The sequence below is a fragment of the Neomonachus schauinslandi genome, chromosome 4, assembly GCF_002201575.2.
Source record: "Neomonachus schauinslandi chromosome 4, ASM220157v2, whole genome shotgun sequence".
NCBI classification, from domain to species: Eukaryota; Metazoa; Chordata; class Mammalia; order Carnivora; family Phocidae; genus Neomonachus; species Neomonachus schauinslandi.
Genome location: NC_058406.1, coordinates 14,014,453 through 14,086,541, shown reverse-complemented (window position 1 = coordinate 14,086,541; position 72,089 = coordinate 14,014,453). Strand labels below are relative to the sequence as shown.

The following is a 72,089-nucleotide window of genomic DNA, read 5'->3' as shown; positions in this document are numbered from 1 at the left end:
ATCTTCTTTATCCATTCATCTGTCGATGGACATCTGGGCTCTTTCCATAGTTTGGCTATTGTGGAAATTACTGCTACAAACATTGGGGTGCAGTTTGAATCCTATGTTTGTATCCTTTGGGTAAATACCTAGTAATGCAATTGGTGGGTCATAGGGTAGTTCTCTTTTTAACTTTTCGAGGAACCTCCATACTGTTTTCCAGAATAGTTACATCATTTCTATAGTCAATGTAGGTGGATGGTGTGTTATGTTTATAATAAGAGTGCCTGTTCCTTTTTCATTTTTTTCTGTCACAGAACCTTCCATCTGTCCATGGGTGAATCCAGTGTTTGGCCATGATCTGACTTCTGTAATTAATAAATTATAATAATAAAAGCTAACTTGAGACTTCCAGTGGGATTGACCACATTGGACAAGCCATCTAAATTCAAGGCTGATCCCTCCAGAGGAGGGTTTTTCAACCACAGCACTATTAACATTTGGGGTGGGATCATTCTCTGCTGTGGGACCGTCCTGGGCATCATGGGATGTTTAACAGCATGCCTGGCCTGCCCCCACTAGATCCCAGTAGCTTCCTCCCAATCAAATGTGACAAATACATCTCCAGACATTGCCAAATCCCCCCTGGGAGCCCAGATCCCCTTCGGTTGAGAACAGTCCTCTACCATTTTGTCCCTTGGCTCTGAGGCTAGTCAAAACAATGCAAATGGAAAGGAATTTGGGCAATCCATCTGCACCAGCCACATAGGCCTTTAATGCTAAAATCTAAAAGCCCCATGCTCTAGAGCAGCATTTCTCCAAATTTAACATGCCCCCAAATCACAGGGAATCTTGTTACAATGCAGATCCTGTTTCCAAGGTCTGGGTGGGACCTACATGGATGCCCAAAGCATGGTCCAACCCAGACCAAGTAAATCAGAATCCACATTTTAACATGATCCCCAGGTGATTCATATGCACATTACAGTATGAGAAGCACTGCTGGATAAAAACACACTCGAATTTAGCTAGCTGAAGTCCTGGCCTGCAGATCTGGAAGAAGAAACAGGAAATGCAGCCAGTCGTCCTTCTGCCCCCAGCTTCTGCAGGACTTGCCTAGGAAGGTCTCTCTCCCCCACCCCACCCCCCTCTTGACTCAGCTTCGCAGGTTCCCTGAAGCTCCCAAAGCCCTGGGGCATCTGCTAAAGACCAGCGCTATCCCTTGCACTGTGCTAGGGCCAACCTCTTCCGGTTCAAAGTCAAGTTGAAGTAGCCTACATCCCAAGGCCTGCATGGCCTATGCTCCTGCTAAGTCCCTCCCAGGAACTTGCCCGTGTCTGCTAAGACTGTCACCCAAAGCTCCAGTGGCAGGCGAACAGCAGCTTGTCACAAATGCCACTTGCATTCTGCTCCCCTAGTTCTACTCCCTACGCCATTCTTAAATTCCTAGCCAACATCCAATTTGGGTTTTGGAGGCATTAAGTAATATATTTTCCCCTTCCCATGTTAGGTGGCTTTTGTAGGGGAACTTAAACTCTCTCTTGTTAACCCATTCCAGAAGACCATCTTATCTTTTTTAACATTTTAACACAAATACTACAGAATTGTATCTCAAGGGGCACCTGGGTGGCTCAGTCAGTTAAGCGTCTACCTTCAGCTCAGGTCACGTTCCCAGGGTCCTGGGATCGAGCCCCACATCGCAGCAGGGAGTCTGCTTCTCCCTCTCCCTCTGCCCCTCCCCCTGCTTGTGCTCTCTCTCTCTCTGTATCAAATAAATAAATACAAATTTATTAAAAAAATGACATCTCCAACTCTCCTATGCTGCTTATCACTTTCTACTGAGAGTTAAAGTTATTTCTGCACCTGCTTATCTCCTCTTTGGGACAACAAACTTGGAAGACAGGCTACATATTTGATTCATTTTTGCATCCAGGCAAAAGCTTGCACATAAGAGATGCTCAATAAACATTTGTCTCGTGAATGATCATGACTGTTTTCACTATGCCCCTTGGTCCATTTTACTTATGAATTAAGTAATTCTTCAACTCCTTCCAAATGTGACATAGAGCCTAGTTCCCTGGGTTAGCCCACCCAGAACGGATCCTCTCCCACACACTGGAAGTCCGACATTATTTCCATCTCGCAGATCATATGCTATGTTGTCTAATTTGCTGATTGATTTCTCCTTGTATTTTTCACTGCTAGCCTTCAGTTAATGTTTGAAGTCCTTTGTCTGCTTTCATCTGTTCTCAGATCACCTCTGCTCCATTACCTAGGCAGCTAAGGATGTGATTAACAAATTATTTCAGATCTAGATCTGAAAATGTTCCCTGCCTAACATCAAAGTATAACAAGGTGACTCTGGGTAGGAAAAGACTTGAAGCTGTTTTAGTCCTTGGTGAGGGAAAATGACACAGGGATGGGCCTGAGCGTGGCTGTAGATATCTCTCACATGGGCGTGTGGGAATGTGATGAGAATGGTGGTGAAGAGGATGATGATGATGATGATAGGATGGAAGGGGGAGTCATCAGGATGACTTTTTCCCTGACACTCAAGTATAAAGAATGTCCAAACCAAATCAATTTGGCTCACCTAGCCCAGGTTGGTACACTCTGGGTCCACATCCTGGTGGTCAGTCGGCCTATTTGAAAGGCAGGGGCTACACGCTCTACAAGCCAAGGTTGGGCCCACAGATCTTTGTTAAGGTTTCCAACCACAGCATCCGGTGTTCAGCCTTACCTCAATATGCCACCCAGGGGTCTCCCGACTACAAGTGGACTAGATTCCTACCACGCGTGGAAAACTCCCAGATCAATCTGGATCCTTATCAGTTTCAAATGACAGACCCAAGTCAAGCTAGCCTAAGTCACAAAGAGAATTTATTGGATCACATGATTTGAAGGTTCAGAGTGGAAGTCAAACAATGTTGGATCCAAGGGTCTCTGTCTCTGTCAATCTCTCTGCCTCCATAAGCACATTAGCTTCCTTCTACAGGCACCTTCTTCCAGGTAGGTAAGAAAGATGGTCATTGGCAGCTCCAGACTTGCATGATCCGTATAGCACAAGGCCCCAGAGAAAAAGAAGACTTGTAATCAAAATATAATGAAATGTTCTGAGTGGTACAGTTTGGGTGCCTACACCTGGAAATACCGCCGTGGCCAGGAGAAACTAAACGTGTGTTTGGACATCGTGGGTCACAAGCCCACCCTTGTGGCGAGTGCAAGGCTCATGACAGATGTAACCCTGCAGGATCCCATGTAATGGAGCAGAGTGATGGTTTTTCAAAGTAAAAAATGGTTATTACCAACAAGATGGACAGAAGGTATTGACACAAATTGCTCACTACACCACATACACACACACACACATACACACACACAGAGAATGCCTAGTGCCTGGGAAGCCGATCTCCCCACGTCCTGCTGTACCACCACCATGACACTCCTAGCAAAAAATCAGAGGACTTTTCTCTATCTCAACAAGCCATCTGGGAATAATTAGGGCACCTAGTGTGGACTTTAGTGGCCAAGATAAAAGAGTTTTTTATGGTGGCATAAAGGCTGGCTCCCTTCTATCTGGAAGCAGAAAACACTGGGTGATAAACCCCACTCCCATGCACAGAGATGTTTATTGTCTTGTTTGTAAATATGAACAGACAATCAAGGATCAACAGAAATGTAAACAAAAAACAAAAAACAAAAAAACACCGCAAATGAAGGAGGCCAGCATAATCAAACAAGGTAGGGAAATGACCTGGAAGAAATAGAGATAATTCAGGGAACAGAAAACAATTTTTTTTTAAATCTCTTACTGTTAACTCTCAGAGAGAGTCAAGAGAACAAAGCATTCATAGAGCACCAGGAAGTTATGTTAAAATGGTAACTAAATAATAAAAAAGAGCTCTTAGAAATTTTAAGAAAATATATGATTGTTGGAATTCTTTAAATCAAGAAAGTGTTGGAAGATAAAGTCAAGATATTTCTCAGAAAGTAGAACAAAAAGACTGTAAAAAAGAAAACAGTACAGAAAAGATACGAGACTCAGAGAATCAATCCAGGAAGTCCAACAGTCAACTTTAAGGAAATACAAAAAGAGAAAACAGAGCAATAGGAATGCTCAAAGAAACATGAGTATTCCCCAGAGCTGAAGAATAACAGTCCTCAGACTGAATGACCTCACCGAGTGCTAACCACTCAGGTGGGAAAAAACACTTATGCACAGCACCATCATTGTAAGCTTTTAGAACACTAAAGACAAAGAAGGGATCCTAAAAGCTTCCATTAAAGAAGAAGAGGAAATAAACAGGTTATCTACAAAAGAACAAGAATCCAGCACAAGGCTGGGTTTGGTCCATGGGCCCTAGTCTGCCAACCCCTGGGCTGGACTTCTACATCCAGAGAAAGTATGAGGGAGCCAAGATATTTTGGGACATGGACAGATTTAGATGTTTGCTTCTTTTTCCCAGAAAATTATCTGAGGATGCATTCCAACAAAATAAGAAAGTAAGCTAAGGTGAAAACATAAAGTCCAACAAACAGTGCATCAAACTCACAAAGATACTAAAAGAAGTCGTAGAATGAATGACAGCTGTGTCTGATGGAAATCCAATGCCCGTCTGGCTTTCCTTGACAGGCTCCTGGGCCTGGGGGTGATAAGTGAGAAAGTGAATAGAGCCAGGGTGCACAGGATAGTGAATAACCAGAAATTCACGTCTTCTCCCCTCACTTTAATACAATGAATCTGGCTTTCCATGCTGTGTGGTGTACACCAGCATTTGAACTTTGCCAACACAGGCAACATTAGTCTCAGAGGGCTGCCCAAATTAGCACCCTGAATTGCAGAACCATGGCCCGGGCACCCACAGTAATATGTCCGACCTGACCCAACATTTCATTCTTGATGGAGGAGGCCCAACATTTATGCTCACAATTTCTCCCCAGATTTTGGATAACGTGAATTAGCAAATCCCTTTGATTCTTCCTGGGATAACCCTTCTGCTTCTTACTCTGGAAATCCTAAGCTTGAGCTAGCTGTTTACTCACACAGGCATTTGCCCATCGAATGCTTATGTGCCTACTGTGTGCCAGGCATTGTTCTAGGACTGGAGATAGAGCTGTGCTCACGACAAAGTGCTTGCTCTCAAGGAACTCACATTCTCTTCGGGAAGAACAGGAAAAATGAACAGAGAAACCTGACATGTATTGTGTGTGTAAGGTGGTGCCAGGTATAAGTATCTCCCTCTTTAATTACCCTTATTTTGTCAAAACTACCATCCCATCATGAGGCCTCCCCATTCCTCATCCACTTTAAATTGCTGTATGTCAGCAACCACCTAGTCCTCCAAGGACTTGGTGAGCAGGTGGCTGTTTGGTGACTGTGGGTATCACGGGCAGCTAGTGTGCCAAATCATGCCCCCAGCTCTGCCCAGTTCTACCCCTCCCCTCTGGGCCTGTGGCCTACAACCGTCTTCCTGGTATCAATTAAATATCTTTGTTTGCAAGCTGCAGAAACTTCTGCGCAACCAAAACCTAAAAAGAATTTGGTTAAAGGAAGTTGGGTGTCTCATGAAATAGAAGGAGAAGCTGATCCAGCAGGCCTTGGGAGAGACAGAAGGCAAGAAGTCTCTAGCAAGACCTCGTCAGTCTCTTGAGTGGCTCAGTCAGTTGAGCATCCGACTCGGGCTCAGGTCATGATCTCAGCGTTGTGGGATCGAGCCCCAGGTCAGCTCAGCAAGAGTCTGTTTGAGATCCTTTCCCTCTCCCTCTCTTTCCCCCTCTGCTCCCCAACTAAATAAATAAATAAATAGAATTAAAATTAAAAAAAAAAAACATTAAGGACACAATGGCTTTGTCCATCTGCCTCAACCTAGTGCATGGTTCCACTGAAGAAGCGGAGTCCCTGTCTGATTGGTTGGCTCGGGTCATGTGCCTGCCCTTGGGGGCGTGGCCTCATTGTGATTGGCAGGACCACCTAGAATTTGAGGCGGAAAGCGGGATGATGGTATCCAAGGGGAAAAGGGGTTCTGAGCAGAGAGAAGCAAAGACGTCCACAGTCACTTAGGACTTCTGAAGCCCCTGGGCATCTGTACCCACGGCTCCCACCGCATTTCCCTCCTCGGGGCTATCATCAGCTGGACCCGGTTCGCCCTTCAAGGCCCAGCTCAGGTGACAGCTAGCTCCTCGCCATGCAGGCTGAGTGAATTGTCCCCTTGGTCCTCCAAGCCTCCCTGGCGCTCTCCACCACCCTGCTGCAGGGGCCGCTCACACATTTGCTCATCTGTGCGATGGGGTCCGCAGCAGGGCCTTTTCATCTCAGCAGTGGACACGTCTTAGGGCCCTACACGGCTGCCAAGTCGAAGGTGTTGGATTCTTTTCCCTCTTTGCGGGGCCTTGGTAACCATTAATTTGCACCTATCTGGGGATCTCCGGGCAACACTGCTGCCCTGGCAGTTTCTCTGACTTCTGGCAGCTCCTTGATTTCTGTTGTAAGCCTCCCTGGGAGCATCCAAGCTGCTTTGCTTTGTTTCTGAGATGTGCTCTTTGTTCTTGCATTTTATCTTGCTGGGCTGTCTTCCTAGGACCAGCATTTCTCTTTAAGGGAATCCAGTTGTTTGTTTTGTGCTCTGGCTGACAGGGAGGCACCCCAGCCTCTCAGATTCTGAGTGTGTGGATTCCTGGATATCACACACACATCTTCCGATGACTTAGGACAGCAAGATTCATATCGTTTGGAATAAGACTAGGGCTTAGAGAAAATACCTCCAGAATTGCCCAGACCCAGCAGGGGTTCTTCTGGATTTTCTCTGGGAGGAGTTCAGCTCCACCATTTTACTGACGTGGTTTGGATGTGGTGCAGTGGGTTAGCGGCAGGGCCCAAATACTGAGCTCTTACCTCCTTGTTTGGAATTCTTTCCTCTAGCCTCTGTCTCGGGCTTCTTAAGTTCTGAGGAGCAGCATCCCTGAGCACTGTGGCAGATGATGGATCTGAGTCAAAGGAGGAAGTTCTCAGTTTCAAGAAATCCAGGTCAGGAGCCAGAGAAACCCTAAAGATTGGGTTATGGGCACCTGGTACCTCGAGGGAGGGCAGAGCAGCAGACTGTGGACAAACCACAGCACCACTGGTCAGAAGAGGCCACAGTGCATCCATGGAACGAGACCCCAGCTTCCAGGACCCGCATCTGAGTGAGCAAGAACCGCAGGCCTGTTCCTAAACTCACCACTGGGAGGCAGCATGGAGCGACAGTAGGAGACTGGCTTGGGAGCCGGCCTGTGAACTGGGCAGTCTGTGGCCTTGGCTGGTTACTTTCTTGGCAGGGCTCTGAGCCCAAGCTTCCTCATCTGTAAAACACAAACAACAATGCCCACTTCAACGGCCTTGGGGTGAAGGTTAAATATAAGACCCCTAGAACACACAGGAGGTGCTAAACGGATGGTGTGGCATCCCTACCACCAGCACCGCCCTGGCTCCCATGCTCTAGGGGACCCGCATGTCACACAGATGCATGAGCACGCACACACACAGGCACACACATGTACATGCAGACACACAGACACACGTGCATACATACAGAAACACATATGCACACAGCCATGTACATGCACACGTGCATGCACACACAGACCCACCGATGCACACACAGACACACGTGCACGCACACACACACAGACACACCGAGGCACACACAGACACACGTGCATGCACACACACACACTGATGCACACACAGACACATGTGCATGCACACACATAGACACACCGATGCACAGACACACGTGCATGCACACACACACACACGGATGTACACACATACGTGCATGCACACACACACACACGGATGTACACACATACGTGCATGCACACACAGATACACCGATGCACACACAGACACACGTGCATGCACACACAGACACACCGATGCACACACAGACACACGTGCATGCACGCACACACAGACACACCGATGCACACACACACAGACACACCGATGCACAGACACACGTGCATGCACACACACCAATACACACACACGTGCATGCACACACAGAGACACACCGATGCACACACAGACACACGTGCTGCACACACACAGACACACTGATGCACAGACACACCGATGCGCACACACACAGACACACTGATGCACACACAGACACACGTGCATGCACACACACACAGGCAAACCGATGCACACACAGACACACATGCATGCACACACACAGACACACCGATGCACACAGACACACGTGCATGCACACACACAGAGAGACACACCGATGCACACACAGACACACGTGCATGCACACAGAGACACACGTGCATGCACACAGACACACCGATGTACACACAGACACACGTGCATGCACACACACACACCGATGCACACACAGACACACGTGCATGCACACACAGACACACGTGCATGCACAGACACACAGGTGCACACACGCATACATACACACACGCATGTATACAGAGTCGTGCACACACGCACACGCACACACACACCAAATTTGTTGGAAGGCCCTTGAGCGCCTCTGGCCCTGGCCGGCACCCAGCTCTGGGTCAGCGCCATTCCTGGCCTCTTGGCTCCTCGTTTGCAGTTCTCTGCTCTGTTCTCATAATTAACACCGTTCAGCCCGGTGAACCACTTCCCGGCATCTCCTGCCCCGTGTCCTGGCAACAAAAGGCACCTGCATCGAAATCTCAGAAGGCCGTGGGCCGCCTGCTGCCACGTGGTCGTTGGGGGCCATGGGTGGGCTGCGGGGGCTCCGGGATGGAAGACCCCGTCAGACCCTTCCTCTGGAAGACGCACCAGGTCTTGCTTAGCAAATATCACTTCTGCCTCTTTCCAAACACCCATTTTTCTTGTGCCTGGTCATCTCCAAGTCACAGTGTCGAGGCACTTATGGACCCCAGTTTCACAGGGTGACTAAGGAACACTGGGCCACATCAAACAATGCACATCACTGGGAAATGTATATAATGCAGGTCGACTCATAACACATGTGGTAATAATAATGCTTTACTTTGGCAGCGGCGTGACACTGACCACCTGAATGGCAAAAAGTCTCATTTTTAAAAAATATTTGGCAAGGGGCACCTGGGTGGTTCAGTTGGTTAAGCGACTGCCTTCGGCTCAGGTCGTGATCCCAGGGTCCTGGGATCGAGTCCCGCATCGGGCTCCTTGCTCAGCAGAGAGCCTGCTTCTCCCTCTGACCCTCCCCCTCTCATATACTCTCTCTCTCATTCTCGCTCTCCCAAATACATAAATAAATAAATCTTAAATAAAAAATAAAAAATATTTGGCAAGATGTGATTACCTTTCAACTAAAATGCTTCCAAAGAGTCAACTTTATTCAAATCATTTTAAATTTTAGGTATTCATTGGCTATAATTTATATTTTGCCTATTAATTGTAATAGAGAGTTTAGAGTATTTTAGAAGAAAAACCTTTTTGCAAACATATCAAAATAATTTTAATTTTTCTCTTACGATTTACTTTGTTTTTTATGAAACATAGGTTTGATACACTTTGAATACAATTACATTTTAAAATCATTTAGATCATTACGGTCAAAGGAGCAAAAATTATGTAAAAATTTGATTATAACATAATTGGAGATTTTGCTGAAATGAAAGCAAGAAAAACTTTATGGAACTAAGGCACAATCATTTGTGAAGTACATATGTCTATATTCTATAAGTCATTCAAACCTGGCCAGCCCATCAACAGAACACCAGGGCACACACAATAATAATTAAACTCGAGCGACTTGGACATAATGTCTGACTTTCAGTCATATAAAAACTGTGGCTTTCCATATAATCTTTAACCTGTTGTCAGGAAAGTATATTTAGATAGAAGGATAGAACATACTTTATTTCCCACCTTGGCGGCTTGGCGGCTTGATTGATCATTTTTAAATATTTAGACACACGGCATGGGGATCCTCACATGTACTCTTGACCCAGACCCCATAAACATTAAAGTCTTAGGGGCGAGCCCCACCACCACCATGCAGAACAGGTTCTGGAGGCTTCCAGGAAAGAAGGGATGGGAGGGGGGGGTTCCAAGCAGGAAGGGGCTTTGCAGGGGAGGCCCGCTAGTTCATCTGTGTTAACTAGTACGACCGCTCCTGTAGGGCAGGTTCCTCTTCTAAGCACTTTGCAGGTACTGTTGGATTAACTCCCAACCATATCAGGAATGGGTGCCATTATTATCCCCGCTGTACAGGTGGGGAAACTGAGACCATGGGAAGTGAGGTCATTTGCCCAAGAGTATCCAGTTACCCAATGGTAAAGCCAGGCAGCCTGACCCCAGAAACCAGAGCGTCCTCTCAATCGGGACACTACCACACTCAGGAGCAAAGGGGTCCCCCACAGTGGGCAGGGGCCTATGTGCCCCCCCCACACACACACACAGGCGCTCAGAGACACAGGCATTCCAGCAAAACGCACGGACACTTGTACCTCACCAGGCACCTGCCTGCACCTGTCGGGCGTCCCTCCTCCCCTGAGTACCCCCTCCCTCTACCTCCTTGGGTGAGCCTGAGGCAGTGGGACTTTCATGGGATGAGCGTCCGCTGTTCCCTGTCCCTCCCCAAGACCCCCGCATCCGTGAAGCCTCAGTGAACACAGTGGTGGTCCTGGTACACTCACACCATCTCTCAGACACCACCACCCAGCTAGTCTGTCCCAGCACAGCCCCTCCGTGACCCGATGCATGCGGCCCATGCCATCCTGGAGCCGACAGTACCCGTGAACTGGGCTTCTCTTCCTGGCTGGTGTCCCCCCTGTTGTTTCCCTTGGCAGCCAGCACCATCTTATCTCAACACGGCTAGGAGCAGGACGCCTCCTGGTGTAAAACCCTTCACTGGCGTCCACTGTTCCCTGGACAGAGACCAAGAAGGCGCAGCTGTGCCATCTTACAAGGACCTGGGTGACCTTATAAAAGATGACAGCAGGCCCACGCCGAGGCTTCTTGTTCTTTCCCCTCGGTCACAAATGGGAGAAGCCAGCTGCGTGATGAGAGCTACACAAAGCCTGTTCCCAGCGGAGGGACAAGTCTCCCTGGTCTTCGGGTGCTCGCAGCTTCTCTTCATCGGGATGAAAATACCACAGATCTCCTTCTGAGAGGGGCCTCATCCTCGTGGGAAACTCCGGGGCCCTCTCCAGCATTCTGCAAGCTCTAGACCACCTGCCCATCAGGCTCAAGCAAAAGGCATACCGTGGGGTGAACAGGAGGTCAAGTTCCCGGGCTCAGCTTCCCAGTGAATCATGCCCTTTGAGGCCCGCCCCCCAGTAAGTAGCACAGCTACCTCAGCCGCCTCTCAGCCCCTCCTGGATGCATGTCCTCGGACCACAGGGCCTTTGCACAGGCTGTCTCTCTAACTAAACTCTCTCTGCCTTCCTCTTCACCCGATTAACTTCTTGAGACCCCTGCTAAACTATTTCTTCCACACAGAAGCCCTCACTGGCCCCCTGCCTGGATCAGACACCCCCATAAATGCTCTCAGAGGCCCATGGAACATCCTGTCAAACCACTTATGCCTATTTGTAAGTTTCCCTTCAGTATGTAATTACTAATGTCTGTCTCCCTACTGGACTGGGAGCTCCCTGAGGGCCGGAATCACAGTGTGTGGCTCTTTGGTCTCTGCCCAGCACATAGGAAGTCCCCGGTATGGTGACTGACTGAAGAGGCAACGAATCCCTTCAGGAATAAGGTTACCCCACTTTGCTGGAAGACGCCTGCAGGAGTCATCGGGCTCCGAAGGAAGCCACAGAGGTGACGAGATCAAGCTCTCAGCCTGGCGCCTGTGGCATGTCTGGGGCTTAGGAAATGGTAAGACGATGGTGGTGGTGGTAGTGGAACAGCTTCTACGCTACAAGGAACGCGTTTACACCAGGAGAAAGAAGACGCTGCTTTGAGACTCGGCTCTGTTCCTTCTACTCACCTCCCCCCGACCAGCCTCCATCGAAGGAGTTAAAATCCGCCAAGTGGGGGCCATCATCCTGTCCGAGCGCTGGGGGCCCAGCCACCTATGCTCCACCCCAGCGGGGGTGGGTGCTCGGAGCTCCTGGGACAACAGCTGTCTCCCCTGTGGCTAGGTAAGGAGGAAGGGAAGGAGGGGCCCGACATCTGTGGGGAGAGAACTCTACACCCTTCATTTCCTTTCTGTCCGGTCCGCAACTCTGGAAGGTAGTTCCAATTATCCCCCTATTATGGTTGACAAAGCTAAGCGCAAAGAGGTGACAGGCCTGGCCAAGGCCACCCAGCCCCTAAGTGGCAGAGCAAACACTCGAGTCCTAATCTTGCCGATGCAGAGACCTGGGCACTTTCCACCACATTGTGTCACTGTCTGAAAACTATAAAACCAACCACGTGTCCCAAATGCCTGAAACTCTCCTCCGAGTCTGAGTCCTCCCCAAACCCCCGACCCCCAAAAACCTCAGCTGGGGACACCTCTGCCTGCAAGCCCGCCTGGATTTCCCTGCCTGGCTCTGGCCCCACAGTCCTTGGTTTTCTGCCCCAGGTGCACATGGAGGAAGCTGGCAGGGGCCCCATCCTGGCCAGGCCAGGAGTCAACATGGCTCACCAAAGGAATTGCCTCAGAAACCCGGCCCTTCCTGGGAAACACCCTTACGCTGCTGCAGGAAGGGCTAGGGGCCAAACCTCCCAGGAATCAAAGCTCCTTTTCAGTTGTTTAGACTTAGTTCCTCAGTGACTCACTGCTTGGGCTCTCATGACCCAGGCCAGGAGCCAGGGGCTGCCAGGAGGGGCCCTCGTTAAAATCAAAAGGCAGTGGTGAGCAAAGGGGAGCCCCCTCTCTGGAGACCGTGACTCACGGCTGCTGGGTGATCCTGGCCAGGTGCACTCACCTCCCTGGCCTTCCCCCAGAGTCTCATCTGGGGGGGTGAGTTCCAGGAGCAGGAAATGGGAGGGGCGCGAGCTAGGTCAGTGTTCACCCGGCTTTACCTTGCATTAAAAACTTTTAATCCCAAATCACTGGCAGAGATCCCGCCACCCAACCGTCTCTTCCCCTCCTCGGGTGGCACCTGCCCAGGGCCTGTACCCTTAACCATGGCGTCACAAATCTTGTGGGGGGGGAGTCCTTCCCGCCTGCAGTGTGAGACACAGCCTCCACGCCAGACCAGCTCCTGAGCGGCAGGCCTTCTGCCTGGTGTCAGTCTCTGGTGGCGACATGACTTTTGCTTTCATGGTCACTTTCTTCCATTAAAATAGAAAAAAAAAAAAAGAGTGAAAAGCAAATGTTATGACCGCATTTGTAAGAAGACCTATATAATCCAGGCTGGATTATAGTCATTCTGATTTTAAAGAAATTAAAACATTTTAGGAGCCCCTAAAAATATCACGCATGCTAGGCACCAGTCCTCCTGGAGGCACGAGGTAAGCCCTTTGAACTGCCTGGGCCCAAATTCTGGCTCATTGTGGACTTAGGCATGTGCCTCTGTTTGCTGCTCAGTAAAGTGGGGATGATCAGAGCGGTGGCATCATGGGGCTGTTGGAAGGCTTCTTGAGATCTTGCCTGAAAAGGGCTTTTGGCCCCATCGTGGTGCATAGTAAATACTCAGAGGGGGCCAACCACCTGGTTGCTTTTGAGCTCCTCATCCTCCCAGGAAGGAGGCAAGGTGGGCATGCCTTCCATCCCCATAATACAGACAGGAAAACTAAGGAGACGAGCAAAGCAAAGGACCTGCCTAAGTGGTGGAAGCAGGACCACGAGGCTGCAGATCAGGCAGCTCCCAGGTCCTGTGCTGATGGAAGTGGCTGGTCAAGTGATCCCCGCTCCAGACCAGGAACAGGGGGTGCAGGGCAGGAGGAAGCGGCAGGCCAGGACAGGGGGGCATCTTGCTTCCCCTTCTGCCGGCATGGACTCAGGGGCATGGACAGCAGCCAGCCCCCGAGGCCACTGCGCGCCCATGACCAGTGGGACTTTGCAATCTCCTGCCCCAGCAGAGCTGGGCCCTCCCTTCTATCCCCCCGACCTCTAGCCAAGCCCTGAAGTCTGGCCTCTGCGTTCTGACCTTACCATGGGGACAGCAGCTCACGCTGGGAGACAAGCTGGGCCAGGGGCTACCGTCTCCCCAACCCATCCCCTAAGATAACATCAAAAGGATGGAAGTTTCCAGGCCATGCCGGAATGTGGGTTTTCCAGCTGACTCAGACAGAGCCTATTTCTACGGCTGCACACTGCACCACTGTCTGGGGATCTAGGGAGACAGAAGTCACATCTGGGAGCATTTTCACTGCTTGTCAAACAAGCAGGAGCCTGCCCAGGAAAGAACAATGAAGAAAAATCCCTAAGCTCAGCTGGCTGAGCTCCCAGCCTCTGGCCTATTCGATCTTGGACAAATGGCCCTCCGGGTCCCCAGGGTCCTGCCTCGCGGCCAGGCTGCTCTCAGCGCTCTCCCTCTGGGTGACACGGAGGCTGGGGTGGGGGACAGGGAGCAGAGAGCATGCTGCAGTAGCTAGTGCCATGGAAACAGGACAGACTTGGCCACGTGGACGCAAGTTTCGCAGCTTCTCTGGGCCTCACCTGCGGCATCAGTAAAATGGGGATGAGGAAAAGATGGCAAGAATGAAAAGCCCTTGGTACAGCCCCTGGCTCATAGCCCAGCCAGCAGGAGCGAGCCCACCATGATTTTTGGAAAGGGTAGGTGAAGGGAGAAGCAGGGAAAAGAGAGAGCCACGGATTGCTCCCCGAAAACTGCCTGGAAACCAAGTCCACGGGCCCCAGGCTGGCCCCTCCCCTGGGAACTTGACCAAAGACTAGGAAGTATAGTTGCATCACTGGGCATTTGGGGGTTAATGATGGGGAGTGGACAAGGACCCAGTATTTAACTAATTGGGGAGGTGCCCTGAGATCAGAGGCACCCCACTCACTTCCTTCTCCTACAGCTCAGCTCCTCTGCCCCCTGCTCACCTCCCCTCCCCTCAGGATGAAGCCTCCCCCTCTTCTGACCTTCCTTTGCCTCCTGGGTAAGTGACCTGTGTGACCTTTCCTCTTCCTCCTCCCCGGCTGGGAACCGAGAGCTCCCCGGAGGTCCTGGAACCTGGCTCTAGGGAAGGTGTGGGGGGTCATCTCGAGGCCAGTTGTGCCCGAGGTAGCACTGGCCAGGGAAGAAGGGAGGGGTGGGGGTGGTGGGAATGCAGCCCGGGTGGCCTGGGAGGGCACAGGAAAGGGGCTGGTGGGGACCCAAGATAGCACACACGAGGCTCCTGCCACCTGCGCTCCACCCCCTCCCCATTACCTTCCATTTTTGGCTCCAACCTGCCCCCCGTTGCTGTATCACCAGGATCTGGAGGCATTCGGGGAAGCCCTGGTGGTCATGAAGCCGATCCAGTGGCATCTGATGGGACTTGGTGGGGACAGAGTGCTCTGGGGGCATGGAGCTGACGCCTGGGGAAATGATCAGGACCCCCTGGGAGACGTTTGGGGCGCAGTGGGGGGCAAGCAGGAGGATGAGTGGGCGGTATTCTGGAGAGGAGGGAGGTGGGTGGGAGGGGCACTGGGTGCGGTGTCCCGATGGGCTGAGCACGATGGACAGCGTGGGGATATTATTACTGACTACATCACTGTTATTGGGAGCAGGGTGCTTGGTGAGGTGGGCCGGACAGTCGGGGAGGTGTCTGGACGCAGACTTGGAGGGGACACGGGGGAAGCCGGCCGCACAGGGCAGGGCCCTGACCGGTCTGCTGGCCTCTGCCCCCGCTGCCCGCAGTGGCCCTGGCCGGCGGGAACCTGGTCCAGTTCGGGGTGATGATCGAGAGGGTGACGGGGAAGCCGGCGCTGCAGTACAATGACTACGGCTGTCACTGTGGCATTGGCGGCGCCCACTGGCCGGTGGACCAGACCGACTGGTGAGCGGGCGGCCCGCGGCGGGAGCTCCCGGGGCGGGGAGGAGCGGGACACCTGGCAAGTGGAGGCTGACCGCTCCTCTGAGTCCCTTTGAGCCCTGCCCCTCCACCGCCCCCCGGCAGCCCCTGGTCCAGCCCAGCCTGGCTCACAGGCCCCTCCAGGTTGCCCGTGACCCTTCCAGGTGCTGCCATGCCCACGACTGCTGCTATGGGCGCCTGGAGAAGCTGGGCTGTGAACCCAAACTGGAGAGGTATCTCTTCTCTGCCAGCAGGCACAACGTCTTCTGTGGTAAGTGAACAGCTCTGGAGCGCCCCAGACACCGGGGTGGGTCCGGGGGGCGGGGGGCAGCTTCAGACAGGACCCCCCTCCTGATGGCGGCCCCTGGTTCCTCATCAGGGCCGGACCCTGGGCTAGAGAGATGGGCGAGGTGGGTCTTCCATCATCACGGCACTGTAGAGGATTGGCCATCCACCCAGATGCTCGCCTGGCACCCAGTCTAAAGATCCCGGGACCCATGGGCTCCTGCCCTGGCTGCAGGTGCTTCGCCCCACCAGAGGCCCAGCCAGCTCCAGCCTCTGGGAAGGAGGCACAAAGGGGGCAGAGCTGAGCCAGGCCCAGAGGGGCTGTACCCACACGCCCTCTCCAGGGCCTGGGCAGCAAGGTCCCCAGGACAGAGCCTCGAGGGCACAGTCCCAGACAGAGCTGGAGCTATGATTTGGGACAGCAGACCCCATTGCCAAAGGCTGACTCCCCCCCAGGGAGGCTGTCAGGCTGGACCTATTTGCTCAGCTTTGCCAGATCCAATGCCCACTTGGACCAATTAGTTTTCCTCGTCCCCAGCCCCAGGGAAGCGGCCTGGACCAAGTGACAGTGTGGAGGGCTCCATGCAGACGGGCCCTGTGGAGGGAGCCCAAATCAGAGCACCAGGCCTCCCCGCTCCAAAGCCAGGAGCAGCCTGGAGGGAGGGCGGTGCCGAGTGAGGGGGCAGCAGAAGAACCCAGGAGGGTCAAGGAAGACCGCTCAGATCGCTAAGATCTGTCCTGGGGGAGGGGGCGGAGCCACCAAAGGCAAATTTAGCTGGTCTCTTGCTCCTGCAGCTATCTATCTACTCAGCAAGGCAGCTTTGACAGGTAGTGAGCTCCCCATAGGTAGAGGTTTATGCAAGGGATGGCCCTGAGGGGAAGGCACCTGTCCCAGATGGCACTGAGGGGATGATTGAGGAGAGGTGTCAGGAGAATAGGGTCAGAGCCTCAGGGCTTCACCTTCTCCCCACCGGGTGACTTTGGGCAAGAGATGTAACCTCTCAAAAGCCTCTGTTTCTTCCTCTATAAAAGGGAGCCAATCACACTCACTCCCTGGCTTAATCCAGCTCCTAGCAAGAACCACCCAAAAGAACCGATGTGGCTGATAAAGCCCTGGGTTTTGCTGGAATAGCAGATGTGGGCAGAACCCTAGTGGGACGTGGAGGCTGACCTTTGAGGGGAAAATGAGGATCCCTGGACATTTCTGTGAGATGTGTTCTTGGGGACAGAGAGTAGCCAGGGCCACTGAGGGCAGACAGAGGGCGTGGGGAGAAGGGGAGGCTCTGAGGCCCCGGTGCCTGCAGAGCTGAAGCCCGCTCTGACCCCAGGCCGGGTGTGAGCACACACATAGAGAGGGGCCCCAAGATAAATGCCACGAAAACGGGCTCTGTCCCCTCGGACGGAGACAGGCCCAGGGCCCGAGCAGGCCCCCAGCTTCGGTCCCAGCAGGCTCCAGTCTGGGCCCAGGCTGCTCCAGGGCCCACAGGCCACCTGGGACTGAGTTGGTGTCATTCTTGCTCCCCTGTCAGCTTGCTGGCCACACTCCACCACCAGCCATGCCTCCCATGGGGAAGGGGTTGTCTAGAAATCCATCCAGGGCTGGAGCAGGTGCGTTAGAGAACCACATGGTCTCCGGGCCAGCCAGAGGGCCTGGGGGCGGGGGATGGGGGGGGTTTGCGTGAGCTTGGGAGAGGAAGGAAGAACAGCTAGGACAAATTTCCCCCAGCTTCCCAGCGTCCTGCCCCCCGTCTCTCACCCACACCTGAAACGTCCCCGCGGCTGTGGGCTTCCAGCAGAATGGGACAGAGAACATGGACCCCCCAGAGAGCGGGAAGCCCAAGCCACTGGGTCCCTGACTCACCTTTTCCCATCAGCCGGCAGAACCGCCTGCCAACATCAGACCTGCGAGTGTGACCGGACGGCCGCCCTCTGCTTCCGCCGCAACTTGGGCACCTACAACCGCAACTTTGTCCATTACCCCAACAAGCTGTGCAGCGGTCCCACGCCGCCCTGCTAGGGCCGGGCCCCACCTCCGCCCTGCGCCCCGCCTCCTGCGGCCCTAGGCCTGGGCAGCACTGACACCAAAGGCCCTCCCCGCAGAAAATTCCTTTCCCGCACACCCATCCCTCCCTGAGAGCTTCCAGACTGTGTCCTGGACCATCACTGGTCCCCCTAGGAAGAGCCAAGGGACACTTTAGCACCCAGAAGATTCTATAACCCAGCCCTGAGATCTCCGTTCCCTCTTCTGAATAAGTGAATAATGTTGTCCCATAATTCTAATATTCTCTGATCCTCAGATTCTATCATTATAGGATTTCATTAGTCTGCAGTTTTATTCATTCACTTTTTTTTGAGTCTCTACCATGTGCCAGCAACATGCTAAGCACTGGGGACCCGGCAGGAACCAATGTGACACGGTGACCCCTGTGGGTGATTCTAACATTCTGTCCTTTCTATCTCCCCTTATAGTAAGTTTTTGTGATTCTCTTTTTCTAACATTCTACAATCTTATGCAAGACAATAATGGCGATCTCCAGAAGGAATATATCTGGCCATATGGTGTCATGTGAGAAGTATGAAAAATACCAATCTAAAAATATTGTCCCCACCATGTCATCAGGCCTCAAATCCCTCCCCATTAGCAGACTGGCCAAGTGTGAAACGAAGCTCTAGAATCATTGTATCCAAATCCCTCCTTTGACAGAGAGGCGGCCAGGGGTCAGAGAGGGGAAGTTCTACCTGCAAGGGTGTCCTCACTCCCAACCAGTGTGCCTGTGTTTCTTCACGAGTTGGTATCAACCAGTGACACTCCGCATGGCCATGTATGGCTGTCATCTTGGACAGCCCAGAGTGCCCAGAGAAGGTCCACTACGAGCGTGCCCAAGCCGGGTCAGGCTCCTGATACGGGGAGGGGAAGAGGACAGACGTCAGCCTCCAGCATCTAACTCTGGAGCCACGAAGAATTCAAAGCACTGAAGGATTCCTCCCAAGTGGGATACAGACTATCCTGGAAGCAATGTACTTTAGCAGATTCTACTTCTAACTATGGACAGAATTATCTCCACTCTCTATCTACAGTATGCGGATAAAATCTGCCCCGATGGGAATGAGCCGATTCAATGAGACAAGCATGGGGAAAGGTACTACGTGGAGGGGACAAAGCTCACAGCAGACCCGCAATAAATGTTCACGCCCTTTGTCCTTTTCATGGCGTGTGTGCAGCTTTCAGGACTTTGAGGGCAGGAAAGAGCCGAGAAGAAATCAAAGGGATGATCATCATAAACTTTGAAAGGTAAAGAAGTTCTATGTTAGCAAAAACAAAGTAGGGAGCGGGTGAGCCCTGCCTGCCGCTGTGAATGATGCTGATGCTTGGTAGAGTCCTAGGGCAACACTGGGATTGGGGAAGCAAGCAAGCGCATTTGTTGGGAAGCGTGGTCCTGAGGCGCCCTCTGGTGTCCACTTGGTTTAGGCTGCGAGGAGGAAACCTAAATTCAGCTTGTACCTGGATTTCCCTTCATCAGGGGGGCAAAGAAGCTTCCGGGCTTGTGAAATCAGTCCCTTGGCATTGCCAATAATAAATATGCTGAGAAATAACCACGGAGCCCTTACAAACATCTCAGAGTGACAGATGCCGTCGCATAAGTGAGCCGCACAGGAAGAGGGAACGGGCTTGGGGAGCTGGAGAGAGGTTATGCTCTGGGAGCGATGGACGTTTAAGGCAGCCAACGGGACGGGCACCCGCTCACCCGATAGGTGTGTGGCATCCGGCAGAGTGGAAACTGGAACTTACGAACTAAACCTGGTGCAGCCTGTTTTCCCAGTGATCAATAAATGTTCGGTGAATGAATCAACGGGTCTGAATCTCGTGTATGTGTCTGGGATACACACACTTGATTGCCAGCAGCAGACGTGCGGAAAGGGCTGAAAAATCCCTGAACTTGAGGTCACAGTTTCCAGGTCAAGACCTCCCTGCTCAGCCAGTCAGCAACAGTGGCCTCTGTTCCAGACCTGCTGCTCTCTGTGTAGCCCATGGACACGAGCAGCTGCATCCTCAGGGAGCTTGTTAGAGATGCACATCTCGGAGCTGACCCCAGGCCCACAGGGGCAGAACCTGTAGGTTAACAAGACCCCACCACCACCCTTCCCACCGCCTGGGTGATTTGCGTGCCCATTAAAATCCCAAAAGCCCTGACATGGGGCCAAATGGAACAAGGACGCTTCCCGGGCAGGCTGGTTGTGGCAAGGTGTCAATCAGTTAGCGTTTGTGAAAGTACAGAACAATGCCTAGCACCTAGTAAGCGTTCGTGTTCTGTGAATGAACGACAGCCATAATGATAGGTGACACTTGATATCAAGTCTTGGCATTTAGCAGACACTGTTCTAAGTGCTTTCTGTTTATTAATTCACTGAATGAACGAAGGGATGCATGAGGCCTGGGGGCTACCTCAAGGCTGGGGATGGGACTCTGTTACCCGAATGCTCATAGATTGCCTCTCCAATTTTGATGGCACGATTTGGATTGATTTGCTTTGTTCCCCCTTAACCCCCAACAAAAGCTATTAACGAAATGTTTGATCAAGTAACTTGCTGAGTAAGTGATTAGAAATCAAAGTACATTGGAGTTTCCGATTAGGATTTCACAGACCTCTGTCTGGGGTCCCTAGCTGAATGATGCCGGAGATAGAGACACATCAGATGTGGCCAAACGGCAGACGGACACATTATTCTATACTAGTGCTTTCCCAGAGCAAGACTACACCATCAGGACTTCCCTCTTCCAGCCGGTCACCATCCTGACCACTGAGGCCAGCTTCATCTTTCCCCAGTTTGATTTCCATCACGTCACTCCCTCCTCTGCCCCTGAACTATCAGTAGCTCCCATTGGCCACCAACCCCTGGCGTTCAAGCTTGGTGTCATCTGCTTTTCCAGCCTCGGTGATCCAGCCATATATATTTCTTTATACCCCACCACCACCACCACCGGTCCCAGAACCTGCCCCCGCCCACTGCCTTCCAGCATTCACACTTCTGTCCAGAGCTGCCTTCAGCCTGGAAGCTTCCCTGTTCACATGTGAAAATCTGCACACTGGAGGCGCATCTCAAATGCCACCCTTTTCCATGATGCTTTTCCAGCTGGAGATTTCACCCTCCTCTGAACTGCCAGACAATGTGTTTATACCTTTCCTGGTCCACTTACGCCCCGTCATTGGGGTCCTTGTTTGGGGCTCCTATGCGGTGGAGGCAGAACTGCCATAGATTCAAATCCTGCTGTCAATCTGTGATCTTGGGCCAGTTATGTATTCCCTTGTATGTAAAATGAGGATAGAATCCCCAGACTCACAGGGTGGTTGAAAGGTTTCAAGTGAGACAACGCGTTGAGAGTGCCTGGAGCATTTTGGAAACTCCATCTCGGCCAGGCCGCTCTATGTATTTTTGCCTCCCCTACGGCACCCATCACAGTACACGCCAGATAAATATCTGGTCAGTTGAATCCACGGACACAGGATAATCGGAATTATTTTAGGGAAGTGGCATCACGCATTGGATAAATCCTACGCTCATTTATTCGAAGAGCCCCTGAGCTCACTACTCTGAGTGCTCATTGATCTTAAGCGGACAGGTTTGAAAATCATTCACCGTCAGTGCCCCGAGAGAAGGTCCCACGGAGGAAATGCAGCACACCTGGCCGGAGAGAGCGTGCGCAGCTCCGTTCCTGGAGGGCTGCGACCCGTGCGGAGCTCCAAAGTCAAGATGCACCCAGTGGTCAACTCCTGACACTGCCCAGCAGTCAGGATGGGCAAAGTCCGCCTCATCTCGGGGATTTGTTCAGCAAGCACGACATTGGTCTTCCGGTAGCAAAAGCCGCAGGACATGTGTTTGAAGAAGTGCCCGGTCTGGGCACCTGGGTGGCGCAGTTAAGTGTCTGCCTTCGGCTCAGGTCATGATCCCGGAATCTCGGGATCGAGTCCCACACTGAGCTCCCTGATCAGAGGGGAGTCTGTTTCTCCCTCTTACTCTGCTCCTTCCCTTCCCCTGCGCATTCTATCGCTCTCGCTCTCTCTCAAATAAATAAAATCTTTAAAAAAAAAAGAAGTACCCAGTCTTTCCCCAAACTGTATATCCTTAATAAACTCTGTCCTCGACACATGGGACACCCCCCTCTAGGGCCTCCCTCTCTCCCCTCCCTTTCAGCCCAGGCCAAATGTCGCTTCCTCCAACAAGCCTTCCTTGATTTCCCTCTGAGTTCACGGCCCCCCTAGCATAGTACCTCTTTTTACATCGTGTGTGTGTCCTCTTTCATTCCTGGAAACTTGGAGGACAGGGTCCATGTCTGATTCTACGCCCAGAAATAAGAACTGCTGGACCACACAGGTTCAGTAAATGTGGGATGGACTCTTAAGATACTTGGATGGGTGGATAAATTTAATAAAAACGGAGTACCCTGAGGTACCTAAGTCCCTCTGCCATAGGGAGGTTCAGACAAGTTTCTCCAAGGTGGGAAAGTTTTCCTTCTGCCAAGCCAGAACCTATGAAGTGACAGGATTGGTCTCGGCCCCTTTCCAACAAACAAGTTCTAAATCGTGATCCTTTACAACCAAACAAGTTCTCAATCGCTGAATCCCTAGGATCTGAGTGCCCACGTTGTCCAACAGCCCAGCCAAACCCCACACTGGCGCACAGCATCCTATGACAAGTTTTTATTGTATCTCAAGGCACACATACACCTTCCGTGCACTGGGCGGGGCAGGTAAGGGCTCGTGGGGTGTCTGCCAAAGGGCAAACTTTAAACCTGGGTTTCCAACCCAGCTTTCTCCTAGGCAACCATGAAGCTATCAAAAAGGGACACAGATCAGCCAATTTCCCTCTGTGCTATTTCAATCTTTGGCACCCTATTGTCATTCACCCCGAGTCAGCTGTGCTGTACAGCCTGGAGGAAAATGTAAATAGCGAACTTAGTGTATTCTGATCATTCCCTACTTGGCCTGAGAACACTTCTCCATCCTCACAGGCTCAGCCCGCCTCACAGACAGGACCTCACCGGTCACCTGGGCCCTGGCAGGAAGCCCCTTGACTCCCGCCCGAGCTAGCAGGTGGCGCCCTGGTCCCAGTGAATCACAGGAGGATGGAATGGAGGCCAGGGAAGGTTTCCAGCTGAGGGAGCACCTGAATTGGGACATCATTTTGATTCTAGTAGGATCTTTCAGAAAGATTCTCGGTTGGTTTGGCAGGGTCCAGACGCCAGGCCTCGCGGGCTCAGGAACGTGCACGCAGTCTCTCAGTCATGGACTGAGGTGAAAACCACATGAGGAGGATAGTGACCGAGGGGAAACGTCCTTGCCAGTAGACACATTTTCTTTCATGCAGGGTGGTCCTGGATACCTTCTGGTAGCAAGGTACTGTGGAGCCAATTCAAAGGCTGCTTGGTGAGTACAAGATTAGAACGAGAGAGTGGGAGTCTCGAGGCCAAAATCCCAAGGACGTGGCAAGGCCCAGTGAGACCGCACCAGCCTTGACCTCAAGACTGGCCAGAGCCCTCATGTGGGCTGGGCCCTGTGAGCACTGAGGACTTCCCTACCTACTGGTTTCCTGCGGCTGCCCTTCTCCCTGCCATGTCCCCTTCTGAGGACCTCTCCAGGTGTTTGCACTCCAGTCACAGCTGTCCACGCATGTCTGGAGGGCTGTACCTCCTCCTAGAATGGGGTCAAACCGACCCTCAGGGTTCTGGAGAAACCCCCAGGTGGCAGCCAACAGACAGCTGCTCCATATTTAGACAACTCCAAATTCTCAGAGATGTTCCTAGGTATCAGCAGAATCTTCAGCATCCTGTCCTTAAGGGCGCGGTGGTGGCACCCAGCTGTACCAAAGCTCATCAGCAACCTCAAGCCCAGTGAGACCGCAGATGACCGCAGCCTCCTGCCTTCCACGGAAAGACCTCTAAAAAGGCCACTTGCTGGCATGCTCTCTCAGTCTCATGCACTCGAATGGTGGTCGCACTGGCAAAAACAACGTGAAGCATTCTTTGTCTTTAAACGAGAATTTATTGGTATACAAAACTCCATTTCATAGATAAAGTGGCACATCTTTGCAGCTTCAATTGCACCAAGTATGGAAGATTAAAAACAAAAAAAAAAGAAACATTTGGTTTTGAAAACACTGCAAGTAAGCAAGTACAGTACTTTGGTAAATAAAAAATAAAATGGTTCAGATGAACACAATCTGTGAAAAGAAACCACTGAGAAGAAATGAACTATGGACATCAGACAATGGCCACATTTCTCCCTGTCAAGCTCCAGAGATAAGGCAAGACTTGCTAAGTCTATGGATCGTGACCCCATGGAGGTCTTAAATATCTCCAGACTGAAGCGAGAACAAGTATAGTGCAATTAGAAAAAAGAGAAGGTTCCTGAGCCTGCGAAGGCCCGTGCTCCCCACAGACACACCTGCCCTCCTCCCCAAGGGGTTCACGTCCACCGCACATCTGTGTCAGCAAGAACATGCAAGGCTCAAGTCTAACTCCCGGCTCCTTCCTTCCTTCTCACTGAGCTCAGTGTCTCTGGAGCTTGCTGGAAGGGTGGCTGGGGAGGCCAAGGGCCCTTCCCGCCGTGGAAAATGAACAACAAGGGTGGGAAGACGTTGGCACCCCCACACCAGTTCTTCAAGTTTTGGTCCAGGGACCGGCCAGGAGCCCAAACCACAGTGAGTTTTCTGACTGAGCTCCAGTGATTGTCCCCAACGGCTGGCCACAGTGACCTGTTGGCTGCTGACATGCGCAGGGGTGGGGGCAGCCCTCAGACGCTTGGTCCAGGGATCATCACCCGCCTGACGACCGGCCCAGGGAGTGGCAGCCATTCTGGAGCTCAGGGCTGCCCTGCTGAAAATAGAGCCACCGCGCAGAAAGTCGTGCTCTCCAGAAACATTCTTCATGACCGCAGCCCCTTCTCCAGTAACTTCGCAAGGATGTTAACCATTTTAACCAAGCTACAAAGCACCCCTAACTAGGAGAGAGAGACTAGTAAGCTTAGAAGACATGGCTAAGAGCCCGAGGTCACCGGGAGCATCACCTGGGGCCCGCGCAGGGCCAGTCCGCCCGCAGGCCCAGCTCCTCCCCGGGGGGCCGGGCCCCAGGGCGCAGGCGGGCCCCATGCCATGCAAGCACTTTGGGGCTGGGGGGGGTCACCATCTCCACTTCACACCAGTTACCCACTCCCCCTCTAATATGTGACGGCAGAAGATTTCCCTAAACATGCCATCCAGAAGGTCTTCGCTTCAACGTCAGCGGAAAAACACAATCTGCTTTAGAGTCAGGAAAACACACCTTGTAAAAAAGGTGCCATTATTAAATCACCTCAGAACAACTGTCGGAAGGCCCCAGAGTTTTAGCAACGCCTGTTCTGAAAGCGGAGGTGAACGAATGGTGAAGAGTGAAAATGACCAAACGGGAAAACAGCAGCAGACTCTGAATCTAGACATTTGCTACAGACAGACGGAGCCTTGAGGTAAAAAGGTAAAAAGGTAAAAAGGTGAAGAGCCACGTGTCTGCCTGAAATGGGAGTCAGAGAGGGCCCCAGATGTGACCCACGGAGACCAAGCGCTCCATTTTCATCCCTTTACTCAGGGAGACTGTCAGTCAGCGTGGACTAGAAATCCCAGTTTCCAGTAACCGACTGCACATTCGAGCTGACCATTTCACAGAGGTAAACTGACAGCATTCTATGTTGACCCAGTAAAACCCAGGCAGAGTCTAAAGTTTCTCAGAATGAGAGAAATTGCACATTGACGACAGGGACTCACCACGAGGACAGTTCAGTGCCGAAGTCCATTGGATGCCTACCTACCTAACAAGTGAGCAGCTCTCCCCATCACACGGCCCTCCTCCCCCAGGGCCGCGTCATTTCACATTGTAAACCCCAGGGAGCCGAGGCAGGGCGCTACCGATGACCTCCTCGAAGGTTCCTGTGACGCCCACTCGAGCCACCCCACTTCACAAGCCCTCGGGATCAAAATGGGTTTGGAAGTGTTTTCAGAGCTTATAAAAGAAACTACAGACAACAACCTCAGCTGATATTCAAGATCTTTCTTTCTGCCACCATCCCTCAACCAGGCTCTGCTCCAGAAAGCATATGTACACACTACTGAAAAATTAAATATACATATACATTCTATCTCCCTAATATTTCCTGATGGCAACCATGTTATTTAGAAGGTGTGGTTCTAGGTTGTTTCAATACAGCTACCTCTCTAGTACAAAGCTGTTGCCACTAAAATTTTATTTATTTTGACCTTTAAAAAATCTTGTTTTAAAATCCATAAAACCTTTATATACAGTTCATAAGACTAATAAGCAGCTACAGACCACTGCCCCATCCCCTTTCTCCTGACCTCACTAAAAGCTACCGAGACAATCCCATGTAACATGAACCTCTAACGGCCAAGACACAGCACAGAGGCTAAGCAAGACACACCTCCCAACATGGAGGGCACGTGAGTCACTGTACTGGGGACAAGAGTTACTGACAACAGTCCTCCCAGAGCCAAACTCACTGGACCTCCATGCTGGCTGCCAATAAAGCAATTTTCAAATGCCCACAAGGCAACTAAGTATATGGATCCCATCTACTTCATACTTCAGTGAGACTGAGGCAGTGAAGTCTAAATTCACACGCTTAGCGAGAAGAGATCACTAAAGTTGGGTACGTGTACCCCATTCCTAATAATTAATGTATTAAACGCAGACCAATTTTAACTGGAAAACTATGAAATGGTAGTAAGAGAAAATTACCGAAGCCGGATTAGTTTTTAAAACCACTGTTATTTTACCCCAGAAATGCTGAAATTTATTATCAGAATTTGGTAATTTGTTAACAAGTTTGCCCAATATTCTTTAATAACTTTTTAGCAGCTTCTAGTTAAACTTCTAAAACCCAACAGGGCCCAAGGCCACCTTCATTAACCAGGTAAATAAAGCAATTCTATTGCTCCTGACAAGGGGTATCCCTTACGCTATTTCAGACTCCTAATTCTGCTGAGTTTCTGATACACAATCTTGACCTTCTTGAGAGGATCTGGTCTCTGGCTCTCTCGCCCTACCACACAGACAAGAAAGAGTGTTCACTCAGAAAAGATCAGCCACAGTCAGGAAAGTGTCCAGAGTCAAAAGCCAAGAGAATGATTGATCCTTAAGCACTGGATCTCACTCCCTTGGAAACAGTAAGGCAACAGAGACCCTGCACCTGTAGGGACCAAGTACTAGAGCCTCCGACTCAGGACTCCACAATGTGCAAAGAAAACATGCTCCACACTTTCCAAATCTGCTACTATTACAAAGCACCGTACCAGGAAGAAGCCCAAACTACAACAGCCTGAGAGCAGTTCCAAGAAACTACAGATGCTTCAACTATAAAAAGTCACTGAAGTCAACAAACAAAAAATTAAAACACATCATTAAAACTGAAGAAAGCGGGCGCCTGGGTGGCTCAGTTGGTTAAGCGACTGCCTTCGGCTCAGGTCATGATCCTGGAGTCCCGGGATCGAGTCCCGCGTCGGGCTCCCTGCTCAGCGGGGGGTCTGCTTCTCCCTCTGACCCTCCCCCTTCTCATGCTCTCTCTCTCTCATTCTCTCTCTCAAATAAATAAATAAAATCTTTAAAAAAAAAAAAAACTGAAGAAAGCAAATCGTCTGCTGATAAAAGCAATTCAATGAATCCAGGGCCAGCCCAGACAATGGTACATCCGTTCAGTCAAAACGTTTTTATGGTTTTCCCTTCTCCTTGGAACGGTTATAATTTTGAAATCTGACGTGGAGAAGTAACTAATTTACCTTTTCAATCAGCAGAATTTATTTGTCCAAATACTGGGTCCCCAGAAGGCCAAGGCTGTCCACAACTGTCCACTTCATACATGGTTCCAGGTTGAAAGTTCATACCCACCTACCAGTCTTAGGAATGATCTCTCTCCACTTCCCAAATCCATGTCAGAACTGTGGAGTCATCCCATGGCCTCTGCCCTATTGGTCTAACCTAAGTCACTGACAAGTGCTAGAGTGTGGAAGAATTTTTCCAACATCAAGATCCCAGACAGGGCTGGAACAGAAAGAAAGAAATGCAGCATTTTATGGGATTCCATTTCACGACACTAAGAAAACTGAGCAACAGGTCAAACTACTTCTCTGAAGGCATCTTAGTCTAGAACAGCAAGGAAGAAAATACAGTTAATTCCTTAAAATGTGAACCTGAAAAGCCTTATTCTTCCAGACCCTTCCAGGCCCCTACAAAATCAAGTAACTCTTTAGACTCTCCCTAGACAAAGACTCCGGAATCTCTTCATTTCTCCCTTTGTAACTATGGGTTCTGCTCTCCATACGATCAGAAGCCCAGAATTACATCATAAGCAGTAACATGCCACCTTCTCCGTGTTAAGAAACAAGTACGAAAACCTCAACAACACTACCACTTTTCCAGCAAAGTCCAGGCCTAATTAACAGTCAGGCGTATTTATCATATGGCTTGAGCGCAAGCAAACTCTCAGCACCTGCATCCCGTCTGAAATAGCATCAGAATCAGGAAGGAGAAAAACGTAGCTGTTGAATTTCCACCCTGACAACAGGCTGCAACCCTCATATGCTATTACTTTGGGAAAAATACTTCCTGAATTAATTTCTGATTAACTTGGATTAGTAGAAAATTAAATCTAAACATGTTCCTGAGTTGAAGACAGTTTATAAACTATCCTGTATGTGAATATCTGCTTGAAAATGAAAGAGAAACAAAGGAAACTTGTCATTCTGAATTTCTAGCAACTAATCTAAACTACTTCATGAACAATTATGGTAAAACTCACCCCAAATGTTCAGGAAAAATCCCAGGGTCACTGAACTCTGATTTTTCAAGGCAAATAAAACCACACTTAAAAGGTTTTGCCTCAACTAACTATCCAACCCTAGAACTCGATATTTTAATTACAGAACATGAATGGCTTCACTGAACTTCCATAAAATAAAACACATCGCTAACAAAAGTTTGAGCAAAACAGAGGCAGCTTGAAGGAGACGAACTCAGTGTGTGAGCTTATGTGTGAGTTTTGTGGGTTGTGTGTCATTTTGTGAGAGGACAGCCTCACTGGAGAGCCTGCTACACAGCGCTCCATTTTCCATTCGCTTCTCGCAGCTCCCAGAAGGCCAGAGAGTCAGATGTTGAGAGCGGCAAAGGTCTTCACCAAGGTGACCTGCACGTTCGCATCTGCCTCACCTCGGTTGCTGTCCCTGTGGCCACTCCTGCTCTCCAGGGCTTTGTGACGGTGCCTCTCCTCCTGTCGCTTCTTCTTCTCCAGTCGCTGCTGCTCCCGCCTCTGTTTGTTGGTGACCTGAAAGAGAAGGCCGCTGGGTGAGCTGCCTGCGCGGCAGACTCAGGGGCCTCCTGCCGAGGGGGGACTCGAAGCCGACGGATCTGGGGGCACGGACTGCTTCTCAGCAAGAACAGAGAAAACCCACCTAACAGACCAGACGTGATGTCTTTCCCATCATGGCTCAAATTTACATTTAAATTTCTATCCCCTCTGCTGAGCTAGCAAACGAAATCAATTCCATTCTCCTCATAATCCAATACACAATGACCTAAGAAACATTAACCCCAATCCTGCGAGAGATAACACTCAAACATGCCATAGGACACCTGTCTCTACATAATTTAATGCCCCAGGTAATCCTAACAAAATCCTCAGAAGCTTACTGCATCTTTACCTTGGCCTGTGGCTTTTTACATTATGCTGTATTTGGGGCTCAGAACTGCTTGGTGAAAGTCTTTAAAATGAATTCCAAATTCAGTAAAAAGAATGGTGTCATATACTACTTGCAGGAGTCAGGGGCAGGGAGGGAGACGGACAACCCCACCGGGAAGCATTTGACAATTTACCAAAAAGCCTTAAAAAGATTCAAATATCCATACCCTTTACTGTGACTCTAGCCACCAAAAAAATAATAATAATAATAATAATGCAAAATACAAAGATTTATACACAGTTTTTCAATGAAGATGATGGCATTTATGGGGATTTTATAACACGGATTAACATGGAAACACCCAGGGGTGCCTGGGTGGCTCAGTCGTTAAGCGTCTGCCTTCGGCTCAGGTCATGATCCCGGGGTCCTGGGATCGAGCCCCGCATCGGGCTCCCTGCTCCACGGGAAGCCTGCTTCTCCCTCTCCCACTCCCCCTGCTTGTGTTTCCTCTCTTGCTGTGTCTCTCTGTGTCAAATAAATAAATAAAAATCTTAAAATAGGGGTGCCTGGGTGGCTCAGTCATTAAGCGTCTGCCTTTGGCTCAGGTCATGATCCTAGGGCCCCGGGATCGGGCCCCGCATCGGGCTCCCTGCTCGGCGGGAAGCCTGCTTCTCCTTCTCCCACTCCCCCTGCTTGTGTCCCCTCTCTCGCTGTGTCTCTGTCAAATAAATAAATAAATACTAAAAAAAAAAAAAAATAACATGGAAACACCTGGACACACAGTAACACTGGGCAGGAAAGGGAGGCTGTCTGTGTGTACACTGACACACAGAAAATTGGACAAGCAAGGTTCTCATTCTACTTCTTGCTATCCCCTTATGCACTCCCTGTATTTTCTACCATAACTACTTTAAAAACATCAGAAAACAATGACACACTAAAATGAGCTCCAAGTTCCCACCCCTGCCACTGAAGCACCACCGCCCACCACTTGCCCTTGCGAGCCCATCCGTCGTACCTTTGGGAGCTGGTTTTTATTTGCTTTGTTTTCTTCACTAGGTCTTGCCCGCTCTTTATTGTTTTCAGGTCTGCCTTCATCTGAGCCCGGATTTCCAAAGAGTCTGGTGCCACTGCCGCCCTCCTCCCATAAAGGGCCACACTGCTTCAGACTTCGGCCACTGGACTCAAGGTTCTCCTCTGCATCTTCCAAAGAAAGGATTTTATTAAAATTGAGAACCTAAGAGAGTTTCACAACCTAACAATGCACAACTCCAAAATCACCTGTCATTATGAAGAGCAAGTTTCCTTGAAGCAAAATTCTAATATCAAGTCAATACAGTGGGGCACACAAGGAGGGAAATAACTGGTAATACCTGGAAAATAAATTTAAAAATAACCTGCTGATCAGCTTAATCATCGGCTTCCCACCTGCAGAGTGTTTTATTAAACCACTTCTAACACGTATTTTTAGGAGGAAATCTTTCATTTGCACCCAAGACCCAGAAAGGAAACAGGCCCCAAACCTGAACTGTCCAATACAGCAGCCACCGGCCACATGCAGCCATTTAAATTAAAAATAACTAAAGTTAGGGGCGCCTGGGTGGCTCAGTTGGTTAAGCAACTGCCTTCGGCTCAGGTCATGATCCTGGAGTCCCGGGATCGAGTCCCGCATCAGGCTCCCTGCTCGGCAGGGAGTCTGCTTCTCCCTCTGACCCTCCCCCCTCTCATGCTCTGTCTCGAATTCTCTCTGTCTCTCATTCTCTCTCTCTCAAATAAATAAATAAAATCTTTAAAAAAAAAAAAAAAACTAAAGTTAAACAGAAGTTAAACTTCAGTTCCTTACTCCCACTTAGCCACGCATGTCAAGTACACACTATACTGGATGGCACAGACACTGGATGGCGCTGTTTCAACGTCACAAAGACCAAGTTACTCACAGCTTTCTGAGAAAGCAGAGCAAATGTATAAAGAAGAGAAGAAAACACCCAAACACATGGAAAACTGTAATGCTGGAAACAGTATCTGGCACATATCTGTCAATACGTATTGAAATCATTTTAAATAAAAGTAACTTGTGAAAACAGTAAGACTCTATATCTTGTTTTCCATCTTCTGAGTCACAGAATTAAACCCAGTTCAAGTAAAAAAAAATTCTAATTTATCACCAGTTGATGGATGCTAGCCATCTACGTATATCCATTAGAAAACTCAGTTATTTCTCTCTCTATTCTATTTCAGCTATCATTTTGGTTTTATAAGGGATTCTTCTTTCGAAAAGAATAAAGTCTTCCCTGACACTCTCCATCCCTCCAAGACCAGCGTAGGTTGGCCTTTCCATGTGTCCCTCTGGTGCCTTGTACTCCCCAACACTAGCACATATAATTATACCAGTTTCCTCATCTGTCTCCCCTCTGCTCCCCTTGACTCCAGATTATCTTTCTCCCCAAGGCAGGGCTAGCGCCTTGCAAAACATGCCCGCATGCAGAAAGTGATAAATGACAGTATAATCACTACCTGTGCCATGATGAAAAATAAACATTTGGAAAATCACCAATACAACCATTTTGAAAGCGTATAAATATCAATCATGGACTTACTATTTCTTTTCCCCTGGTTCATCTGAAGCATGGCAATTATTGCAGATTCAATATTATAATTTTCAGCTTCCAGGTTCTGGACTATCAAATTAAAATCCTATCCAAGAAACAAAGGAACACTTCAAGACTGGGTATACTCTTCTACCTACCTCTACGTCAACAACCTGATACACAAGAAGAGGTAATGGTGAGAATTAGGGCATGGTTTCAAGACCTTTTCCATTTAGAAAATGTCTTAATTTTCAATAAGGCTGGTTACCTGAAATAACCATTTAATATAAATGAATTCCTTTATACAACTGCACTTTTACTAGTGTAAATGTTAGTCAGAAAAACAAAAACAAAAAACCCACACACTTCCTTAGGATTTTGAGCAGTACTGGGTAAAGTCTAGCAAACAAGAGAAAAATGAATAAATAACTCTCATTAGGTCTTCTCACTCGATCTAATGAACCACAAACATCACAAACCTTGTTTGGCCCATCAGGTGTGGGCATCCTAGACTGGGCCTACGAAACCGGCAGGTGAACTCGGCCCAGCAATGCTTGCTCATGCACCGTTATTACCACAGCACAGAAATACTCACTGAACATCCAGTTGCATTGCAAACTTTCTGGACAGCATCTTCTACTTCATCTCTCAGGTCATCCTCAAAGTCAATGCTCTTCGTCTTGATCTTTTCCCTTTTATTTGATTCATCTTGATGAAGCATCTGAAACTAAAGGAAATATAAAGAGTAATAATCATGGAACACACAAATTAGGTTCAGAATCTTCAACATAGGAAGACATCCTAATCTCAAAATCATTCATATATATATGGGGGAAAGATTCCAGGAGCAATCTTAAGGGAATAGCACTGACCAGGCTAAATTTCATCCAAGACACGGAGATTCCAGAACCACAACAGAAGTCCTAAACGAAAGGCCCAAGATATAGGATAAACTGTTCAGTAAGAATGGCATTAGAGCTCCTACGTAGTTTCTAGATACCAACATTCTGGCAATGAATGCTTCTGTCTTGACTAGCACATATTTGTCTCAGTTGATTTCTGGAGCTGGGAGCTTAGTCACAGAAGCTCCCCTGATGAGCTTCTGCAGCAGGACAAGTTGTCTTGAAGAAACATTCATATATATATCCCTCATCTGGGTCCCTAGGCCCTATCTGATCATCAGCAAGCTTTGGTGTGCTGAAGTTCCTGTCCCAGCTGGACAGTCACAGATGAGCGTGACTCATCTAACCTCATCTGACCTCACCTAACCATGTGCATACCACCACATGCGAGGAAATCTGGCAATCCAAATCCTAAAAACACAAAGAGCAGTTCACTTGGTATCCATGAGGACTTTCAGACCTAAACTTATATCAGAATAGCTAAAATCATCCCGTTATGGCTGCTCAATCACCTTCTCTCTTCACTTCCTACTAACACAGGGAGATGGGAAATAGGCAAGGACAAATTCCTACTTGTTTGCATGTAAAAGCGTAAGTGGAATCCAGCAGTGTGCAGTCCATTCCTTACAATACAAAGGGATCTATTATAAAATTATACCCGAACAACTTGGCAACATGTATCAAGTCTTTAAAATGTATCCAAAGGAAATAAATGCCAAATAATGTCAACTATAGAAAGGATTTATGTAAAAGTGCTCACCACAGCACTACTAATAGTGGTGAGGAACTGGAAAGCTGAGGTTTCACAGTGTATGTATGGTTGAATAACCATGGTAAATCCATACAATGATGCTTCATTTCCGTTAAAGGAGCTCAATAACCATGTTCACTACCATTATTATTTAACAATGTTTTGGAGGTAATGGCCAATGCAATTAGCGCCCCCCCCCCAAAAAAAAACGGAAGTATGAAATTGAAAAGGAAGAAGAAAGATTACCACTATTTGCAGATGATATAATTCTATACCTAAAAAAAAAAAAAAAACCCAAGAGAACCAAAAAACTACCACAGACAAAAAGAATTCTGGCAAATCATATACTTACAAGAATCTAGTACCCAAAATATATAAAGAACTCTTATAATTCAACAAGAAAAGCATAAATACCACAGTTAAAACACGGCCAAAGGACTTGAGCAGACATTTCTCCAAAGACATACAAATGGCCAACAAACACATGAAAAGATGCTCAACATCATTAATCACTACAGAAATGAAAATCAAAACCTTGAGATAGCATTTCATACCTAGTAAGATGGCCATAATTTAAAAGAGAAAGAAGGAAATATAACAAGTGTTGGTAAGAGTCTGGAGAAAGCGAAACCTGAATACACTGCTGATAGCAAGGTCAGAGGGCGCAGCTGCTATGGAAAGAGTGTGGCAGTTCCTCAAGAAGTTAAACGTATGACCAAGCAATTCTACTTCTGGCTATGTATCCAAAAGACAGAAGACAGGGACTCAAATATTATGCACAAATATTCACAGCAGCACTATTCACAAGACCCTGAAGTGGAAATAACCCACAAGCCTATCGACAGATGAAGGGATAGTGAATGGGCTCCATCCACACGATGGAATATTAGTCAGTCTTAGGAATGAAGTAAGGACGCCTGCTACAACATGGACGAACCCTGAAAACATGATGCTAAGTGACAAAAGCTAGTCACAGAAGCCCACATACTGTATGATCCCACTTACATAAAAAGTCCAGAACCAGTAAATCCATACAGACACAAAGCAGACTGGTGGTGGCTGAGGGAGAAAAGGAATGGGGAATGACTGCTTCGTGGGCACGTGGTTTCCTTTCGGGGTGAGGAAAATGTTTTGGAACTGGAAGGAGGAAGAAGCTGCACAGCTTGTGCGTGTATCAGTGGTACTAAATTGTACACTTCAAAATGGTTAATTTGGGGGCGCCTGGGTGGCTCAGCCGGTTAAGGGTCCGACTCTTGATCTCAGCTCAGGTCTTGATCTCAGGGTCCTGAGTTCAAGCCCTGCATTGGCTCTATGCTGGGCATGGAGCCTACTTAGCCTACTTAAAACACACACAAAAAAACTTTAAGGGCGCCTGGGTGGCTCAGATGGTTAAGCGTCTGCCTTCGGCTCAGGTCATGATCCCGGAGTCCTGGGATCGAGTCCCGCATCGGGCTCCCCGCTCTGCGGGAAGTCTGCTTCTCCCTCTGCCTCTCTCTCTCTCATGAATAAGTAAATAAAATCTTAAAAAAAAAAAAAAAAAACTTTAAAATGGTTAATTTTATGTTATATGAATTTTTACCTGAATTTTAAAAAAAGACAGAATTCTGCAGGATAGCTAGGTGTGCACATATTTAACATTTTGTTAACAACGCTCATATATACAAATGATAACCAGGTAGGAAATATAAAGAAAAGAAATATCCTTCCCTTACAATAGAAACAAAAATACAAAACACCTAAGAACAAACTCTACAAAAAATGGGCAAGATCTACATGCAGGAAATGCTCCTGAGGATCACCAAAAAAGTCAATTAAACAGAAAAAAAAAAGCTTATCAGATTCTTGGCCAGAAAGACTCAATGCCATAAAGATGTCACTTTTTCCTGAAGTTAATCTATTCATTTAATGAGATCCCAATAAAAACAAAATCAAGAGGACTTCTTTTTAACTTGACAACCTTATTCTAATATTCATACATAAAACAAAAAATCAAGAATATGAAGGAAATTATAAAGAAAGAAAAGTAATGTGAAAATTCTACCAGATTTTAAAATTTAATCAAAACAACAAACACATGAACACATGAACAGAGAAACCAGTGAAATAGAATCAACATCTAGAAATAGACCCAAATACATATGGGAATTTTATATGCCAAAAAAGTGGCATTTTAAATCAGTGGAGAAGAGATACATAATAAATAAATGGTTTGGGTACAACTAGGTAACCACAAGGAAAAATATAAAGTTGGATCCATACTCTCACACACTTATAGGAATATAAATTCCAAAGAGAGACAAGATTTAATTTTCTTTGAAAAAATGAAACCACAAAAGTGCTAAAATAAAGTATGGGAGACTTCTTTTTAACCTCAGACTACGAAAGACCTTCCTAACTATAACCCAAAACCCAGAAGACATGTAAAAAAACTTGATAAATTCAACCTCATAAAAATCTAAAACTCCACCACAGCAAAGACTGTTGCGGAAAGAATAAAAAGACAAATGGACAGACTGCGAAAAAAAACTGGCAGATCCCACCACCGACAGGGGCTAATTTCCCTAATATGTAAAGGCTCCTGAAAAATCGCTAAAAAAAAAAAAGAGAGAGAGAGAGAGAAAATGGGCAAAGAAAATGAATACAGCTCACAAAAAAAGGAAATACAAATAGGTGGTAAACCCAGGAAAAGATGCATAGACTCACTACTAAGAGAACCACAAATGAAAACCATTTTTCCCAAGGCACTGACAAAGGCTGGGGAATGTGGCGCCACGTCGAGCCGGCAACCATGCAAGAAGAGACGTGCCTAGAGTGGGAGTGCGAACCGGTGAAGCCTCAGAGACGGCAGTTTGGCAAGACCTGTCACGATCATAAACACACATGTCCTTTGATGCAGGAAGGACTTTCTAGGAATCTATCCCACAGATGCACTCACACGAGTGTGAGATGTACATATAAGGCACCAGATGTTGTTTCTAAGAGCAAAAGCATGAAAACTGCCTCAAAGGCCAGCAGAGAGACTGGTCAAACACACTACAGCGCATCCACCAGACAGAACACTACGTGGCCTTAGGGACCGCTGTGAGCGAGACTCCAAGCTAGGACCAATGTGAAAAGCACAGTACAAAACAGGGCATGCAGGATGCTGCACCGGGGGCAGAGAGCAGGTAAAGACAGCAAAAGCGGAATACACACACAGACACACACACTTGCTTGATGTGGGAAGTACCTCGAGGAGATTTTATGACATGCCGATAATACTGGTTGCATTCAGGCAAGGGAACAGTTTGGAAGAGCAATTTCACTTTATTTTTTAAAATTACAAAGAAAGCTTGTAATAAAGTGAGAACAGGCTCATTAAATAATGTTAACTGAACAAAGCGGGCAACACTGCTAGATAAGCACCAAAACAATAACAAAAACTGCATCCGTGTGGTTGACTTTGTATACTTGTTATTTTCTTCCCTTTTTCTATACTTTCCAAACTTCAGATATGAAGCACGGATTAATTTTAAAACACAGAAGTAATTTCAGAATTTTATATAAATTCTATTCATGTAATCACAGTCATCAGCTATTAGGAAGAGCAAAAGAATGACAAGCGATTTTATCTATTGCTCTCACTGAGGCTAAAAAAAAAATTAAAAATCAAGCCCACAGATTCTTTTTTTTTTTTTTTAATATTTTATTTATTTGACAGAGACACAGTGAGAGAGTGAACACAAGCAGGGGGAGTGGGAGAGGGAGAAGCAGGCTTCCCGCGGAGCAGGGAGCCCGATGCGGGGCTCGATCCCAGGACCCTGGGATCATGACCTGAACTGAGGCAGACGCCTAACGACTGAGCCACCCAGGCGCCACAAGCCCATAGATCCTTAAAGACAACTTTCCATAAAAACATCACTGGTTTTGGGAGTGCCTGCATGGCTCAGTCGGTTGAGTGTCCAACTCTTGGTTTCAGCTCAGGTTGTGATCTCAGGGTCGCAGGATCGAGCCCCAGGTCAGGCTCCACACTCGGCACAGAGTCTGCTTTAGATTCTCTCTCCCTCTCCTTCTGCCCCTCCCCAACACTCATGCTCTCACTCTCTCTCTCTCTCAAATACATAAATAAAATCTTTTTTTAAAAAAAAAATCACTGGTTTTTAGCTCCAGGGCATACAGCTCTTGACCCAGTCCCTCCAGGGCTGAGAACACAGAAGAAACAGGGGCCTCACTCACATCCGTCTGGAGGTGTGCGGGGGCTTCCGAGTTGTCATTGAGCCTCCGAACGCTGTCATAGTGCTCTCCACACCGATATGCAATGTGTAACTCCCTCACGCTGCTCTTCTCCGTGCCACGAATCTGCAGGCAAAAGAAGGGGAGACAGATGCCAGCGAGGATGTGGATGGTGTCAACTGCGGGAAGGAAATACCCCCTGGGTTGTCCAGGAAGCCCAGTCAGCAGGCTCTATGCAGACACAAATTTGGGATGGGCCTGGATGTGCCAGAGGGCTGGGCCGGAAGAATAGGTATCCAACAAGTATCTGCTGCAATGAGAAATTTGGTGCTACACACCTGGACTCTGGGCCCTGTGTTTTTAGCCTCTGATTTAATTTGTGGGAAAAAAATAAAGGAAAGACTTTCTCTTAAAAAAAAAAAAAATGCTTAGGCAACTTCTGAATTCTCTTTCTCCCACCCATGTTATGTAGGCTTCAATATGCTTAACATGTAACTATATGGAAATCTATTCACATGAAAAAACATAGTCAAAAGCTGGAGCAGATTTACGAGGAAGTTAAAGCAGCTTACACTTCAGAGGCATCTGCACCCCTCAGCCCCTCCATGCACAGGCCCTTTCCGGGGTGGAAGGCCCAGGGGCAGAGACAGATTTGTTCAGCTTGAAGCTCAAACAACCTGGGGCCCTCTTTGAGAAAAAGAATACAAAATTACAAAATTAAATTGCTAGAACCCCTTCTAAGACCTTGAAAGGGGACTATAAAAATGAGGGACCAGACACTCATGCTTTATTAGCTTCACAGTAAATCCACCCATCGTTAAAAATAGCATTTTCCATCAACCGCATACTAAGAAACATTAACAAGAACAAACTCAAAAATCTCCCACTTATACTAATTTCAAAACAAAATGAGATATAGTCAAGCAGTACTACCACGGTGCCCAATGCTGTAAGCACTACTCCCAAGGCAGTCTATGCGAATGGTACCCACGAGCACAGCCCGACAAGAATGGTGTTCCCTGGAGTTGTGCCATACAGAAGCCCTAAGGGCTGGCCTGGGTATGCCCCCAAGAAACCACCATCTCCACAGAAACTCCGAAGTAATTCTGAATCTGTCCCTTAAAAAGCCCAGCAACTGTTTCTTTGTTAAAATTCCAAAACATCAGCACCTCCTTCTTGTTTTTACTGAAAGTCATAGGTAGTAAGATACTGCCATTAATTCAAACTGGTCTAAAACACAGCAAAACCCAGGGAACAAGCAGGAACCACACAAGTCTAGAGGTCAGAACCATGGAAATTTCCTCCAGGTAGAATATTTAGGTCTCAAAATACAGAGAGTCTGGTTTTGACACATAATAGAGCAAATACCATTTATCTCCCAGGAAGAGTAGTGGAAAAGGAAACTAGTTGACTAGAATCTTTGAATGACATTATCCCTAAAGCATGTGCGTATTTAAATAGTACTCTATACACATAATGAATAGGAAAAAATAACTGGAGTAGTCACCCAAATTGTTAACTGTGATGTTTACGGGGAAAGAGATTACAGAGGACTTTCATTTTCTACCCTACGCATGTCTACACTGTTCACAGAAGCACATACTCCATTTGTAACCAGGAAAAAAAAATGCAGGTTTCAGGATCTCCATGCTGTGAGTACAAGTCTACTCATTCATTATTCATGCAAGAGCTCTTACCCCAGACAGTAGCAACCAATGCAGTTTCTTTTTTTTTTTTTTTTAAAGATTTTATTTATTTATTTGACAGACAGAGAGAACACAAGTAGGCAGAGCGGCAGGCAGAGAGAGAGGGAGAAGCAGGCTCCCCGCCAAGCAGGGAGCCCGACGCGGGGCTCGATCCCAGGACTCTGGGATCATGACCTGAGCCGAAGGCAGACGCTTAACCGACTGAGCCACCCAGGCACCCCAATGCAGTTTCAATTCTTAAATTTTATAAGGTATTTCAAAAGGGAGTGGGAAGATGAAGGAGATCCAGTGCATAGTTTCATTATATAGCAAATACATTTATTTTAAAAACATACACTTTCAGTGTTTAGCAATCCATAAAAAAGAACACTACAGAAATGTATTTGCAGGGGCGCCTGGGTGGCTCAGTCAGTTAAGTGACTGCCTTCGGCTCAGGTCATGATCCTGGAGTCCCGGGATCGAGTCCGATATCAGGCTCCCTGCTCAGCAGAGTCTGTTTCTCCCTCTGACCCTTCCCCCTCTCATGCTCTCTCTCTCTCATTCTCTCAAATAAATAAAATCTTAAAAAAAAAACAAGAAATTTGCAAAAAAAATTCTTAACTATGCAGAATTATCTTCCACAACTACCTAGATAATCAAAAAACTTTAAAAAACAGTTATCAGGGCGCTTGAGTGACACAGTCAGTTAAGCATCCGACTCTTGATTTCAGCTCAGGTCATAATCTCGGGGTCATGGGATCGAGCCTCTGCACTCAGTGCAGAGTCTGCTTGTCCCTCTCCCTCTGCTCCTCCCCTCCACACACACATTCATACACTCTCTCTCTCTCTCTCTCAAATAAATAAATAAAATCTGTAAAAAACAGTTATCAGTGGAGGGAAAGGCAGGCTGTAGTTACTAAGTTGGCACTGAGTATTTTTCTTCAAGAATAGGGTCATAATGCTATATACTCAAATGATCTTGATGACTTCTGCTAAACAGTAAAACTTTAATGACAACAAACTGGGACAACGGAAGCAGTTATCAGTATTCTTGGCCCTAAGACCAACCCTACAAAGAGAGAGTCTCAGAAAATATGAGCGCATTCCCTGGTGTCCGTCCACCTGACAAGACTGCCCCAAAACACAACACATACAGTCACCCCCCTGTCCCTGCATCTTGCACCAACCCATGAGTAGCTCATTTATTCTGGTGTAAGAGAATTTCGTTAAAGGATATTATGACAGACGCAGAAGACTATATACTTCCACTTATAGGACATTCTGAAAAGGGAAAACTGTAAGAGATAAATGATATTAGTGGTTACAAGAAGCGAGGGATGCAGAGATGGAGCTGTGACTGCAGAGGGGCATGAGGTGACTTTTTGGAGTCGTGGAAATATTCTGTATGTTGACAGTGGTGGTAGTGACATGACCGTGTTTGTCAAAACACACAGAAGTATACATTAGAGAAGGGTGAATTTTGCTCTATGTAAATTGTCTCTATAAACTTTATTTTTAATGAGCAAAGGCTAGAAATAAACAACTTACAAAGGAATATACATGTGCAGGTGGTATATTTAAAAAATGAGGAAAAAAGGTCATTGTTGCCTTTATGAAAATAATAATAGAGATATAAGTGTGTGTACACATGCACATGGAAGCATCTACATGTGCGCAGATGTGCTTCAAACAGGTATGAAACCACTGTGATACGTCTCTTTCCAGCTTCAGCTAACAGTGCATGCGAATGCCAGGGATACACACTCACATGTTAACAGTAATAATCTCTGGGTGATGTGACTCTGGGTGATTTTTATTTGCTTTTATGGGCTTTTCTGAACTTCCAAATTTTTCTATGATTAACATGTCTTAGCTAATTAAAAAAAAAAACAAACTTAGAAATGGGGAAGTGATGGGAGTCAGAGAGGACTAATAGAAATCCTATGCACAGCTTTAGGAGCTGAGTCACAACGGGAAAAGCAGCACTGTGAATGCAAGGACGAAGGGTAAGGGGGTGGCAGCCTAGAGACTCCCCCCCGACCTGTGGCTTTCCATACTCCAGAATGTTTGGTTTGATGGACTGTTTAGGGGAGATGAGGTTAATTTAGGATACCAAAGGTAAAGAAAGGCGAAAACAGGTGAATGGACAGGTACTTCATGACAGGGGTTTGGGGACCATCCTGAACATGTGTCATAAAATCTTATTTGCCATAGAAAAACCACTAAAACCATTCTGTGTGGCTGGGCAGAGCACAGAACAGAAGTTGACATCCTAGGCCATGAAATACATTTTGCTGTTCAGAACACACTTTGTAGCAATGCTTACTAAGTGCATTTGGTTTTTGTCTCCCTCCACGTAAAACAACAAAACATACACATGGGATCGGCATACCTCCAACTAGAATTTGTAGGCACTAATCCTCTAGATTCCCACTTTACTATTTTCTACAGTGTTATCTAAAGTATTTCCATATTAGGCTCTCTGCCCTCAAATTACCCAGTTATCTGACTGCTAAATAATATATATTTTTTTAAGTTTTTATTTAAAGTCAAGTTAGTTAACAAACAGTGTTAATATTAGATTCAGGTGTACAATTTAGTGATTCAACACTTCCGTAAGATACCCAGTAGTCATCACAAGTGCCCTCCTGCATCACCATCACCTTGCTAAATAATACTGTTAACCTTCTAAAGCTCTCTGACTTATACTTCAGACTCCCTATGTACATAGCACGGGGTTTAATTCCGAGCCACCAGCAGCTTCCCGTCTGTGGGTAGGCCTGCAGTCCAAGTGACCCTGTACGGTTCAATATCACCATCTCCGGACACCCCCAATGCTAATTTGTAAATAAGAGCTTAAGATAAGTCCCTCAGTGGGTGACCTACCTGCCACAAAGGGGCATTAAGTTGATGAATCACCACATTCAATTGATGATTTCTTGCAAAGGCTACGATTGCATCATTACCAGCAAAGGTGCCAGGCTTTGCCAAACTGGCCACTGCACAGAAACAGGAGAGAGAGAAAAATGAACTCTTTAGAATGGAAAAATCCAAGTGCAAACATACTTTGGTATTTGCTTGGTTCCAAATGATAAAAAACAGAAGGACATATCTGAGAAGTCCATTAGCTTTGTCAGAACTAGGAATTCAGTTGGTTGAACAGTATGTCGACTGCTACTCAGAAGAGTACCAATCAGTCATAAAGGAGTCATTTTTTCCTTCATTAAATACTGACCGCTTCCTATATGCCTAACTCTGTAAGAGACTGGACGATAACCAGAGTAACCTTCAGTTTGCATTAATGAGTGTTATTAGGTGTTAAGCACAGCTCTACTCACTTCTGGATTATTACTTTTAATCCTCAAAAGTCTCTGAAAGAGATATCGTCATGCACACCATCTTACAGATAAGGAGCCCAAGGCACAGAGTAGTTTGTAACTGTGCCCAAGGCCACAGAGCTGGTACACAGCAGAGCTGACATTGCATCCCAGGCAGCCTGACTCCAAGATCTGGCTCTTGGCCACTCCATTACGCAGCTGGTCACAGTTTGAGTTCAAGGAGTCTACAACCAGTGGGGGGCAAACAACAAGAAAACAGGCACTACTGATGTGTAAGTGCTTCAGGAAAGGGATATACAATAAAGAACTTGGCCTTACCCAGAGAGGTCTGGCCTTTGGTCCCTGGCTCCTGGGTAATAACCTCTAAACCCTTGACATTTCCCAGGTGAAAGGATGATGAGCCCCTTGGCCACAATGGACAGTTTATGCTAATGAGGTGACTCATGATGGGCCTCTCTGGCCATGTGATGTTAGAAGACTTGGGGAACTGGGAGCTGGATACTCAGTGTAACCACTTAGGCAACCAATCAATAATATCTACATAATAAAGCCCCAATAATCCAAACACGGAAGTTTGTGAGCTCCCTGGCTGACAATATTCTGTGATTGTGTAACCTTCCCAGACTCTACCCCTCGGCTAATTTTGACCCATATCCTTTTCTTGTAATAAATTATAACTGTGAGTATAACAACCTTCAGTGAGTTCTAAGTCCTAACAAATTATCGAAACTGAGAGTGGTTCTGGGAAACCCCCAATCTGCAGTTGGTATCAGAAGAGAGTCTTGTGGAAGACTGCGACCCCAAACCTTGTCATTTGGCTGACTCCAGATTGGGACCACAACTGAGTCTGGTAGTGGGAGGGGGAAGTAAGGTGTATCAGACAAGCTTCTCAGCGGAGACAACTGCACTGACTCCCAAAGGGTGAGCAGGAGACAGACAGAAGAAGAACGATGACAATCCAAGCAGAGGCGAGAGAGAGAGGATGAGCTTGTGCGCTGTACAGTATGGCAGGAACTTGGGACTGCTGAGAGCCGGCAAAGGGTAGAGAAGTAACAAGAGCTCAAGAGTTTAGACTTTATCCTCAGGTCCATGGGGAGCTGCCAACAGGTTTTAGATAGGGGAAAAAGGTCTTAGATGTGCATTTAAATCACCACTCTGGCTGCAACGTGGAAGACAAACTCAAAGGGTCAGGAGGCGATGGAATCAGTCCAAAGAGTATCGAAGAAATCTAAGCAAATGGCCACCGAGGCTTGATTTTATGAGGGAGGAGCAGTGAAAGAAAAAAGCATTAAGGTAGAAGTGACAAGACTTAAAAAAAGACTGGGCATGGGGCGCCTGGGTGGCTCAGATGGTTGAGCGTCTGCCTTCGGCTCAGGTCATGATCCCAGAGTCCTGGGATCGAGTCCCGCATCGGGCTCCCTGCTCCGCGGGAAGTCTGCTTCTCCCTCTGCCTCTTTCTCTCTCTCTGTCTCTCATGAATAAATAAATAAAATCTTTAAAAAAAAAAGACTGGGCATGAGGAGAGAGGGGGAGAAGGCACTGAGCATATTCGGGTCTCTGTATAGTTGGAGAAGCCAGAGTCTAAAGGAAAGGAACAATCCTAAACAACACAGCCGTATGCCAGGGTAACTAGGCCCTAAAGAGTTAAGTGAGCCATTTATTTATTCACTTAACAAATGTCTTCCGAGTGCCTACCACATGCCAGGCAGTGCCACCTTGGGGAACAACCCCAGTCCTTGCCCTCAAGAATCTCACGGTGTAAAAAGGCAGACAGGCATTAAAAACACATTAACTAGAAGAGTGATAAATGTAGTAAGTCTAGTCTTCCAGTGACCTGCAAATGGAAGTGTAGACTTCTCAGTTTCCTTTCATTCCACTATGGCAGTCAAAACCACCTCTCACACCTCTGATGCTCAATTTCTTACGGATCACCAACCAACCATCAGGCAAACACAGTGGCATTTCAAAAACACACCCTCCTGTCGTACATCTACAGGGACCATCACGCCAGCGACTGCAGGCTTTAGTCCCTTGTCCTGCCACACCCCCAAATTGACCACGTGACCTCCACTGCAGCTATTCACAGCAGAATCTCCAGTCACAAACCAAAAACTCTCTTCATCCAAAATGATATTTTAATTGGACAAATGACACAATTCATTTTATATAGCACTAAACTACAAAACTTGCCCCATAGACCCACACTTGTAAACAGCTGACCATCTGGTAACTTGGTATCTGCTAGACAAAAAGTGAGACAGGGAGAGGAACCATCAGAACTGAGTGACTGGTGTAAACTACTCATGGGGGGAGGGATGGTTTGCTGCTGTGTCCCTTTGCTGCTGGTGCCTAATGAATGAGTCCTTTCCTGGTGGGAATGAGTCCTTTCCTAGTGAGGAATGAGAAAGGCTTTGGGGTCATGAATAGTCTCCCTCCCAAAGGTCTTCCTCCTGCTGCCCCCTATCTTGATGGAGAGTATAAGGATACAGCTACCTAGCCATTCTCCAGAACCTTCAGAATCACCTTTGTCTCCTCCTCCTCCCCTCCTCCCCACCGCCAGTGAGGCCTGTCAATTATAATACCAAACTGTGTCTTGGTCTGGACTCTACCCATTACCCCCAGTAGCTGGTGGAGACCCTCTTATCGTTTCATCTGGCCAATGTGGAGAGCCTTCTAACTCATCCTCCTCCTCAGTCTCTCTGCATCCATTCTTGACATGGTTTCCAGAATTAGTTCTCTAAAACACAGAAAGATTCTGTCTCTTTCTTAGTAAGGGTATTATGTGAGCCCTGTGATGAAAATGTTAGTTGTAAAATACAAATAGATCAACACCTCGTTTAGTAGATCCTTAAAAGTTTATTTTATTTACTTATTTATTTATTTATTTTTAGATTTTATTTATTTACTTGAGAGGGAGAGAGAGAGCACGAACAGGGGAAGAGACAGAGGGAGAAGCAGACACCCTGCTGAGCTGGGATCCCCGATGCAGGGCAGGGCTCTATCTCATGACCCTGAGATCACGGCCTGAGCTGAAGGCAGATACTTAACCGACTGAGCCATCCAGGTGCCCCGAACCTTAAAGTTTAAAAGCTCAAATGTACTAGGGCTCCTGGGTGGCTCAGTCAGTTAAGCGTCCAACTCCTGATTTCAGCTCAGGTCATGATCTCGGGGTCCTGGGATGGAGCCCTGTGTCAGGCTCTGCACTCAGCAGGGAATCTGCTTCTCCCTCTCCCCCTGCTCCGTGGGAAAAAAAAGCTCATATGTACTTTCTTATTAGAGTTGAGCTAATTTAAATCACTAACTGACTTGCCTCAAAGAAAAGTGGTTGTGTTTGGGTTTCTGGTGAGAAATTAAAATGACTACTGCTTTTTCTGATTATAAAAGCAATACGTGGTCATTTTGAAAATCAGAAAAATATGCAGAAGATCATTTAAAACTGTCATAGTCCCACCATCCCCAGATGGCTGACATTTATTAAGAACTTATTTAATTGTATTATCTAATTTAATCTTTACCAAAAACCCTATATATTGGTGTTATTATATCTCCTAGTTGTTGAAAGTAAGTGGTTTCTGAAAAATAAGCAGAGCCAAGAATTACCAACCATAAAATGTTAGTACCTACCCACTTTTCCTAGTATGTTTCTGTGTGTGTATACCTTTCAAAACGAAGATCAGTCTATATATATTTTTTATAGGCTGCTTTTACCCCCCACTGAATAAGAAGTCATAAATAGCTTTTCAGGTTAATTAACATCATCATTTTTATTAAGGGTACAGACACCTAAACCTATTGATTCCCAACTGCCTAGCTTGCTGCCTATTACAGAGCAGACAAGTATTTGTTGAATGAATGAATGACATAATTTATGTAATCAAACCCCTGACTGAGAGAGTAGGGAATGCTGATGGATTTAATTACCCAATGCATTACTCCTGGAGGATCCAGTGTCCCATGGTGAACCTACCATGTTTCTCAAAAGGAATGTCATCTTCTACAAAGGGTTCAAAATCTTCCCGCTGCTTTATCATGTAATCCACTGTCTCTTGTCGGTGCTTGAGATGATTTCGTGAGTGTCCCTCCAACTGATCACCAAGTGCTCTGAACAGGCAATTGCTATCAAAACAAAAATGTTGGTCAAGACCTTTTAAAAATGAACTTAGTTCATCTGAAACAATGATGCTTCATGCTAGGTCACCCATGGAAATCGTTCCTGTTGAGATAAAGCCTCAACTCTGACAGTCCAGGATTCTTCCCAAACACTGTGGGGAGAGCACTAGGGCAGGCATTCAACCACATCACCTTCTTGAGAGGCAACAAACTGGAATCTCATTCCCCACTTAGCAGCTGGCTGACTCAGGAAAGACAATAAACTCCCCAGGCCTCAGCTGCTTCGATATATGGAGGTGGTGATACAATAACCACCTGAAGACAGGGTCCAGACATTATAGGCCATTCCACAGCTAAGGACTATGATTTCCAGAGCCCCTTCCAAAGTAATAAATCATATCTACTGCCTCTTTTCTAAAACCAGCTCCGCTACAGCGGGCCAGCTAACTAAGCATTCATCTAACAAAGAGTACCCAAAAGATAGCAATTTGTCAGGCTCCTAATACAAGCAATTGAACTCTACATCCTGTTTGAGTCCTACAAACGTAGTGGAGAAAACTGTGAGAAGGAAAGCCCGTATACAACACATAGTTGTACTATGCAATGACCCTCTCCCTCCTTGGCTCCCCTCCTCCCACCCAGGGAGCCGCAATGCCATTGTTATTCCTGCCAAATGGAAACTTTAAACACCATTTTTTGTTTCTCAAATTAAAATGCTGGTAATAAACTGTAAGAGCTATCTTTCCTTGGAAACTCCTCAAAGGCTTCTAAAACTCCAAACTGTATCACGAACACAGAGCCCAGACACATGGAAATTGAAACAAGAAAAACACCATCTAGTATCCTTAAAACTAAGGCAATAAGCCATTCTGAAGACCAACAGTTGCCCAGTTTCACACCAAACTGTTCGCTCTCCCAAATGCCAAGCGAGCGCTCTACCATTTGAGCTAATCCCCCGCTTTCGCTCTCCCAAATGAAGAGTAAACTCAAAATATAAACTCATCACTTCCAGAACTTCAGACCTAAATTTGCAGGAGAAAGAGGTTTTTTGTTTCCAACTCAGAAAAGTGAGTTTTCAACAGAAAGTTATGGAGAAGGCAGAAATCTCTTCAAACATATAAGGATGTATACTTTTTTTTTTTTTTGCAAAGGGGGAGGACAGAATTTAAAGAATGCAGATTCTATAAACCAGAAACCAAGAAACTATGCATCAATTTGGGGCAAGATTCTAGAACCAATTGGAATATAGCATTTCTATATACTACACTGAGGTGTCTTTTGCTAAAATATAACAATAGCCATCTTTTTTCACCCACAGGAAAAAAAAAAATAAGCTAATGGATAAGATGGTCTCAATTTTGGGCGCCTGGGTGGCTCAGTTGGTTAAGCGACTGCCTTCGGCTCAGGTCATGGTCCCGGAGTCCTGGGATCGAGTCCCACATCGGGCTCCCAGCTCAGCGGGGAGCCGGCTTCTCCCTCTGACCCTCTCCCCTCTCATGCTGTTTCTCTCTCTCTCTCTCTCAAATAAATAAATAAATAAAATCTTTAAAAAAAAAAAAGATGGTCTCAATTTTAAGCTTTCCTCTCAAACTTCTTTAAACCCTTAGTACCTGCCACCACTAGTCAGTCTACTCTTGAATCTAGTTTAAGAGGTGTGATTTGGGGGCGCCTGGGTGGCTCAGTCAGTTGGGCACCCGACTCTTGATGTCAGCGGAGGTCATGATGTCAGCGTCGTGGGATCAATCCCCGCGTTGGGCTCTGTGCTCAGCACAGAGTCTTCTTGTCCCTCCTCCCTACCCCTGCTTGTGGGCACACGCGCTCTCTCGCTCTCCCTCTCTCTCTAAAATAAATAAAATCTTAAAAAAAAAAAGAGGTATGATTTAGCACAAAATCATGTATTTAGTTATTTTACATTAAATTCATGATATTCTACAGAAAGTAATATGCTTTCTAAGAACTTTCAGTAACATGGGCAAATATTCTCCATACAAGCCAAAAAAACAGGGATAAAACTATGTATGCTGCGTGAACTTGACCATGTCCATCTCCCCCTATATATACAGACACCAAACACACACAAATGTATGCAAACACTGAAACCATCACTTACATAGCTCTTACGATGTGCCATAGACTGTTCCACTTTATATGTATTAGATGTGTTTAGTCCTCACAACTCTATGGGACAGGTACTATTACTATCCTCCTTGGGTAACTTACCCACAGTCACAAAACCAGTAGATGGTGGGCCCAGGAGTCAAACCAAGACACCAAAAGGTTAGCCGTAGTTATCCCTAGATAGTGGAATTAGGAGTAACTGTTAAACGTATTTTAATACATTTGTCTATGTTTACCAAACTCTCCTTGAGCTTACTAAAAATAAGTAGGCAAAATGAAAAATCAAGATAGATAAATCACTTTCTTTTCTGACAGAGTAACAAGAGAGTGACCCAGGAAAAGTGAACACTACACCCTTAGCGTAGAGGGCAGCCTCAGGGAGCCCAGCAAGAACACTCATGATACCCACGAGAACAATGCGACCAGTGCCCGAAGGCCCTCTAGGGGATCCCAACTGTTTCCTGAGCCCACACCCTCGCCCAGTACACTACAGCAAGCCTTCTCAACACCCATACTATTGACATTTGGGGATGATTCTTTGTTATGGGGGCTGTCCAGTACACCGTAGGATGTTTACGAGCATCCTCGGCCTCTACCTACTAGATGCCAGTGGCACCCCCACCGCCTCCCTCCCTGTCGGCTGGGACAACCAAAGCTATCTCCAGACATCGCCAAATGTTCCCTGCGGGCGTCAAAATCATCTCCACGTGAGAACCACTGCACTATCAGGATATATGTAAGGTCTTGCATTTGAGTTCACAAAAATAAGCAATTACGTAAGTAGTGTGTTAGAGTTCTGGGTGCTCGATAATAGTTTAGGAGGAGACAATACTGTAACAACCACTGAAAGAACTAATGGCCCCCGAGGCTGCAATCATAGTAGTTAATATGCAGAAAGGGCGGGTTGGGGGTGGGGGAGGGACAGGTCTTGTCCTCTTTGAGGTCAGACCACAGCTAGAGTACTAGGTATGATTCTGGTCACCACATTTTAAGAGAGACATGTTCAGATGAGAAGTGGCTTTAAACTATATAATATGAAGAACATGAACAACTAGTGCTTAGCCTAAAGCGGGCTCAGCAGGACATGAGAGCTACCTCCAACTATGTGTTATGGTGAAAAGGATGCTGTATTTGTACCATAAAACTAAAACATGGGAGCTCTAGAGACACAGATTCGGGCAAATGAAAGGAAATTTCAGCTCTATGGAAATAGGTTATAAACTAAAGATCTTGTAAATTTCTATCTGGCAATCCTCCGTGATTGTCTACATACGTGCTGTACACAATGGTAGCCAATAGCCACGTGTGACTACTGAGCACATGAAATGTAGTTAATCGAAACTGAGGCGTGTTGTAAGGATAAGATACTGGATTTTGAATAGTATTTTAAAGACGTAAAATATCTCATTAAAAATGTTTATATTGAGGGGCGCCCGGGTGGGTCAGTCGTTAAGCGTCTGCCTTCAGCTCAGGTCATGATCCCAGGGTCCTGGGATTGAGCTCTGCATCGGGCTCCCTGCTCTGCGGGAAGCCTGCTTCTCCCTCTCCCACTCCCCCTGCTTGTGTTCCCTCTCTCGCTGTGTCTCTCTCTGTCAAATAAATAAAATCTTTTAAAAAAAGTTTAGATTGATTATATGTCAAAATGATAATATTTTAACATATAGTGACATATATATTAAATTAGTCTCACCTATTTCTTTTTACTTTTTTAATGTGGCTAATGGAAAAATTTTTAATTACATATTGGCTCCTGTTTTATTTCTATTGGACCAGCACTGGCCTAGATCACTGATTCTCAAAGTGGGATCCCTAACAACTTGAAAACTTGTTTGGAATGAAAATTCTCAGGCCTCACCCCAGGCCTACTGAGTCAAACATTCTGGGGTTAAAGCCCAGCAACCTAGGTCCTCCAAGTGGTTCTGTTGCATTCTAAAGTTTGAGAAACACTAGCCTAGAATATAGACTCTAACTCAGTGGTTTGTGATTATGGCTGCACATGAGAATCACCTGTGGACATTTTAAAGGTTATCAGTAACCAGGTCCCACTGCTTAAGATTCTGGTATAGCTGATCTAGAAGAGGCCCAGACACTGTATTTTTTCCAAAGTTCCCTAAGAAGCCGGCGTTGATGGTATAGTGGTGAGCATAGCTGCCTTCCAAAGTTCCCTAAGTGTGCCAGCAAAGTTAAAAACCACTGAGCTAGATGCAGAGCTGCTGTACACGGGATGCAGGTACTAATGGATAATTACAAAAGGTCATGTGTGAATACCCTTCCATCACTAAAATCCTAGGATTCTAAAAGCAAAATAAATATTAAAAAACAAATTAAAGCGCCTGGGTGGCTCAGTTGGTTAAGCGACTGCCTTCGGCTCAGGTCATGATCCTGGAGTCCCAGGATGGAGTCCCGCGTCGGGCTCCCTACTCAGCAGGGAATCTGCTTCTCCCTCTGACCCTCCCCCCTCTCATGCTCTATCTCATTCTCTCTCTCAAATAAATAAATAAAATCTCAAAATAAAAAAATAAAAAATAATAAAAAACAAATTAACTTGTTTAGCACAGAGATAAATGGTTAAAATTAGTGATTCTTTAATGTTTTAATTGTAGAACACTACAATTAATTGTAGGCAATTGAGGGCAACATTTAGTAAGATGCAACTAGATACAGTTCAGACAAATGCTAATATTGTACTGCCTAATCCAATTAGAGATTCTTTTCACACTATAGCCAATCAAGTTGTTTTTTTTTAAAGATTTTTTATTTATTTATTTGAGAGAGAGAATGAGATAGAGAGAGAGAGCATGAGAGGGGGAGGGTCAGAGGGAGAAGCAGACTCCCCGCCGAGCAGGGAGCCCGATGCGGGACTCGATCCCGGGACTCCAGGATCATGACCTAAGCCAAAGGCAGTCGCTTAACCAACTGAGCCACCCAGGCGCCCCGCCAATCAAGTTTTTAAGGACAATACCAAGGTTAAAATATTTCTTTCTTGTTTTGAAACTGAATCTAATTTATGTGGGTCCACCCTCCAGACAACATGACAAATACAAGGCGGCCCATGATGCATGACAAAACCCCGTAAGTATCTCCGTGATTAATCTATGCTAAATTGACTCAACTCACATAGAGGCTACATTAGAGGATACTAGCTAATTTATCCCCAGGCGCCCAGAGGTTCCAGGATGCTACAAGTACCATACCGCCTACAATGAGTATGCCTCAACAGCGAGATGCTATGTCAGGCTACTCAATATTGTAATCAGACCAGAATGGAAAGACAGAAGAGTGGAGGCTGTCAACTTTTCAATATTACCATAACTTTATTATATTTCACCAAGAGTACTCAATAAATATTAATAAAGAATCTGTTGATACCTACTAAGCCATCACATACACAGGGAACACCATCTACTGCACATCATATCCAAAAGCGCCACAATACTAGAGGGCTGAGCCACAGCCCATCTCATGGTCCCCAGGGGAAGAATGTGTGAACAAAACGGAGTGAGCCTCATGGAACCCACACAGAAGGAATTATCATTAACATTTTATCTAACATTGTCTCAAGAATCAAGAATAGGGACCTGGGAAGGGAGAGACATAAACATTCCAGTCAAGCTGGCCTCTGGCCCTGCAGCCTCTCTGCCTGTGTTCTACCCTTGTACCCTGATACTCCTGCGTCCGAAACAACTCATATCTCTCTCAAAAATAATGCGCTCCTGTGCCTTTACATTACTCCTCAGCCTAGAATGTTCTCTTGACATATTCCTATTGGCCCTTCATGACCCAGTCTGAGTACGACCTCCTCTGAGAGGCATCTGGTACAGTGTAAGTTCACTGAACATTGGCTGAGTGAATGAGAAGGCCTTCGTGATCGCTCCAGGAGTGCTGGCCACTGCCTTCTCAATAGTACTATAATCAGTCACTGTTAAAAATATACCAAACACGGGACGCCTGGGTGGCTCAGTCGGTTAAGCGTCTGCCTTCGGCTCAGGTCATGATCCCAGGGTCCTGGGATCGAGTCACGCATCGGGCTCCCTGCTCCGCGGGGAGCCTGCTTCTCCCTCTGCCTCTGTCTCTCTGTCTCTCATGAATAAATAAATAAAATCTTTAAAAATATATATATATACCAAACTGTACTTTAATCATTTACATCATCCATTCTCAAAGTGGGGCCCAATTTGGGGGGGAAGGGAAGGTAGCTCTGAGACCCTCTCAGGGTATTCCTGAGTTCAAAACTAAGATGTTACTTATCTTTTGCACTCTTACTCTCTCACAAGCATACAGTGATTTCCAGAGCCTACCTGATACATAAGGTTATCACTCTGACAGTTAATGGAATGTGTGTTTGTGTATTCTTGTGTTTCTAATTTTTGTTTTACTTTCAAATACAGTAAATATTGACAGCTATAACCCACATAAACAAAAGCTCTTTGGAGTTCTTAGTAATTTTTAGGAGTGTAAAGGAGTCCCTAGGTCAAAATGTTTAAGCTCCCTTATTCATTTATCTCTTACTAGGCTGTGAACTCCTTAGGTATCTTAGTCATCAATGGATTCCGAGCTCTTGCTCAATCAATGTTTGCTGAATTAACTAAGTATGTTCTCTTGGGGGCAGATCGGAGTAGAGGTAGTACCCCCAAAGTTTCCCATAGCATTATGAAAGCTCCCTCAAGATTTTACAGTTCCCTGGGCTACAATTCCTGCTCAGAAGCAACCTTCTGTTGAGTACTTCAGTTTCCTGGACACTGTGACATGGAGAATACCATGTCCAGTATAACAGACACAGCAATTCAATCATTTGCAAGGAACAGCCCCACCTCAATCCCAGTGTAAAATATTCAACTGTAAAGTATTCTAGTTTATGTAGCAATATCTTGTGCTTGTAAGTTTGATTAGGATAAGTAAGGCCCAGAATAGTTAATAAACTACAGTTGACGAAATCAAAGTACTAGGGTAAAAGCAAGACACAGCAAAGCAAGTCTTTAATGGTAGTGACTCCACTAAGAAAATGTCCCTTTGAGAGGCTCTGCTGAGGGTGTACTTGGCCTCCATGATATTTTTATCATTCATTCATAGAACAAAAATGCACTGAATGCCCTCTATGTACTAGGCACTATGCTAGGTGATGGTGAGTAAAACTGTAAAGCCAAGCGTCTAAGCACTGAGCATAGGTAGGAAAGATGGGAAAGATAAATTAGTGCCAGTTCATAAACAGTCTCGATCAATAAGCTACAATGTAATGCGAAATCCAAAAAAAAACCACTTTCTTCCCTCTTCTCCATGCTTAGTGAGTAAGGCAATTCTATATTGTCTTTAACTTCATCTTATTCCTCCCTCTGCCCTTTCTGAGCCCTCAAATGAAGGGAAGAACAACAGCAGCCAGGCTGTTATTAATACTGTCTCTTCCAGAGTGGCATCCTGGCAACCAGACTCCCCCTGACCTACCCCTGCAATGAGGATGCTAAATGTTCTCCTTCCCTCTCCTCTTTATGCTTCTGTCATTCATGCTTCTGGATCCATATCCGCTTCCCTTTCCCCATTTTCTCCCTCCCACCCCACTTATTTAGCTCGTGTTCCCTAAAAAAGCTTGCCCTGGATTCCAGTCTAAGCCCCAAGCAAGCTCGGATAAGCATCAGAGGAGAAACGGGAGGCCCACAGAAGTCAGAACTAGAGAAGTTACCTTCAGTTCAGTAAACAACAGGCCCTCAAAGACCTAATTTCCCAAGTGTAAAAGGAGGGCAACACCCAACAGTAAGAACTAGAAAAGGACAGAGTGTTACACTGAGTGGGGCTTCGCCGCTTTCTCCTTGTCTCAGCGTCATTCTGACTGCCCTACGTGCTGTCCTGCTCTTCGAGGGACCGGCTCCATCTCATTCCTCCAGGTCTCAGCTTAAATGTCACCTCTCAGAGAGGCCTTCCTGGGCACCGATCTAAAGGAGACCTGCTTCAGTGCTGTCTCTCAGGACCTCTTCACAGTTTCCTCGCGGCCTCTGCCACCGTTAGGACAATTTGGGATTACTCGAGCGCCGCGAGGGGAAGGACCCCCCCAACCCACCCCGGCACTGGAAAGCGGTGGCGCTCGGAGCCGCCTGAATGAATGAGTGGATGAGAGCGGGCGACGCTCGCCATGCCCCGCGCGTCCCCCGGCGCCGCCTCCCGCGCTCCCGGGCCCGCCTCACCCGTCCCCTGGCACCTCCCGCAGCTTCAGCCCCAGGGCCTGCAGCTGGTTGGCGAAGCTGACGAACTCCTCCTCGCAGCCGCCACCGGACTCTGGCCGGTTCCGCCGCTCCTTGGCCAGGGCCCGGCGCGCCGCCCGCTCGTCGCGCTTGCGCTCGGCCTCGGCTTTCCGGCTGCCGCTTCCCGGCCGGCCCTTGGCCGCCTGCTTTCGGGACATGGCCGCGATGCGCGGCCCGCAACTGCAAGAGGGAAAGCCGCAGGAACCCCCGGCGGCCGTCTCAGGCGCCAAGAAGGCGAAGCGGCGCGGGCGATGGAGCCCGGCGACGGCGACGCGCCTGCGCGGGCGCCGGGCTCCCGGGTCACGTGACGGGCCCCGCCCCCTCCCCGCGGCTCCGTTGGCAGGCACCATAGAGAGCTCGCCTGGGGGAGCCAGAGGGGCACCCACCTTTGTTGGCTCTGCTCTTCCCCCCGGCGGTGGGTGGTGCTCTCAGGGAGGAGCGGGTGGCAGCCAAGAACGAGGCACGGAAAGGTCGAGGAGAGAAACGGAGGAGGATTGAAAAGTGGGAGACCAGAGCAGCGGCAAGAGTAAGGAAAGAAAGGAAACCAAAAACTTTCAACTCTACTTATGAGCCTACAGTTGGGGTAGGCCCGTTTACATGGCTCAGTCGTGTTTAATTATCCCCGTATTACGGGAAACTGGATCTGAGAGGTTAAGGAATTTCAAGATCACACCGCAAAGAAGCAGAGCTTTGCCCTGGTTCCAAAGCGCATACGTTTTGTTTATTTAATCCTTCTCCTCTCTACCATCTTCACAACTCAGGGGGGAGGTTGCCCTTGTCCAAAACGTCTGGGAACTCCGGGAATCTGGATTCCAATCCAGGGTGACCCACCTAGGTTTGCCTTGAATTAAGGGTTCCCTGGGACGCAGGGCTTGCAGTTTTAAAACCCAGACAGTCCTGGGTAAACCAGGATCGTTAATCACTCTAATTCACACCCACATATCCTGGAACTTAACCCCATCTGTAACCCCCTGTCTCCTGCAATAATCCCTTTGTTAAAAGGCAAACAGGCACATCAACATTTTCGAGGGTTTATTCTGAGTATACATCGTTAGAATGGAGCAGTGCCAAACCAAAGGTGGTTGGGGGGCACTCCTCTAACAGGAGCTAGGGGGGAGGATTTTATAGAGAAGACAGGAAACTAAGCAAGGAAATTATTTGATTGGCTGTAGCGTGAGCCATTGACTTACTTGGGAAAACCTATTTGTGCTTGGTTCTTAAGTTTCATTTTCTGGGATTTGAGTGCATTGACTCTGGCTTAGGTTTTGGTTCGCTTATATAGTTACAAGGCATTACAGCCACCTTGGTCTAATAGCCTCCTCGTTCAGTTACCTTAACACCCTCTCCTCCCTCATCTCAGCCCCTCTTCTTAACTCCTTCCCTTCCCATAGTCATGCTACTGCCTTCTCTTCATGGCCCTCTAAACCAATCTCGCCATCCCTGGGAATGTTCCTAATGTTTCTGCCCATAATAATTATCTTCGCACTCTACCTACAAGTTCCTCTTGGGTCATGGCCAAAAGCAGCATCTGCATGCTCAGTTTCAACCAGCATCCGTATTTATCTTCGATCAGTACCTCTCATCTCAGGCCCTGTGCCAGGTGCCCGGCGTAACCCCCAACCAAAGAGACAAGGGGATTGCCCTCAGGAAGCCCAGTTTCCAGTGGACGTACAGACAAGGACACAGCAATTATAATACTGCATGAGAAATGCTATCAAGGAGGAGGTATAGGTGCCATGGGGGGGAAAAGTGGAGTGAAAGATGCAAAAAGGCTTCTTGGAAGAGCTGAGTGCCAGGCTGAAGCTGGAAGTGTGAGCAGGACTTGGACAGACTGAAAGAGTTCAGAGGGAGGGGACTGTGTGCTCAGTTTTGAGAAATGAAGGAAGTGCCATCTGACAGAAGTATGGGGGTTTGGGCAGGAAGTGGAAGGAAAGCCCAGCTCCAGCCCAATTTCGTAGGGAGATGAAGGGGCTCAGCCCAAGTCCTTAGAGCCGTAGGGGGCCATCTTGGAGGCAGACATGATCGGTGTATGTCTAGAAATATGTCTTCGGCTTTGGTGAGGAGAATGGGTCAGAGGGCAGATGTCACATAGGAGGCTCCAGAGACAGATGACAGTGATCCAATTCTGGGTCTAGGACATGACACTGGATCTAGGATGGAGGGGAAGTGAGGGCAATTGGAAAGATAGATTCACATGCTAGTAAAAGCACATAGAAGGGAACTGGACTGACTTGTCTTGGAATGTTTCACATGCTTCACTGAAGTTCCTGAAATTCTTCCACTACAGATCCTTCTTTTGTTCTCAGGAAGAAAGAGTGTGAATTGTGCCCGGACCCGCCTTTTCTTGCACAGATATTCCAAGGTCTTATATGACCCCTCTGCTGTGTTTAGTAAGGGGGGATGGGCAGTGCTGGGAGTGCAAACCCCCTGGACAGGATGGCAGAGACCCACCTCCCAAGTTCCTTTTGCTCATCTGTAAAATAGCAGTAATAACAGCAAAAACCAAGTGCAACAGTAATGACGGTAATGTCAAACTTCTGTGGTGTTACTGTGTGCCCGGCGCTGTTCTCATTGCTTTACAAATACTATCTTGTTTAATCATTACAACAACCCAATGAAATATGTACTGTCTGAGGCACAGAGAGGTTAAGTAACTTGCCCAAAGTCACAAAGTGACAGAGCCAGGATTTTAAGCCAGGCCATTTCACTCCAGACTATATGCTTTTTTTTTTCTTTTTTTTTTTTTTTAAAGTAGGCCTCACACCTACCATGGGGCTTGAACTCACAACCCCGGGATCAAGAGTCCCGCACTCTACTGACTGGGCCAGCCAAGTGTCCTAGGACTATATGCTCTTAACCACTATATCATACTACGCACATAACTTTTCATAAACTGCACAAAACTCTACATAACACATGAATTTATTTCACTATTAACTCTCTTTGTCCCACATTTGTTGCTAATACAGTCTTTCTACCACCCCTGTTGTCACATATCACTGTTGTCTGATTTTCTATTTATATTTTTCTGTGTTAAAGATCTCCATCCTGGGTTCACCTTAGGTGAGTGATTTAACTTCTGAACCTCAGTTTGCTATTCTGTCAAATGGCCATGCTAACGTAGGAACGGGAGGGAGAGTTGTAAACATTAATAGAAACATAAAGCCCCAGGCTCACCAGCTTAACAAAGTTGCTCAAATCGTTCCTCTGCGGGAGCTCGTGGGAGCAAGGCAAAGCCTGGCGTTGCAAACTTCAGAAACCAGAAGAGGAAGGCTTGTCTTCACGAAACATATGGAATGCAGAACATGTGGAAATGGTGACAGAAATGCAAACACTTGCCCTTCTCATAAAGTGCTTTTTGTCCAGAGGCCCGTGGCCTTTCGGTCCATGCCTAGAATGTTGAAGGAGCTAGTTGCTCTTCACTGAGCAGAGACCAGTGTTACACAATGTCTCCCTTTAAGTGCAAAGGAATACTGCTTATATGTGATATTGAAAGGCCAGAGGGAAGGAGGACTTGTGCGCTAAATGGATGCTCTACCAGCTTCATCAGAGTTAATTCAAAGATTCATGAAACCTCACTGGGTGGCACATAGTACAGGAATCCCCCCTTCTCTGCAGGGGACACATTCTAAGACTCCCAGCAAGTGCCTGAAACCACAGATAGTACCGAACCCTATATATACTATGTTTGTCCCTATACACACAAACGTATGATAAAGTTTAATTTGTAAATTAGGCACAGAAACAGATTAGCAATAATAACATATAATGCAATAGAACAATTGTAACAAATTGTATATATAACAAATTATAACAAACTGTAATAAAAGTTAAGTGAGGGGCGCCTGGGTGGCTCAACCAGTTAAGCGTCTGCCTTCAGCTCAGGTCATGATCTCAGGGTCCTGGGATGGAGCACGGCACCGGGCTCCCTCCTCAGCGGGGAGTCTACCTCTCCCTCTCCCTCTGCCTCTCCCCTCCGCCCCACTTGTGCTCTCTCTCTCTCAAATAAATAAAATCTTTTTTTAAAAAAAGTTATGTGAATGTGGTTCCTCTTTCTCTCTCAAAATATCTTGCACTCACCCTTCTTCTTGTGATGACGTGAGATAAGATACCCATGTGATGAGATGTAGTGAGGTGAAGGTGAATGACCAGGCATATGACGTAAGCCTTAGGCTACTATTGACCTTCTGACAATCCATTAACATCATCAGGAGGATCATCTGCTTCTGGACTGGGCTTGATCGCAGGTAACTGAAATTGTGGAAAGCAAGACATCGATAAGGGGGGACTACTTGCAAATTAGTTTTTTTAAAAAATTGTGATTAGCAGAATTTTGGTGAAGAAATGCAACTTTAGGACTTGTCAGAACATACCATGAAGGGTATGAGAACTCACACACTGTAGTTTGGAGGTAAACTAGTCTGGCCACTTTAGAGGGCAATGGGGCACTCCCTGGTAGCGTTTTAAATGCCCGATGACCCAGAGAGACCACATCTCATTACCCATTCTAAAACAAATCTTGCACCATGAACTGGGAGTTATACCCACGTATGTTTAAGGCATGATAGTATGTAAAAGCCAGTAATTAGAAACAATGTAAATATCCATCCATAGGAAAATGGCTTCTTAAATTACAAAGCAGCCATTTATTAAATTCTTTGCAACAGTTTAAAAGGATGAGGGTGAGGAAAATGAGGTTGGTCTAGAACTCACATACACAGCTCTCTTGGACACATGGTCAAATGAAAAACCACAAGGTAGAACAATGCATTCCAAGTAGCTTTTACCTAAAACACGAAAATAACAAAACAAAACAAAAGAACTGTGTTTTCTGCAGGTACGTATATGGACTGAAACATGTAAAAAAAAAATGGTCTGGAAAGATAAATATCAAATTGATAAGAGTAAGGAGGGAGGGAAGAGTCAAAGAGACCTTATCTTTATAGGTTTTTTTTTAAAATGAGGGCAGTGCAATTGTGTATGATGTATATAATTACATTATTAAATTATTTTTACTGACTAACAGAATCTATTCTTTCCTTCAGAATTCTTTTCTCTCCGTCATTCTTTGTTTTTGCATCTTTTATTTCATGTTGTTGTGGGGGGGGTGTGCGCGCATGCGCGTATGTGCACGCACACAGGCGGAGTTGGGGCGGGGAGCTTTGTCACTCCTTTGTCTCTTTTTCCTTCATGTAGACCCTGCTCCCGGTGCTGGTTGGTCCCGCTGCCTCCCTCTGTCCGTCCTGCTCCCCCTCCCAGACCTTATCCTCTTTCTCTGGACTTCCAGCGCCCCTTTGTCTCACCCACTTAGCATATGGTGGACCCAAAGGAAAGGAGTTTGGGGGTGGTCGGATTGAAATAAATCCAAATTCCATTTCTGCTGCTTAAACCCGTGCGACCAGCGGTGTGGTTTTTCGTAATCTTTCCAAGCTCCAGTTTCCTCATCTGGAAAATGAGGGCAGTCGCGGCTTCCTGGCGGAGTAGTTCTGAGACGTTGAGATCATGACCCTAACAGGGTAGTTACTTAATTCAGTAAATACCGGTTTCCTTCCCCCTCTCTTCCTTACTTCTCTTTTGTCCTACCTTCCCACTGCCCAGTCGCTCTACCTTCCCTTAAATGACTCTATACTATATACTACAACCTACTGAAATATGTATACTAGATTATTTATCTATGTAAAAGGAGTAGTTAATATTGTCCATCGTTCTTTTTTCTAGCAACTAAACAGAACATTCACTGCTCTCGTGGGGAATGAAAAACATCAGTTTTTGGTTTTGTGTGACCCTTGCTTGACTTCTCCGTTTAATCCATGGCCCTTGATGGGGGAAAAACGTCATGGGGTGTGGGAATGGGGGCCTCTGTCCCTGGGCTAGGTTTTAGATGCTCATACTCATTGGATGACTTCACTAGTCCCTGAGGGGCAGGATTTATCTTTACGGCTCCATGACAATTTCTTTGGTGTCTCTGTGCTGAGATCCCAACTGCCCACAGAGTCTGTTGTTAGAGTTACCCTGCGTAATCTACCTATGTGGGGTCAGCAACTGCAGGAGGACTGTGCCCTGTGGACACATCAGCCCAGCAGGTGAAGGGAAGAGGAGCCCTGTGCTGGAGGGCACACAAGGGGGCAGCAGAAAGACAGCTTTCTCTCTTGCCTCTCACACAGTACACACGGCAATGTTTCGGATATGAAAAATAGAGCATGTGCATGGGAGAAAATGTTGACATTAAAGAATAGCAGAGGAAAAAAATCATCTATAATCCCATTCTCATAGGTAGTGATTGTAGCCATGTTTGTGTGTATCGGCTTGAACCGTATGAGATTGCTGAGAACCCGTCATTTCTAACCCACAAAAGTGACAATTTCATGTGGTTTAACCTAATATTTCCTCCCACCTTTTCTGTCTGACAAACATAAATGCACTTTTAAATACAAATTCAAGATGAGATTATATACACGTATGTGTGTGTATCTTTAAGCCTGCCTTTTAAAATGAAATATTAATGATAACAAACGTGTATATGTATCCTAGCATGACTAACACTGCTGCCTTGAGAAATGAAATGTCACATATAAAACTGAAGCCCCATGGATGCCCCTCCCCAGTGGTCGCCCCTCCCTATCTCCTTGAGGTAGCCATTCTCCTAAATCTGGTGTTTATCATACCCAGGTTTGTATCACACAGTATGCAGGATTGTTTAGCATTTTTAACTTTATATAAATGATACCAAAGTGGATATATCATCCTGGGGCTTGTATACCTTATTAAACATTATATTTTTGAAAATATATCCCTATTGATACATACAGCTTTTGTTCATACATTTTCAATTTTTGCTATTAAATATACAGATTCACTCTCTGCCTCTCTCCACTAGGCTAGACCTCTCTGTGCTGGGACTCTCTTAGTTATATGTGGCCGGAGAGGCCCCACAAATAGGTGTTGGATAAATAGATAAATGCAGGAAGTAAAAAAGTAAGAACCACTGTGCTAGAAAAACCCAGACTCCTTTGTTGGTGACCCAACGCAGAACACCCTGATGACAAGATGGCTCTCGTATCTGGACAGGCAGACATCAAGGCTGAACAGAACACTTCATTCAGATGTCACCTCCCTGGTGCCAGATACAGGGTGCTAGTTCTGTCTAGAACTACAAGGGAGGGTCAGGAGCATCAAGGAAAGCTTCTGGAGGGTCCTGAGCCTCCATCCCTTCCACCATCACAACCAAAAGCCCACATTTTCAGATAAAGGCAATGACATGGTCTCAGGATTCTCTAGTTATATTCATCTCCAGGTTTCTCAGACAAATCTAAATTATGAGTGGTAGAAAATGACATTGCTGGGGCCTTAGAACGCAGGCAACTAAAAACACAAACACACACACACACACAAAAAACAAAAACAAAAGAATTCCTTTGATAGTCAAAATCTTCCTGGCCCTGATGAGTTTAAATTTTGCCTGTAAACTGAACTATAAAACAGAGGGATAACCATAAACCACAGGGACCATGAGCCATAGTGGCCAGAGTTGAGGGACTCTGGAATCAGAGCCGAGTTAGAATCCTGACTCTTCTACTTCCCAAATGTGTGACCCTGCACAAGAGAGCTAACCTCATCCAATTTCTGTCTCTTTACCTGCAAAACAAAGACACCACCTGGCAAGTTGATGGGTATAAACTATAAACTATAAACTACCTGGTTTCCTGCCTGATGCACATCCTATAAATGGGAGCAATTTTTATTAGCAAGCTGGGTCAGCAGGAAGCTACCATTGATTATTGAAGCTGGCCATGGTCATTGAGAAAGAACGAATCTCCTCACAGTTATGAAAACCCAGAATCTCTCCATGACTGCGTTTGCAAGAGGGCATCCTGCATAGTGGCTGCGAAGCAGGGTTCTTAGCCCTCCTCCAGAGCACATCTGTCCTTTGAAGAAGGTACTGCTCTGACATCCCAGGAAGCTGCCTGGGGTTCTAGATTCATTTCTCTTCTTCAAGAAGATGGAAGGAATAACAGTGTATGTATCAGCAAATTTCAAGAGAGACCCAGACCTAGAGCTAAGATCTCTGAAGTAAAATGGACTGTTCCCAAGCCCATAAGTGTCCCCTCTAAAATCTCCAGCTGCAAAAGTGCGACCCAGAAGTATACTGAAAGGAGGGGGCATCTGCTGGTTCCACCACACCCACTGCTCCCCAGGCAAACATCTCTTTTTTTTTTTTTTCAGTTAGAGGTAAAAAAAAAATGAGGTCAAATTGACCCCCTTGGAGTAGATCTATTCAAAGAAGTGTCTAATTTCTGTATTTTGTATCTAGTCAATCATAACATCTTACACACGCATACACACACACTTCATTTAAATTACTCTTTGTTTGGGGCACCTGGGTGGCTCAGTCATTAAGCATCTGCCTTCGGCTCAGGTCATGATCCCAGGGTCCTGGGATCAAGGCCCGCATCGGGCTCCCTGCTCTGCAGGAGGCCTGCTTCTCCTTCTCCCATTCCCCCTGTTTGTGTTTCCTCTCTTGTTGTGTCTCTCTCTGTCAAATAAATAAATAAAATATTTTAAAAAAATAAATTAGTCTTTGTTTTATTTTGCACAGCTAGAGAGCCACTGGGATGTCCCCATTTGGCTGCCATTTTAAGTTATGCTTTGAAAACGTACACACCGCTTGACTTGATGCTTATCCTCAAAAAAAAAAAAAAGATCATTATGGCATTTATTGTGGGAAAAGTAGTAAACTGCTTTCCAGGAGCTGATATGCTAGCCGGGGAGATTGTCAATCCACCAGGAAACAAACGTGTGTCTGATCTCAGACAGTGATAGCACCATGACATAATGACAGAGGTTGTAAAGTCATACAAAAGAGAGGGCCTTGGGGTTCAGGGTGGCTGGAAGGCAAGGGGAGCAGGAAAGTCCCCTCTGAGAAGGTGGCATGTGAGCGCCGACTTTGGATCACTGTGAAAGTATTCGTTTTCAAGTATTTATTTAGCTTTTTTCAAAAGATTTGTTCCTGAAAATAAAATTTCAGGGACATGTCTGGTGTCACCTTTTCCCCTTTTTTTCAAAGATTTTATTTCTCTGAGAGAGAGAGAGCACACACACACAAGCACCTAACTCAGAATTGGGGAGAGGAGGTGAGACATGAAGCATTTTAATTTAGGTTAGATGTAAATTAAGATGTGACTTGTGGATAGGATTTAGCTAGAATGGGCACTGTGGAAGAATGTTCCAGAAATAGGGAACCACTGGGGCAGTTTCACCATTAGGTGTCCTGGGTCTGATTTCTTTCTATTCAGTCTGTCTGGGAATCTCTGGGCTTCATGTGTCTGTGAAGAGATGTGCCCTCATCTCTGGAAATTTTTCAATCATTTTCTTCTAATACAACCTTCATTCCATTCTGTTTTTCCTTCTGAGGCTCTAATTAATCCCAAATTGGACATTATATGTCACTTACCTCTTCTGTAGTTTATAACCTTTTTATTCCCTATCCTTTTTTCTGGAGATTTTCTTTACCTGTCTTATAATATATGCTGTTAATCCTTTCTTTAGCTGTGCCTAATCTGATGTTAAACCTATCCATTGTATTCCTAGTTTGGGTTCTTATATTTTTTAGTTCTAGAATTTCCATTTGGTTCTTTTTAAAATCTTCTATGTCACTTTTTATCACTTCCTGTTTCCTAACCAAATTTTCCAACTTAGGTTGTATCTCCCTGAACAGAGTAAGTGTTTTTTATTGTTGGTTTCTGATCATTCTTACAATGGTGGTCCATATGGGTCTGTTTCTGTTGTCTGTTGTTTCTGTAGACACTTGCTCATGGTGTCTTGTCTTTTAGTGTACCTAGTTATCTTTAATCACTTGTTGAAATGTTGTATTTTAAACATATTTGTTAAAATAATTTGAGGTCTAGAATGATGTTATATTCTTCCAAAAGAAAAAAAAAAAAGATTTTCATTAGCTCATTAGCTTCTATCAAATACTATCTATCTAACTACTAACTATCCAGGACAATTTAATCAAATTCAAAAGATTGAGGTTTTCTGGGCCATTCTAATGACTCAAAGATGAGCTAGCTATAGTCTGAGCTAGAGCTGGTTTAGTTTCACTTCACATTTTCTCCTAGGTCATAGCACTTTTGAGTCTCAGCTAAAAATGGAAATGGTTTACCAGGATCACTACCCTTGATGGGATTCAAAATCCTACTTCAGTTCTCCTAGCTCTGAGAGGCTGCCAAAAGACAGCTCAATATTTCAGTTGTTTATTTGATACCAGCAAGTGTTCCTGAACAAAAGTGGCCCTGAAATATGGCTCACCTCTCTGGGATCCTATCTGTTCCCGGATCTCAGCCAGTATCCTTCACTATCTTTTTAGGTCTTTGATACTTTTCAGATTTTTTTTAAATTTTATACAGCTCATTTAAGGATCTTCAGCTTTCAGCCATTACTGAATACAAAAACTTACGAATAGTATGTGCCCAGAGATCTCAGATTTTCTGAGTAGTACAGGTAGGCTTGGAAAAAGATCTGTTTCAAATCCTAGATTCTTTCTTCTACACTGCACTGCTAAATCCAGATGATGATGCTATTGATAGACAGATGATAGATAGATAGATAGATAGATAGATAGATAGATAGATAGATAGATAAAACTAACACTTACTATACCCCAGTCTATAAGGCACTCTGTTCTAAAAGCTTTAGACTTTTTAACTCATTCAGTCTTCACAAAAATCTTATGAGTTAGGTACTACCATTGTTCCCATTTTACAGATGAGGAAATTGAGGCACCAAGAGATGAAGTAAATTCATCCAAAGTCACACAGCTAGCAAGAATTGAGCTGGAATTCAAACCTGAGTCCAACTCCAGAGTCTATGCTCCTAACTATAAAGTTTTTAAACAAAACTGTCCTATTGTCAAGGACGCGAGAATCACATATCCTACTGCATAGATTCAGGCACAAATATCAATTCTAGGACTATTGGTTTCTCCAAGACTGAGTTTCATACTATTTCCACCTACACCTGCCTAAGTCCATATAGAACAAAGTCTCCACTTCCAGGTATCAGGAAGGGTTGCTTTGAAAATAAATCTTCAATTCTATAAATGACAACCATCCTCATTGCCTCCATCAGATGTTATTCTCCAAGGGAGACCAGAAGAGTTCACAGGCTAATCAGTGTTCCCACCAGCCTCATAAATTGAAAAAAGGGTGAGGCAGTAAAAGGGAAAATGTTTTATTGTCTCCATTTTGAAAAGGCAGATTCCAAGCCAAAGTGGGTGAGTCATCCATAGAGATCAGAATCCAATACCCGGTCTGTTCCACCCCTCTGAATTCCCTCCTGCAATGGGGGACTTTACCCCATAAAGAAAGCCACTTCTCTTCCAAGAAATATGCAAAGTAGACTTTGGGTCACTAGGGAGAGGGCAGTGGGAGACAGATGCATGCAAGATCCATGAGTCTCCCTAGGGATTAGGTGATCCCATATCTTGAATTTTTAGGACATTAATAACCATCCAAATTACTATTAATTGAGCATTCACCACTGGGCTAAAGCACCTGTATGCATTTTTTAAATCCTCGGACAACCCTCTAATGAAGATTCTATTCTTATTCTCACTTTCAGATTAGGAAACTGAGGCCCAGGAAGGGCCTTATGACAACTTGCCATGGCCACCCAGTTAGGAAGAAGCAGCCCCTTGGTTTGACACTCTGAAATCAGTGATCTTCTATTGCCTTTCCTTCCCCACCTACAGACATGTTTCTAGATACTAAGAGACAGAGTGGGGACACAGGGCTTCCTTGGGGCCTGGGTTCACTCAGAGTCAGAGCTGAGGGAGCTGAACCCCAGAGCAAAGGACACCAGGAAGAGGAGAGCGTTTCTCTGAAAACAGCAGGGTGGGTGCAGACACGTGTTTGTCAACGTGACAGTCTGGACACACCTGGAAACACCTACTCCACCCCCCGAGATGGCGGCTAATGGGCAAGTGCCGCTAGGTCATGTTCTTCCAGTTATTCTCTTCTCATTTCTTCAGAGTTGTACAAGGGCCAAGTCCCATCAGAGGAGCTCCCAAGGGTCCCTATCCACATCTTATCTGAGGATGAAGCTTCAGATATGTTTTGGCACTGAGGCCCACCCACTGGGAAGGCCCCTGCCACGACAAGGAGAGTGCTGTCACAGGGGCATGAGCTGATCGGCTTTGGAAAGGAATCCCTTCCCCAAATACATCTCTTATCTTGACATATCACACTGGCTGGAATGCCACCATCAGAGTTGTCCTCTTTTGCTGAAAAATAGGGAACCCTCTTTCAAAATGTAAACATTCCCAGAAAGGGTCCTGAATTTCTGTCGATCTTAATTTTTCTCTCACATAAATATTTCTTTTTCCAGATTTTTGGAACCTATTAGGGTCTGTCTGCTGAGAGTCTAACCCATAAAAGGTCCCCAATAAATATAGTGTATGCTTGCTATCTGATGAATGCTCAAAAATGACTAAACAAATAAATAAGTAGCAGCCTAAAATTAGAGAGGAAGCTCAAAGAGATCCATGCTTCATCCAATCTTTCTCTTTCTCTTTTTTTAATGGAGTTGAACATATAGCAGAGTTGCATTAACTTTTTCTTTGGGGGGAATATATATGAGTTTTACAATGTTCCACAAAAAGTACTATGACTAAAGGTACTTCTGCACCTGAGCAATTTTTAAAATCACTGGATTCAGGGGATTGGCCCTGCTCGCATTCATTAATATTTTAGAATAAACTATTTTATGAATCTGTCTTTCTTCCAACACCTTTCTGGGTGTCTCAGCAACAGCAAGAAATCATATGCAAAGGGCTCAGCACCAGAATGTAAGCTCAGAATATATTGTAACTGATATTTTTGGTATTGGGGGACTTGAACTTAGAGACTTTAACATTTGGTCTAGAATATTTAATACCACCTAATACTGTCTCTTAAGGAGCAAGAACACTGATAGAGCAGAAAGTGGGAGAGGAGAGAAGCCACAGGTTGGTGCTCTATCTGTAAAATTGATGGGCATTGCTAGGTGATTTTTAGTCCCCTTTCTAGTACTCTGTGATGAGAGAGTAGTAGAGAAAAAGAGGGTACATGTTGGAAAGGAGTGATCTGAAAGGTTAGAGGAGGTGCTGAGCCCCTGAGGGCTATGTTGCTTATCTCATTTATCGTAACTAGTCTACAGATCCCACAACACAAAGAGCAGGAGGGAGAACAGTGACTGCAGAGGTACCATCCTGTCATCTCAGCCTGGATTTCCCACTACAAACTCGTCTCTTCCAAATCTATGCCAAGCAACCAACATGGTGCCCAGATCATGGTAGGTGCCCCACAAATGTTTGTTGGCTCACACATAATTATGCTTTCATTTTAGAAAATATGGGGGGAAATAACCAAAAAGTATAAAGAGAAGAATAACCATCATCCATGAGCCCATTGCCAAGAAACACTAATAGAAAAAGATAAGTAATATTTATTAAGTGATTATCATGTGCTGAGCACTTTATATGCTCTGTCTCATTTAATCATGTACTGCCAATATTTCAGATTTCCTCCCAGGTTTTTTTTTTAATACAAGATAAATATTTTCGATGGTTGTACTAAGCCTTTTACATATGTTTTATTACCATGCTTCTCACTATTATTTATTATAATCCTCACAACAGACTTGGGAGGTATCTGTTTTTTCTCCTATTGTATAGATGCAATCACCGAGGCTCTGGAGGTCAGTGACCTAAGGTCACAGAACTAATAAATGGCAGGCCTGGGATTTGAACCAAGAGTGAACTGGTAGTAAAGCCCATGATTTTGTCCATTACCTGCTCTCTCTCTCTCAGCTTCCTAGGTGTTCTTCCCTGTAGGATGTGAGTGAGGAGCAATGGGCTGAATGTTCCCAGGGGGGTCCTAAGAACAGGCCTTTGACACAGCACAAGGGTTAAATACGTGTAAGGTTTGGGTGTTACTGTAAATGGCCAAAGAGACCCTTAATTCATACCACCCATACATCCAAGGGGATAGCCTTCTGATACCCAATGACCCAACCAGAAATGTATGCGCAGTGCCAAGGACCATTCAGGGCTGTCACTGTAGTAAGCAGGGACTGAGTTCCCAAGAACTGATGAATATCACTTTTATCACTGCCTTAGCCAGTTCAGCCAGATAAGGGAGTGAACTTACCTATATCCCGGGTCCAGGATTGCCAGACAAAATCCAGAATATCCACTTAAATTTTAATTTTGCCATTTGCTCAGCCACAGTCAACATTATAGATATACATGTGTAAGTAAGGAGATATGCTTGCACTAAAATAGCTGTTCTGGGAGCCTGGGTGATTCAGTCAGTTGGGTATCTGACTCTTGGTTTTGGCTCAGGTCATGATCTCATGTGTGGTGGGATTGAGCTCTGTGTCGGGCTCCACACTCAGAGGGGAGTCTGCTTGAAGATTTTCTCCCTCTACTCCTCCCCCTATTCGTGTTCCCTTTCTCTCTCTCTCTCAAATAAATAAATCTTTTTTTTTAAGATTTTATTTATTCATTGGAGACACAGAGATACAGAGAGAGAGAGAGAGCATGAGCAGTGGGAGAGGCAGAGGGAGAGGGAGAAGCAGGCTCCTGGCTGAGCCAGGAGCCCGACGCGGGGCTCGATCCCAGGACCCCGGGATCATGACCTGAGCCGAAGGCAGACGCTTAAGGAACTGAGCCACCCAGATGCCCCTATTTTTTAAAGATTTTATTTATTTATTTGACAGAGAGAGAGAACAAGTAGGCAGAGAGGCAGGCAGAGGGACAGGGAGAAGCAGGCTCCCCGCTGAGCAGGGAGCCCGATGTGGGACTCATCCCAGGACCCTGGGATCATGACCTGAGCCGAAGGCAGCCGCTTAACGACTGAGCCACCCAGGCGCCCCTAAATCTTTAAAAAATAAAAACATATACACTCTATTCTTTATCTGAAATTCAAATTTAACTGGGTGTCCTGTATTTTTATTTGTTAAATATGGCAGCCCTAGAAAGAGGCCCCTTTTGGTTTTATTTTGTTTTATTTTTCCCCTCCCCTTCATCTTCAACTTCCACTTCTGTTCTTCTCTCCCACCATAAGCACCCAGATTGATTTTAATTAATATAAGCTCAACTAATTTACCGTTCATTTGTTTATTTTGATATATATAAATGTGAAACTGTATCCTATGGATTTTTTTTTCTAATTCACACAATGGAATTGTGTTATAAATCTCACTCTGTTCCTTCTTTTTTCCTCAACACTTTGTTCTTGAGGTCTATTCATGTTGCTACATATACATCTGGACCATTAGTTCTGGATTCTACATAACATTTCACTGAACGTATAGACCAGGTTTTACCTAATAGTCCCCCAGTGGTAGACATCAAGGAAATTTCTACCTCCTGGCTCCAATCTAGGTCAGATTGTGTGCATGTCTGATGGGTATCAAATCAATCTTGTATTTATTTGTATTTCTCTATCTTGGAGACATGTGTCAGAGAGTTTCTCAGAGGAGCATTCTTAGGAGTGGGATAGCTTGTTCGTAGGACATACACATATGTGATATTCAAACTATTTAACAACCATCGAGATGCAGGCACTGCCCACTCAGAATAGGCACTGCCCATGAGCCAGTTTGGTACCCACAAGCTGGACCTCTGCCTTGCATATGCACAAACACAGTTTCATTAGTGCAACTAGAGTTACTCAGGAATGGCTCTGCCAGTCTGCACTCCACCAGCAGTGCAAGAAAATGCCCTTTTTTTCAAATGTTGTTACCATTTGTAACTAATAATTTTTCATTTTTGCTAAATTGATGGGTCGAGTTACTCTCATTGTTGTATTTATTCATATTTCTCTGGTTATTGGTTCTTTTTCTTCATCTACTCTTTAGCCAGTTAGGTTTCCCCTTTTTTTATCTATCAATTGCCTATTCATGCTTTTTGACCATTATTTTATTGAGTCTCCACTCTTTTTTTCCTGCAGATGTATAGGAGTTTCTTGTATTGCCAAGGAGCAGCACTTTCCAATAGAAATATATTGTGACCACATATGTAATTAAAATTTTTCTAATAGCCACATTTAAAAGTAAAAAGAAACAGGTGAAGTTAATTTTGACAATATATCTATTTAATTCAATATATCTAAAACATTATTTCAACACACAATCAATTTAAATTTATTCAGACACATTACATTATTTTATGAATGCTAAGCCTTTGAAATCTGTTACCTATTTTACACTTACAATGTAGTACTGTTTGTACTAGTCAC

The 72,089-nt window shown here is 46.1% G+C and overlaps 2 protein-coding genes across 2 annotated transcripts; one reads left to right on the top strand and one right to left on the bottom strand.

Annotated features, from left to right (window-relative positions):
* The first annotated feature begins 14,940 nt into the window (after positions 1-14,940).
* Positions 14,941-18,179, top strand: LOC110574727 (group IIE secretory phospholipase A2-like). The gene is made up of 4 exons (XM_021683518.1): positions 14,941-14,980; positions 15,724-15,862; positions 16,042-16,148; positions 18,037-18,179. The coding sequence occupies exons 1-4, from the start codon at positions 14,941-14,943 to the stop codon at positions 18,177-18,179; spliced, it is 429 nt and encodes a 142-aa protein (XP_021539193.1).
* An 11,164-nt stretch (positions 18,180-29,343) lies between these two features.
* Positions 29,344-55,967, bottom strand: OTUD3 (OTU deubiquitinase 3). The gene is made up of 8 exons (XM_021683517.1): positions 55,753-55,967; positions 47,319-47,467; positions 42,900-43,012; positions 38,332-38,454; positions 33,059-33,190; positions 32,473-32,569; positions 30,894-31,078; positions 29,344-29,520 (listed from the first exon to the last, which is right to left on the bottom strand). Exons 1-8 carry the CDS (start codon positions 55,965-55,967, stop codon positions 29,344-29,346), a joined length of 1,191 nt encoding a protein of 396 aa, XP_021539192.1.
* Positions 55,968-72,089: the final 16,122 nt, after the last annotated feature.

Excerpts from the sequence above, each read along its gene's own strand:
- LOC110574727 (XM_021683518.1), top strand. The coding sequence starts at position 14,941 with ATGAAGCCTCCCCCTCTTCTGACCTTCCTTTGCCTCCTGG. Across the intron at positions 14,981-15,723 it reads GACCTTCCTTTGCCTCCTGG|TGGCCCTGGCCGGCGGGAAC; the intron begins GTAAGTGACCTG and ends CGCTGCCCGCAG. Across the intron at positions 15,863-16,041 it reads CCGGTGGACCAGACCGACTG|GTGCTGCCATGCCCACGACT; the intron begins GTGAGCGGGCGG and ends TGACCCTTCCAG.
- OTUD3 (XM_021683517.1), bottom strand. The coding sequence starts at position 55,967 with ATGTCCCGAAAGCAGGCGGCCAAGGGCCGGCCGGGAAGCGGCAGCCGG. Across the intron at positions 38,455-42,899 it reads TTAATGCCCCTTTGTGGCAG|ATTCGTGGCACGGAGAAGAG; the intron begins GTAGGTCACCCA and ends TTTTGCCTGCAG. Across the intron at positions 31,079-32,472 it reads GAACCAGGGGAAAAGAAATA|ATGCAGAGGAGAACCTTGAG; the intron begins GTAAGTCCATGA and ends TTTCTTTGGAAG.